This window comes from Leptodactylus fuscus, chromosome 11 (genome assembly GCF_031893055.1).
Source record: "Leptodactylus fuscus isolate aLepFus1 chromosome 11, aLepFus1.hap2, whole genome shotgun sequence".
In the NCBI taxonomy this organism is placed as follows: domain Eukaryota; kingdom Metazoa; phylum Chordata; class Amphibia; order Anura; family Leptodactylidae; genus Leptodactylus; species Leptodactylus fuscus.
The window spans coordinates 79,212,767-79,283,506 of record NC_134275.1 but is presented as its reverse complement, the minus strand read 5'-3'; the positions used below and the strand labels follow the sequence as shown (position 1 = coordinate 79,283,506).

General features: G+C 45.4%; 2 protein-coding genes across 2 annotated transcripts in view; both read right to left on the bottom strand.

The window, feature by feature from the left end:
* LOC142184733 (complement factor B-like) overlaps nucleotides 1–14,539 on the bottom strand; it is a 21,470-nt gene extending 6,931 nt beyond the window's left edge. Inside the window, exons 1-9 of the mRNA XM_075259788.1 lie at nucleotides 14,460–14,539; nucleotides 11,346–11,540; nucleotides 7,852–8,037; nucleotides 7,312–7,485; nucleotides 7,013–7,108; nucleotides 5,094–5,227; nucleotides 2,386–2,524; nucleotides 1,504–1,635; nucleotides 948–1,043 (exon numbers count right to left, since the gene is read on the bottom strand). Coding sequence (XP_075115889.1) covers nucleotides 948–1,043; nucleotides 1,504–1,635; nucleotides 2,386–2,524; nucleotides 5,094–5,227; nucleotides 7,013–7,108; nucleotides 7,312–7,485; nucleotides 7,852–8,037; nucleotides 11,346–11,540; nucleotides 14,460–14,493 — 1,186 coding nt within the window. The 5' untranslated portion in view covers nucleotides 14,494–14,539. The remainder of the gene's footprint in view (nucleotides 1–947; nucleotides 1,044–1,503; nucleotides 1,636–2,385; nucleotides 2,525–5,093; nucleotides 5,228–7,012; nucleotides 7,109–7,311; nucleotides 7,486–7,851; nucleotides 8,038–11,345; nucleotides 11,541–14,459) is intronic.
* A 24,211-nt stretch (nucleotides 14,540–38,750) lies between these two features.
* On the bottom strand, nucleotides 38,751–68,179 carry LOC142184736 (complement factor B-like). The gene is made up of 18 exons (XM_075259792.1): nucleotides 68,146–68,179; nucleotides 65,467–65,661; nucleotides 64,646–64,831; nucleotides 59,568–59,741; nucleotides 59,342–59,430; nucleotides 58,384–58,515; nucleotides 56,191–56,329; nucleotides 55,254–55,385; nucleotides 54,739–54,834; nucleotides 54,196–54,333; nucleotides 53,878–53,981; nucleotides 45,466–45,583; nucleotides 45,143–45,287; nucleotides 43,362–43,441; nucleotides 41,873–41,976; nucleotides 40,893–41,025; nucleotides 40,664–40,713; nucleotides 38,751–38,906 (listed from the first exon to the last, which is right to left on the bottom strand). Exons 1-18 carry the CDS (start codon nucleotides 68,177–68,179, stop codon nucleotides 38,751–38,753), a joined length of 2,205 nt encoding a protein of 734 aa, XP_075115893.1.
* Between the last annotated feature and the right edge of the window lie 2,561 nt (nucleotides 68,180–70,740).

Below are 70,740 nucleotides of genomic sequence, written 5' to 3'. Positions count from 1 at the left end.
ACCCCATAGTGGCCCCTGCACACAGTATTATGTCCCATAGTGGCCCCTGCACACAGTATCATACCCCATAGTGGCCCCTGCACACAGTATTATGTCCCATAGTGGCCCCTGCACACAGTATTATGCCCCATAGTGGCCCCTGTACACAGTATTATGCCCCATAGTGGCCCCTGCACACAGTATTATGTCCCATAGTGGCTCCTGCACACAGTATTATGTCCCATAGTGGCTCCTGCACACAGTATTATACCCCATAGTGGCCCCTGCACACAGTATCATACCCCATAGTGGCCCCTGCACACAATATTATGTCCCATAGTGGCCCCTGCACACAGTATTATGCCCCATAGTGGCCCCTGCACACAGTATTATGCCCCATAGTGGCCCCTGCACACAGTATTATGTCCCATAGTGGCTCCTGCACACAGTATTATGTCCCATAGTGGCTCCTGCACACAGTATTATACCCCATAGTGGCCCCTGCACACAGTATTATGTCCCATAGTGGCCCCTCCACACAGTATTATGTCCCATAGTGGCCCCTGCACACAGTATTATCCCCCATAGTGGCCCCTGCACACAGTATTATCCCCCATAGTGGCCCCTGTACACAGTATTATGCCCCATAGTGGCCCCTGTACACAGTATTATGCCCCATAGTGGCCCCTGCACACAGTATTATCCCCCATAGTGGCCCCTGTACACAGTATTATGCCCCATTGTGGACCACCCATGAACACTTATTTTATAATTATTATATTCTGCGGTCTTGTCATGATAGGACACCCAGGGTAAGATACAAACATAAAAAACAACGTTACTTACCTCTTTCATGAAAGGATGGTTGTCTGGAAAAATGTGGAGCCGGACCAATGCTTTATATTTACAATTCAGACAGCAGTTTATTGATACGAGGGACAAGCATATACCATATATACATTCCATACCTAGAAAATCTTCCCGATCTGTGTCCTTCCTGATGTTCAGAAATTCTCGGATCTTCTTCATCTCCACAGTTGGGTCTCCACCCATGTTATGTTTTCCTAAGGGGGTGACAAATAGTCAAATATAATGGCTATGAATGTGATAGAGGTGACATGAATGTGGCTCTGAGGGCGAGGATACAGCACTGACTGCAAATTTAAGGAGGACAAAGAGAACTTTGTTTTACTGGGTTTCCTTGGGTTCTCGAGGAGATGATTCTAAGGGCTCACCCTCCTTGTCCTCCTTGTTATTATTACATACACAGGACAGACCATCCATAAGATCTAATAGGTTACTTGCGGATAGACCCTAGGGGAAAGTGATTGCCCGATATCATCTACCAATGGCCTCTTCTTCTGCTGGACCCTTAGGTTCTATTATATCATCAGAGCCTTGGCCCGCCAGAATATCTTCTAGTACTCTGTTGGACCAGCGCTTGCGGAGAATTTGTGAAAGAAGATGGAGCCCTGGCGAAATTTTGAGGAGTAAACGGAGTAGCAGCTGTAGCCCGATACTTGCCATCTGTCATCAGCAGGATAACATTTCTCGTTTCCAAAAACTTTTGGGGATCCCTCTGATTTTGCAGAGACAACATTTCATAGACTTTAGTCAGAGCGCCCCGAGTATTCGTTCCTTGTTTATCTTCATGTTCTACAAGACAACAACAAAGACATTCAATTGGTCAAGAAAGCAAGAAGTAACAGAGATCCTCTTCAGGTCGTTCAAGGGATGGTTGCAAAGCTAAATGTTTCAGGGTTTCAGCAGTAGAAGGTTTGTCTAAAAGACCAGAGGTGGAATGACAGGGATTCTCCACTTTAGGGGTCATTCACATGGAGTTTTTTGGCGCTCATCTTGATGCTGAATTCACGTGGAAAAAAAAGCCTCCCATTAACTTCACTGGGTTCCTTTTTCCACTAGCCGGATTCTGACACGGATTCAGCGTCAATATCAGCGCCAAATAACTCCCTTACTCTACTTCTGAGACCTTGAGTGATCACAAGAATGTGGCTCCCAACTTCCCCATGTAAATGGAATGGTGGTGCATATACTTGGCATGACGTGGTATGGGTATTATGGGTATTACGCACTCCAATGCCCGTCACCAGCCCACTGGGCCTGCGCAGGTTATCCAGGCTACAAGAACCCCTGAGCTGAACTCTGCTGGCACTGTATAGAAGAGAGCTTGTACATCTTCAAGGACGTCATCCAGTCATCACCATCCAACACTGCTCTTACCTATGACTATGGTCAAACCTTTTCTCCTCTACTCGTACAGTTACAGGTCTTGGTATATAGAGATCAGTCTTATATCAGCACCTTGTAGATAGGCCGCCCCAACAATCTCAACAATCTCTAATACAACTAACAAAGTGAGTGGGAAAGTGACACGAGCGCCATTACGTGAATATTTAAATTCCTTTATCTTCTCGATGACCGCCTCAGCGTCCGTGCTGTCCTGATCCGAGAGCTGCACAATGGGTTTTGCAAATGAAGCATAGGAGATGACCCCATAGCGAGGGGTGAAGTCGAAGCTCGCCATCTGTAAAGACCATCATAAGCAGATCATATGTAAAGGAGAACAGTCATGTCACCCATAATGTCCCAGCACATTCAGTTTTCAAAAGCAACTTGGGATGACCGGATTTTTACAAGAACCATTTTCTAACAAGAACCCCCTCCCCCTATCGGGAAATGTAATGCAGCCTAAGGCTAAAGCCCCGTGTGGTGAAAAAAATGCTGCATTTTACCGTACCAGCAAAGTGAATGAGGTTCTGGCCGTACACGTTTTTGAAAAACACAGCATGTTAATTTTACCTTTCAGAAACATTTGCGTTTTCCCTATTGATTTCATAAGGGAAAAAATGACAGAGAAACCTGCAGCAAAAAAAAAAATGCAATAAAAATACTGTGCTTTTTTTCACATCGTTTTTTAAGGTGCATTCCGCAACATGGGGCCTCAGCCTAAAACACATTTTCTTGAGGTCACATCAACTCCAGTTAAAAGGACAATTGAGGTCCAACGCCAGGCAATCCGCCGTGTGAAGGTCTACCCAGGCACAGAGCCATGCGTACAGTGGGTATGGAACGTATTCAGACCCCTTTAAATTTTTCATTTTGTTTCGTTGCAGCCATTTGCTAAAACCAAAAAAGTTCAAGGGGGCCACATGGTGGCTCAGTGGTTAGCACTGCAGCCTTGCAGCGCTGGAGTCCTGGTGCTCAAATCCTGCCAAGGGCAAAAAAACCATCTGCAAGGAGTTTGTATGTTCTCCCCGTGTTTGCAAGGATTTCCATCCCATATTCCAAAAAAGACATACTGATAGGGAAAAATGTATATTGTGAGCTCTATGTGGGGCTCACAATCTACATAAAAAAAAAAAAAGTTCACTTTATTTCTCATTAATGTACACTCATCAGAAAAAACCTGAAATGTAGATGTTTTTGCAAATTTATTAAAAAGAAAAACTGAAATCTCCCCTGGCCATAAGTATTCAGCCCCTTTGCTCAGTATTGAGTATTTTGCCCCTTTTGTGCTCGTATAGTCAGGAGTCTTCTTGGGAATGATGCGCCAAGTTTTTCCCATCTGGATTTGGGGATCCTCGGCCGTTCTTCCTTGCAGATCCTCTCCAGTTCCGTCAGGTTGGATGGTGAACTTTGGTGGAGCCATTGTCAGGGCTCTCCAGAGATGCTCCATTGGGTTGAGGTCGGGGCTCTGGCTGGGCCAGTCAAGAATGGTCACAGAGATGTTCCTGTAGCCGCTCCTTTGTTATTTTAGCCGTGTGCTTAGGGTCATTGTCTTGTTGGAAGGTGAACCTTCGGCCCAGTCTGAGGTCCAGAGCGCTCTGAAGAGGTTTTCTTCCAGGATATCTCTGTACTTGGCCGCATTCATCTTTCCTCCAATTGCAGCCAGTCGTCCTGTCCCTGCCCCATAGCCTGATGCTGCCACCACCATGTTTCCATGATGGGATTGTATTGGGCAGGTGATGGGCAGGGCCTAGTTTACTCCACACAGACCGCTTAGAATCAACATCAAAAAGTTCAATCTTTGTCTCATCAGACCAGAGAATCTTATTTCTCATAGTCTGGGAGTCCTTCATGTGTTTTTTGGCTTTCCTATGTCTCACACTGAGGAGAGGCTTCCTTCGGGCCCCTCTGCCATAAAGCCCCGACTGGTGGAGGCCGCAGTGATCGGTGACTTTGTAGAACTTTCTCCCATCTCCCTTCTGCATCTCTAGAGCTCGGCCACACTGATCTTTGGGTTCTTCTTTACCTCTCTCACCAAGGCTCTTCTCCCACAATTGCTCAGTTTGGCCGGACGGCCAGGTCTAGGAAGAGTTCTGGTCATCTCAAACTTCTTCCATTGAAGGATTATGGAGGCCACTGTGCTCTTAGGAACCTTGAGTGCTGCAGAAATTCTTTTGTAACCTTGGCCAGATCTGGGCCTTGCCACAATCCTGTCTCTGAGCTCCTTGGGCAGTTCCTTTGACCTCCTGATTCTCATTTGCGCTGACTTGCACTGTGAGCTGTGAGGTCTTATATAGACGGGTCTGCGCCTTTCCTAATCAAGTTCAATCAGTTTAATTAATGACAGCTGGACTCCAATGAAGGAGAAGAACCATCTCAAGAAGGATCAGAAGGAGATGGACAGCATGTGAGTTACATAAGGCTTGGAATACTTATGACCATGTGAGATTTCAGTTTTTCCTTTTTAATAAATTTGCAAAAATATCTACATTTCAGGGTTGGAGCTGAGTGTACAATAATGAGATATACTGTAAAATGAACTTTTTTTTTTGCTTTTAGCAAACGGCTGCAGTGAAACAAAGAGTGAAAAATTTAAAGGGGTCCGAATACTTTCCGTATCCACTGTATTGTTGTGGTTGCAGCTCAACCTCATTCACTTAAATGGGACTGAATCTAGGGGCTTTACTCTCATTAAGAATTTGGCTCCATTCATTTCAATAGGACCGGCAGGTATATACTCAGTACATCGCTCGCCTATCCCCAGCACTCCTATTGAATTGAATGGAGTTGAGTGTTGTAACTTATTTGAGCCCAATCCCGGCGTACAGTAGCCTCAGCGGCCGTACCTCTGTATATGGTCCACATACCTTGTCGATGAACACTTCACAGGCTTCCTTAGCAATCTCAAAGTTTTCTTCCTTTACACTCTTAGAGGAATCGATGATAATGAAGATGTTCATAAAACCGTCTTTCTTCACTTTTATTTTACGCTCAGACTGTTCTATGGAGAAAAAGAGAGAATATTTAGATACATATCAGTATCTGTATAGCTGCCTTTAGGGGGCGCCATAGAACGTATGGAAATATCTCGATGTGTTTTTGTAATTGATATATGATATTTCGCTTTACGCCTTCTCACTCTGAACATCCTGGGGTCTCCTTCACTCTCTGAAAAAGTTGTTGGGTCTCAGCAGACATGGATATCTGCCATGGACTAAAGCCAACCTCCATAATGGGGGAGACATCTTCTGATAGGACATCCCTTTGGTATTGTGCAGGGTCCCAGTGGACACTGCAAAATCACGTATTTATCATTAGGGTTGAACAATCGGAATCGGAAAAGATTGGATTCAGATCGGCGATCCGATTCTGATCTTTTCAAGCGGGATCGAGGTCGGAGGTTATCTCAAGATCAGCTCAACCCTAAAAGTGACTTTTCCCATAGAGAGGCATTGACTAGGGATCTGAAAAGATCAGATTCAGATGGGCGATCGAGCAAATTTCACGATTGCGATCTGGATTGGGATTGGCTGGAAAATGATCGGAAATCCGATTTTAAAACCTATCCTGAAATCTCAAGATCGGCTCAGCCCTATTTATAATCCATATATGCTGCTCTTGTTCCACTGTGTATATAGCTCCATGTGTCTTTCCCCTTAAATGGGCTGATATACTGTATGTAGGGGAGCTGAGTTTTGGAAAATTCCATCCAGTAAGTTCTTGAGTTTGGGAGGAGACGGAAAGTCTTCACCCGGCTTCCAAGGTGGAAGGTTGCCAAGATTGGTGGAGCCAGAGTCAACTTAAGACTGTGCTGCAGCCCTAAGACAGGGAATATATGGCTGTCTAAGGAGAGCTAGAAAGTGTGGAACAAGGGTCGCAGAATATCGACCCTGCCGAGCCATAGGATGGACAGGGCACACTGGCTTATAGAGAGAGGAAAGAGACCAGCAGGGAAACCAGAAAGCTTGCCTCAGTGCTTATCTGTCCCTGTCACTCGAGCTCCTATGAATGTCCTAGTTACACCTAAAAACTGCAGAATAAAATACATATATAAGTGTAAATCCAGGATACAAAACAACGGTGCAAAAGTAGCAGCTATAAATGGCCAGGGATTAAAAAGCAAAGCAAAACTGGCTTCATTGCCCAAAGTCTTCCCTACATAATGTGCATTTTGGATTGAGTCAAACAACTTTACTACTTTACAACATTCTAAACATTTGGTACAAAAAACTTAAAGGGTTGGACAATTCCTTCAACTTAATGCAAATGTAAAAAATAAGCGCCTATCAATGAATTAGATATTAAAAGCAGCAAAAATAAGACGACACTAATAAAATAATAATAATTGCTTAAGAGCTTCTGCTTATTTAGGACCAAAACACCCTAGAGGCTAAAGGGTTAATATATCGCCCTTATTCTGTATTCCAGATATCGCTCCTATTCCTGTATTCTTTCGAGAAATCTCATCTGCTCTCCAATGTCCTTCTCCCCCCCCCCGAAGGGAATTTTCCCAATGTAAATATCAACACTCACTTCTTAGGAAACCTGGCGCTACAACAGAACTGGACCCTGGACCCCATCCTGTTTGTTCTGCTTATTTGACTCTGATATCGTATCCTGGTTGGATGTCATTCCATTGTGAAATATTTTGTTGTTTGCATTCTCTTATCCACCAGTACTATATGGCGGTATGACTCCCCGCCATAGGGCTGTAGTGTTGTGTCCATCCTCCCGCTATCACATAGGTATTCTCCATTGTAGGGATCATGTCATTGACTCTTCTTACCTTCTACTTTACCCTTGTCCGAAGATTCAACGGTTTCGGCCAGGGAGGAAGAGAAAATGCTCGACACTTCCTCTGGGGTATCATACGTATACGGGACTGGGGAAGAACAAGACACCTCAGTTACCTTAGACAACCATTTCTGGAATTAAAGGCATGTGCCACCGATGCCAGTGGATGTGCAGTAAAGCTGGCTACACTTGTATCTGAAATGCTCTATACATTGCACCAATCAGCCATTGCAAGTACACTGCGCATGCGCCAGATCTACAGACAACAGACATTAATCTGATGGATCTTACATCTGCAGGACGGTTCTGCTCCGGACCAATGCTTGGTCTCTAAACATGTTCTCTCCTTAGAGCCGAACATCCGCAGCCCAGACTGGCATTCATAGGTCACTTTGTTCTCAATCTTGTAGGAAATACCAACTTTTGTAGTTCCAATGGGAATTCCAGGGTTTGGACAGTCGCCCTCTGTGGGGGTTAATGTAAGAAAAGCAAAGGGGTTTATAAAGGAGACTGAAGATGGCCGTAAAGAAAAAACAATGGATAAAATATAATATTAGGGCACAGCATAACCACAATGGATCATATACGGAGTCCAAGAGTGTAGTCAACAAAGATTGGGGGGGGAGGGGCATAAATAGGAATTTAGTACACATTGCATTGTTGCCACGAATGACCTTACAAATGATAATATATGACGTTATCATTCCGTTTTATTATACGCTACATTCATTATATTATTATGTCATCTGATTATGATTATTACATGTGTTATGATCTCCTTCGCCTTTCCTATAGATAAGATATTTTATTATTTATTCCATTCTCTTTTACCTTTATCATCGCATTTCGTTTCTATTCCGCTCCATTTTCCATTTGCCTGACAAGTGCGGTTATGCGGTCCATACATGTGAAATCCTGAATAGCACTCGAATTCTAGGACGTCCCCCACAAAGTATCGATGTTGCCGAGGATAGTACTCTCCACCCTCAAACTGGACGGGTTTAGGGCACTGCACAACTGGAAGGGGAATAAGAAGACATAAGACATGAGAAGAATATGGTGAACACTTGTGGTGGGCACCGGTAATGGACCCAAGGGGCACAGCTAGGGGAGACCACCGAGGGATGAATCCAGGGTGCTAGTTGTCAAGGTGCTCCGATAAGCCCCTGTTATGTGCTTAGATTCGAAGTAAGGGCAGGAACCGAACGTTAGAACCAGGCGAATGAAACCCACCCACCACGTGACTGCACCCCCTATATCTATTCCTCTCAAGGGAATTGGGGTGGTTTTGTGATTAAAACTGCTCTCACACTGACCATGGCTGGCCACCGCTCTAATGGATGATGATTTGGGAGAGCAGTGGCCTGGTAACCAATGAGGACTTATTATCAGTCAAAGCGTCCATCCAAAGTGAGGGCAGTCATGTAGGCTCCAGGACCAGAGAAGAACTGGTAAGTATGGAGAATGGTACTTAACAGTGGACCCTATAGTGTGTGGGACCTGGCGACATTATACTGGATTTGGTGGGCCTATACTATGTGGGACCTGGGGACATTATACTGGATTTGGTGGGCCTATACTATGTGGGACCTGGGGACATTATACTGGATTTGGTGGGCCTATACTATGTGGGACCTGGGGACATTATACTGGATCTGGTGGGGCTATACTATGTGGGACCTGGGGACATTATACTGGATCTGGTGGGGCTATACTATGTAGGACCTGAGGACATTATACTGGATCTGGTGGGGCTATACTATGTGGGACCTGGGGACATTATACTGGATCTGGTGGGCCTATACTATGTGGGACCTGGGGACATTATACTGGATCTGGTGGGGCTATACTATGTAGGACCTGAGGACATTATACTGGATCTGGTGGGGCTATACTATGTGGGACCTGAGGACATTATACTGGATCTGGTGGGCCTATACTATGTGGGACCTGGGGACATTATACTGGATCTGGTGGGGCTATACTATGTGGGACCTGGGGACATTATACTGGATTTGGTGGGCCTATACTATGTGGGACCTGGGGACATTATACTGGATCTGGTGGGCCTATACTATGTGGGACCTGGGGACATTATACTGGATCTGGTGGGGGTTATACTATGTGGGACCTGGGGACATTATACTGGATCTGGTGGGGCTATACTATGTGGGACCTGGGGACATTATACTGGATCTGGTGGGGCTATACTATGTGGGACCTGGGGACATTATACTGGATCTGGTGGGGCTATACTATGTGGGACCTGGGGACATTATACTGGATCTGGTGGGCCTATACTATGTGGGACCTGGGGACATTATACTGGATCTGGTGGGGGTTATACTATGTGGGACCTGGGGACATTATACTGGATCTGGTGGGGCTATACTATGTGGGACCTGGGGACATTATACTGGATCTGGTGGGGGTTATACTATGTGGGACCTGAGGGGACTATGCTGTGTAGTAGGGGTGCGAAGAGCCCCATAGTATGATCTCTTTTGCAATATGTCCTCCATCCTCACAATACTGAATCTGCCCCCCTGGAACCCGCCTTGTAAAATCCTGTGTATGTCCCTGTTGCCCCTAATTATCTATATATATAAAACTCAAATCCTGTAGTATCTGCTCTATACATATCCACAGTTCTGCCCGATTTGGGTGAAATTTGTCACGCCCCCTCTCCACCCACAGGAGCAGAATACTGTGCACGTTACATCTCGCTAGTGTCCCCCCGTCATGAGATTGGGGCCCCCGAAGTTATTCCCTATACATATAATGGGGGAAATGAAAGTGAAAGGAAGGGCCGGAGCTGGAGAATTCAGCATAGGCCCGCATGACAGGGATTTTTCAAGTCATGCAGGTAGAGGTTTTACAACAGGGGTTAATATTTTGGCGGGAGTGGGTTTGTTTGGGGTTAGTGGCCGGTCAGGGGGTGGGTTTGTTTACTATAAGGGGGGCTATTTAGTGTTTGTCCCTTCCCAGCCCCTTGTTCACTCCTCACCTGGAACTTTCCCTCCCTCCCTCCCCTTTTTGGCGTTTTTCTTTCTTGTACCCTGGTGTCTTGGTTTGGTGTCTTGTTGTTTTTTCTTTCTTTTTCAGGTCAACCGTCATTTCTGTCACGACAGCCGGCGGTGGGAAGGTCAGGCAGGGCATGCTGTAATTCCGAGTTCCGGTGTAAAATATGGGGGACCCATGGTGAAGGGTACCTCTGCCATGTCTTTGTTTATCACGATAATAAAGTTATTAATGTTTAAGATGGAGTACAAGGCAGTACCAGGTTTTGTCCTATCCCGTGTCGGCGCGTTGCGGCTGGGAGATTGCGGACGGACTGCCCGTTTTACTATGCTGACCCTGCTCGACCTTCCTCTAATAAAGTGTTGTTGTTCATGATATGTGTAATTAATCAATAAATTGGCTGTTGTGGCCGCTTTATCCCATCGTACTTTGGTGTGTGCGTCCAGTTTGTTTTTCCGTTGGGTGGGATGTTTTGTTACATGTTAATTCAATTTCAGTAACTTAATGACATGGGAATATCCCGGTCAAGTGCTGAGGGCAAAACAACAGTTGTGACTGACAGGGACGGATTATAGCGACAGCGCCAAAGAGTCACTGCTAAAGGGGCCGCACCACACACACAAACACCATATACACATCACACAGACAGCACACATACACCAACCTAAAAGCACAACACCACACAAATGCCACAACACACCACACAAACACCAGAGCACTCTACACACACACAACACAAACACCACCCCATATATACCACACACACACGCACACATGCGCAAGGACCACACACGCACGCTAACACCCTCAGATGGATTCACCCTACGCACACAGACGAACAAAGCACATGCGCACTCACACACAACTACCACACGCATGGACACTTGCACTGCGCACGCACAAACATATGTATCACATGTGCACATACATGCATACATACAAACGGACCACACACATGCATGCACACGCATACATACATATGGATCGCATGCACACACACATACGCACTGACAAAACACTTCTGGTATCCTTAGTGGCTGCTTGCACACTACAGTATTATTCACGGGCCTGCGGGCCATGTATTCGGCGGTTCCATAGACTTCTTTGTGCACAAAGCTGTGAATTTTGCAGGCTCCATAGAAGTCTATGGAGCTGTAGAATCCATGGCCCGGAGATCCATGAAAAATACTGTAGTATTTATCTAGCATAATCAAAAATTTCACATATTTTTCACGAGCGAAGCCGCGGGTATTCTACTAGTTGCCTCTATATCTTGGCAGGGCTCAGTGGGTACAGTCACTTACCTCTACATTCGGCCTTCACTTTTTCATTTGTCCATTGCCCATTAGATTGGCACTCCCGTGAGTAGGCCGGGTGCGGGTACTTTCCTTGAGGACAGGTGTACTCCACCCTACTACCATCATCGGTTAGAAGAAATTCACCTCCGGCAATGGCCACTTTATCAGGGTCACATCCAGGGGCAGGAGCAGCAACACATACTACAACCAAAAATAGGCAGAGATCATTAATAGGGTTAATATGAGAAGAGATTCAGAATATTGAGGGCGGCCATTATTGGCCCATTTTGCAACACGTACACATGAGTTGACCATACGCATGATACATACATGAGAGTATGTTCTGAATGGAGAGAGGGGTAGAAGTCACATGTGTTCAGTTGTTCCAAAGATATAAGCCCTTTGTGTAGAAGCAAATGACGGTCTTCTAGCCAAGTGGGCAATAACACTGTGTTTTCTCTTTGGGCAGGGTCCTGTATGTTACTGCCCACTGGCAGACATGAATTTGGGCTTACCGTATATACTCCAGTACATACGCAATATCTTTGGAATGATTGGACAATTTGGATAAACAAAGCACCATATTGCTTAGGATTACAGCGCCGATGAAGATGATGCAGATCATTGGGGTCCTCAGACCTGGGGAGGGTCCTCTTTACGGGCTGTTTGACATAAATTTGGTGATCGGTTTCCACTAACCCATAATGGATTAATGAGTGCAGCTCTGAAGTATAAAGCAGGTTGTAGCTTTGGATTTGTACAAGATATGTAATGATCAGTAAAGATATTACACAGCAGAAATATCATCAGGGATCCTATTAATGTAGGTTGTCCGAAGAGGACAGAGGACAACCCAGTAACCCAACATATGCTAAAGACTGTCTACCAATAGGGGGAGCTCACTGCACAGGGACTGATACAGCGCCCACTGCATGCTATAATAAATCCATAGGTAGTGAGCACCCCTAGTGGCAGGAGAAAGAATTCCATCACTTAACCCCTTAATGACCAAGCCCTAAACAACCCTAATCATTTTTTATTTCTTTGGCTACCAAAATAATTATTGCGCTGTTTCTCTTGCGACAACGCAAATGCAGGGGTAAAGTTTTCCTGAGAGATTACACCAGAATACTATCATACAATGACAAATAATACTTTCATAAAATGCGGACGTAATACAGCCATTCATTGCCCAAATAATACAACCGCACAATGCCTAAAGAACGCCACCATAATAATACTACCACCGTATAATGTTTTAATATTCTACCATGTAGTGTTCAAATATCATCACCATATAGTGATTTAATACCATCATATGATGTCCAAATAATGTAACCATATAGTGTTCTAATAATACTAGCATATAGTTTCCAAATAATATCATAATATAGTGTTCTAATAATACTACTACCATACTGTGTCCAAATAATATCATCATGTAGTGTTCTAATAATACTACCTTACAGTGTCCATATAATACCAGCATATAGTGTTCTAATAATACTACTACCATACAGTGTCCAAATAATATCATCATATAGTGTTCTAATAATACTGCCATATAGTGTCCATATAATACCAGCATATAGTGTTCTAATAATACTACTACCATACAGTGTCCAAATAATATCATCATATAGTGTTGCAATAATACTACTACCTTACAGTGTCCAAATAATATCACCATATAGTGTTCTAATAATACTACTACCATACAGTGTCCAAATAACATCATCATATAGTGTTGCAATACTACTACCATACAGTGTCCAAATAATATCACCATATAGTGTTCTAATAATACTCCCATATAGTGTCCATATAATACCAGCATATAGTGTTCTAATAATACTACTACCATACAGTGTCCAAATAATATCATCATATAGTGTTGCAATAATACTACTACCTTACAGTGTCCAAATAATATCACCATATAGTGTTCTAATAATACTACTACCATACAGTGTCCAAATAACATCATCATATAGTGTTGCAATACTACTACCATACAGTGTCCAAATAATATCACCATATAGTGTTCTAATAATACTCCCATATAGTGTCCATATAATACCAGCATATAGTGTTCTAGTAATACTCCCATATAGTGTCCATATAATACCAGCATATAGTGTTTTAATAATAATACCATAAAAAGCTGACACTCAATTCCTAAATAACACCACCAGATATTGTCCAAATAATACTACCATATAGTGTTCTAATAATTATTACAGTATATTCAGAGTGTTATAACTATTGCTATAATAGTACCATCTAGAGCCCAAATAATACCAGCATACATGTGGACTAAATCTGTAGACAACAATAATCGCTCGCAGGCTGTAAGGGACGAATATTTGGAGCAGACATCAAAGACCCTGCAACATTTTAGCACAACATAAGCAACACAAATCACCTTTCTCTTTTTGAGGAGACAACTATGTGGCGCACGACGGGAATTTATGGCGCACAAAGTAATCTGCGGCATATTTGTTCATTTTTGTTTCATGATTGTGTCGTATACCAGACACTTTTAAACGTCGCCCATTCTGGTTTCGAGCCTGTTGTATTTTGCTGTTCTTTGCACACAAGGATCATAAATATTTCGTAAGTGGCGTGCACCAGAAATTTTGGTGCAAATGTAGACGGCCAAGTGTGGGAGTTCTATTGATAAATAAGCCCCAATGTGTCAATTCATTGCAGAAACCCTGTCGAAACGAGCAAAATGCAATGAAATCAATTCATGTACGACTGTCATTTTGGGTGCTGCGTTTTTTCTGCAGCAGTTTTTAGCGCCTGGGCTCAATATGAAAAATACATCAAATTACCCATCACCAGTTTTATATAATTTGTGAAGATTTACAAGGGTGCGCATCATTTCCTATACTTGGCATGGAGATCTGCAGGTGGAGGGTTCCTAGTTGTCCAGACATAACAGACACATGTAACAGGGTAACCCGAACTTCTGCAGTTGCAGAGATCTTCTCACATTGTAACCTGCCATGGAATTTGATCATGATCTGCTCTCGCTAGTTTGCATTTCTCGCTACAATAAAGCCGTCTCCATCTGTAAACGCCATGAATCCCCCTGGGATCTCTCCTGTTACTTACGTGCTATGTGGCTGAGCAGTATTACAGGTAACATCTTGCGCCCGCTCTGTCCCCTCTCCTCCCGGGATCTGAAGCTTGCAGAGGGATTTGCTGCTGTGTATATAGCCGGGGTGAAGGGCCAGTGAATTCCTGTAAATGATGGAATAAACAGTTGGGTTTCACAACAGGTATTGACAGAGAGGAGGAGCCGCCAGATGTTACCCAATTCACGACAATGAAAATGGGGAATTTCCTCCTAGTCATTGCAGAACGTGACAAGTCATTCAATGTGGAAGAAAAATGTATAATGGTAGCCAATCAACGAATAATTATTGCCAATATTTGTTTGAGTTGGTAGGAGACGCGTCCCGTATACAGGGAGAGGCCTGGAGATACAGGAACATCAGCCGTACACATACCTCCCAACTTTTGAAGAACCGAAAGAGGGACAAAATTTGCGCGCAGCGGCAAATTTATCCCCGCCCACTTTTGTGTTGACTCCGCCCACTCGTTAATTTTTCATGTGCCCGCACACAGTATAATCCTCCTACAGTCACCCGTAAATTATATGTCCCCCCCTCCATCTCTCCCCATTTTCATATACACCCTTCATCTACCCCCAGTTTCATGTCCCCCTTCCATCTCTGCCCCCAGATTCATGTCCCCTCCATCTCTGTCCCCAGATTCATGTCCTCTCCATCTCTGCCCCCAGATTCATGTTCCCACATCTCTGCCCCCAGATTCATGTCCTCTCCATCTCTGCCCCCAGATTCATGTCCCCTCCATCTCTGCCCCCAGATTCATGTCCCCTCCATCTCTGCCCCCAGATTAATGTCCCTCCATCTTTGCCCCCAGATTCATGTCCCCTCCATCTGTGCCACCAGATTCATGTCCCCTCCATCTCTACCCCCAGATTCATGTCCCCTCCATCTCTGCCCCCAGATTCATGTCCCCTCCATCTCTGCCCCCAGATTCATGTCCCCCATCTCTGCCCCCAGATTCATGTCCCCTCCATCTCTGCCCCCAGATTCATGTCCCCTCCATCTCTGCCCCAGATTCATGTCCCCTCCATCTCTGCCCACGGACTCATGTCCCCTCCATCTCTGCCCCCAGATTCATGTCCCCTCCATCTCTGCCCCCAGATTCATGTCCCCTCCATCTCTTCCCCAGATTCATGTCCCCTCCATCTTTGCCCCCAGATTCATGTCCCCTCCATCTCTGCCCCCAGATTCATGTCCCCTCCATCTTTGCCCCCAGATTCATGTCCCCTCCATCTCTGCCCCTGGACTCATGTCCCCTCCATCTTTGCCCCCAGATTCATGTCCCCCATCTCTGCCCCCAGACTCATGTCCCCTCCATCTCTGCCCCCAGATTCATGTCCCCCCATCTCTGCCCCCAGATTCATGTCCCCTCCATCTCTGCCCCAGATTCATGTCCCCTCCATCTCTGCCCCAGACTCATGTCCCCCCATCTCTGCCCCCAGATTCATGTCCCCTCCATCTCTGCCCCCAGATTAATGTCCCTCCATCTTTGCCCCCAGATTCATGTCCCCTCCATCTGTGCCACCAGATTCATGTCCCCTCCATCTCTGCCCCCAGATTCATGTCGCCTCCATCTCTGCCCCCAGATTCATGTCCCCTCCATCTCTGCCCCCAGATTCATGTCCCCCATCTCTGCCCCCAGATTCATGTCCCCTCCATCTCTGCCCCCAGATTCATGTCCCCTCCATCTCTGACCCAGATTCATGTCCCCTCCATCTCTGCCCCCGGACTCATGTCCCCTCCATCTCTGCCCCCAGATTCATGTCCCCTCCATCTCTTCCCCAGATTCATGTCCCCTCCATCTTTGCCCCCAGATTCATGTCCCCTCTATCTCTGCCCCCAGATTCATGTCCCCTCCATCTTTGCCCCCAGATTCATGTCCCCTCCATCTCTGCCCCAGATTCATGTCCCCCCTCCATCTCTGCCCCCAGATTAATGTCCCTCCATCTTTGCCCCCAGATTCATGTCCCCTCCATCTCTGCCCCCGGACTCATGTCCCCTCCATCTTTGCCCCCAGATTAATGTACCCTCCATCTCTGCCCCCAGACTCATGTCCCCTCCATCTCTGCCCCCAGATTCATGTCCCCTCCATCTCTGCCCCCAGATTCATGTCCCCCCCATCTCTGCCCCCAGATTCATGTCCCTCCATCTCTGCCCCCAGATTCATGTCCCCTCCATCTCTGCCCCAGATTCATGTCCCCCCTCCATCTCTGCCCCCAGATTAATGTCCCTCCATCTTTGCCCCCAGATTCATGTCCCTTCCATCTCTGCCCCCAGATTCATGTCCCCTCCATCTCTGCCCCCAGATTCATGTCCCCCCCATCTCTGCCCCCAGATTCATGTCCCCTCCATCTCTGCCCCAGATTCATGTCCCCCATCTCTGCCCCCAGATTCATGTCCCCTCCATCTCTGCCCCAGATTCATGTCCCCTCCATCTCTGCCCCCAGATTCATGTCCCCCCCATCTCTGCCCCCAGATTCATGTCCCCTCCATCTCTGCCCCCAGATTCATGTCCTCTCCATCTCTGCCCCCAGATTCATGTCCCCTCATCTCTGCCCCCAGATTCATGTCCCTCCATCTCTGCCCCCAGATTCATGTCCCCCATCTCTGCCCCCAGATTCATGTCCCCTCCATTTCTGCCCCAGATTCATGTCCCCTCCATCTCTGCCCCCAGATTCATGTCCTCTCCATCTCTGCCCCCAGATTCATGTCCCCTCATCTCTGCCCTCAGATTCATGTCCCTCCATCTCTGCCCCCAGATTAATGTCCCTCCATCTCTGCCCCCAGATTCATGTCCCCCCCATCTCTGCCCCCAGATTCATGTCCCCTCCATCTCTGCCCCAGATTCATGTCCCCCATCTCTGCCCCCAGATTCATGTCCCCTCCATCTCTGCCCCAGATTCATGTCCCCTCCATCTCTGCCCCAGATTCATGTCCCCTCCATCTCTGCCCCCGGACTCATGTCCCCTCCATCTCTGCCCCCAGATTCATGTCCCCTCCATCTCTTCCCCAGATTCATGTCCCCTCCATCTCTTCCCCAGATTCATGTCCCCTCCATCTTTGCCCCCAGATTCATGTCCCCTCTATCTCTGCCCCCAGATTCATGTCCCCTCCATCTTTGCCCCCAGATTCATGTCCCCTCCATCTCTGCCCCAGATTCATGTCCCCCCTCCATCTCTGCCCCAGATTCATGTTCCCCATCTCTGCCCCCAGATTCATGTCCCCTCCATCTCTGCCCCAGATTCATGTCCCCTCCATCTCTGCCCCCAGATTCATGTCCCCCCCATCTCTGCCCCCAGATTCATGTCCCCTCCATCTCTGCCCCCAGATTCATGTCCTCTCCATCTCTGCCCCCAGATTCATGTCCCCTCATCTCTGCCCCAGATTCATGTCCCTCCATCTCTGCCCCCAGATTCATGTCCCCCATCTCTGCCCCCAGATTCATGTCCCCTCCATCTCTGCCCCAGATTCATGTCCCCTCCATCTCTGCCCCCAGATTCATGTCCTCTCCATCTCTGCCCCCAGATTCATGTCCCCTCATCTCTGCCCCCAGATTCATGTCCCTCCATCTCTGCCCCCAGATTAATGTCCCTCCATCTCTGCCCCCAGATTCATGTCCCCCCCATCTCTGCCCCCAGATTCATGTCCCCTCCATCTCTGCCCCAGATTCATGTCCCCCATCTCTGCCCCCAGATTCATATCCCCTCCATCTCTGCCCCAGATTCATGTCCCCTCCATCTCTGCCCCAGATTCATGTCCCCTCCATCTCTGCCCCCGGACTCATGTCCCCTCCATCTCTGCCCCCAGATTCATGTCCCCTCCATCTCTTCCCCAGATTCATGTCCCCTCCATCTTTGCCCCCAGATTCATGTCCCCTCTATCTCTGCCCCCAGATTCATGTCCCCTCCATCTTTGCCCCCAGATTCATGTCCCCTCCATCTCTGCCCCAGATTCATGTCCCCCCTCCATCTCTGCCCCCAGATTAATGTCCCTCCATCTTTGCCCCCAGATTCATGTCCCCTCCATCTCTGCCCCAGATTCATGTCCCTCCATCTCTGCCCCCAGATTCATGTCCCCTCCACCTCTGCCCCAGATTCATGTCCCCTCCATCTCTGCCCCCAGATTCATGTCCCCTCCATCTCTGCCCGCAGACTCATGTCCCCCCATCTCTGCCCCCAGATTCATGTCCCTCCATCTCTGCCCCCAGACTCATGTCCCCCCCATCTCTGCCCCCAGATTCATGTCCCTCCATCTCTGCCCCAGATTCATGTCCCCCCCATCTCTGCCCCCAGATTCATGTCCCTCCATCTCTGCCCCCAGATTAATGTCCCCTCCATCTCTGCCCCCAGATTCATGTCCCCTCCATCTCTGCCCCCAGATTCATGTCCCCTCCATCTCTGCCCCCAGATTCATGTCCTCTCCATCTCTGCCCCCAGATTCATGTCCCCTCATCTCTGCCCCCAGATTCATGTCCCTCCATCTCTGCCCCCAGATTAATGTCCCTCCATCTCTGCCCCCAGATTCATGTCCCCCCCATCTCTGCCCCCAGATTCATGTCCCCTCCATCTCTGCCCCAGATTCATGTCCCCCATCTCTGCCCCCAGATTCATGTCCCCTCCATCTCTGCCCCAGATTCATGTCCCCTCCATCTCTGCCCCAGATTCATGTCCCCTCCATCTCTGCCCCCGGACTCATGTCCCCTCCATCTCTGCCTCCAGATTCATATCCCCTCCATCTCTTCCCCAGATTCATGTCACCTCCATCTTTGCCCCCAGATTCATGTCCCCTCTATCTCTGCCCCCAGATTCATGTCCCCTCCATCTTTGCCCCCAGATTCATGTCCCCTCCATCTCTGCCCCAGATTCATGTCCCCCCTCCATCTCTGCCCCCAGATTAATGTCCCTCCATCTTTGCCCCCAGATTCATGTCCCCTCCATCTCTGCCCCCAGATTCATGTCCCCTCCATCTCTGCCCCAGATTCATGTCCCTCCATCTCTGCCCCCAGATTCATGTCCCCTCCACCTCTGCCCCAGATTCATGTCCCCTCCATCTCTGCCCCCAGATTCATGTCCCCTCCATCTCTGCCCCCAGACTCATGTCCCCCCCATCTCTGCCCCCAGATTCATGTCCCTCCATCTCTGCCCCCAGACTCATGTCCCCCCCATCTCTGCCCCCAGATTCATGTCCCTCCATCTCTGCCCCAGATTCATGTCCTCTCCATCTCTGCCCCCAGATTCATGTCCCCACATCTCTGCCCCCAGATTCATGTCCCCTCCATCTCTGCCCCCAGACTCATGTCCCCCCCATCTCTGCCCCCAGATTCATGTCCCTCCATCTCTGCCCCCAGACTCATGTCCCCCCATCTCTGCCCCCAGATTCATGTCCCTCCATCTCTGCCCCCAGATTCATGTCCCCTCCATCTCTGCCCCCAGATTCATGTCCCCTCCATCTCTGCCCCCAGACTCATGTCCCCCCCATCTCTGCCCCCAGATTCATGTCCCTCCATCTCTGCCCCCAGATTCATGTCCCCTCCATCTCTGCCCCCAGATTCATGTCCCCTCCATCTCTGCCCCCAGACTCATGTCCCCCCATCTCTGCCCCCAGATTCATGTCCCTCCATCTCTGCCCCAGATTCATGTCCCCTCCATCTCTGCCCCCAGATTCATGTCCCCTCTATCTCTGCCCCAGATTCATGTCCCCCCTCCATCTCTGCCCCCAGACTCATGTCCCCCCATCTCTGCCCCCAGATTCATGTCCCTCCATCTCTGCCCCAGATTCATGTCCACTCCATCTCTGCCCCCAGATTCATGTCCCCTCCATCTCTGCCCCAGATTCATGTCCCCCCTCCATCTCTGCCCTCAGACTCATGTCCCCCCATCTCTGCCCCCAGATTCATGTCCCTCCATCTCTGCCCCAGATTCATGTCCACTCCATCTCTGCCCCCAGATTCATGTCCCCTCCATCTCTGCCCCAGATTCATGTCCCCCCTCCATCTCTGCCCCCAGACTCATGTCCCCCCATCTCTGCCCCCAGATTCATGTCCCTCCATCTCTGCCCCAGATTCATGTCCACTCCATCTCTGCCCCCAGATTCATGTCCCCTCCATCTCTGCCCCCAGATTCATGTCCCCTCCATCTCTGCCCCCAGATTCATGTCCCCTCCATCTCTGCCCCCAGATTCATGTCCTCTCCATCTCTCCCCCAGATTCATGTCCCCTCCATCTCTGCCCCAGATTCATGTCCCTCCATCTCTGCCCCCAGATTCATGTCCCCTCTATCTCTGCCCCCAGATTCATGTCCCTCCATCTCTGCCCCCAGATTCGTGTCCCCTCTATCTCTGCCCCCAGATTCGTGTCCCTCCATCTCTGCCTCCAGATTCATGTCCCTCCATCTCTGCCCCCAGATTCATGTCCTCTCCATCTCTCCCCCAGATTCATGTCCCCTCCATCTCTGCCCCCAGATTCATGTCCCCTCCATCTCTGCCCCAGATTCATGTCCCTCCATCTCTGCCCCCAGATTCATGTCCCCTCTATCTCTGCCCCCAGATTCATGTCCCTCCATCTCTGCCCCCAGATTCGTGTCCCCTCTATCTCTGCCCCCAGATTCGTGTCCCTCCATCTCTGCCTCCAGATTCATGTCCCTCCATCTCTGCCCCCAGATTCATGTCCTCTCCATCTCTCCCCCAGATTCATGTCCCCTCCATCTCTGCCCCCAGATTCATGTCCCCTCCATCTCTGCCCCCAGATTCATGTCCCCTCCATCTCTGCCCCCAGATTCATGTCCCCTCCATCTCTGCCCCCAGATTCATGTCCCCTCCATCTCTGCCCCAGATTCGTGTCCCTCCATCTCTGCCTCCAGATTCATGTCCCTCCATCTCTGCCCCCAGATTCATGTCCCCTCCATCTCTGCCCCCAGATTCATGTCCCTCCATCTCTGCCTCCAGATTCATGTCCCCTCCATCTCTGCCCCCAGATTCATGTCCCTCCATCTCTGCCCCCAGATTAATGTCCCCTGATGAATTGTCCTCTGGACGCAGATCTGAGTTGAAATCGGGACATACCTCCCCCCAACCGGGACGCGGGACATGTCACGCGGAAATCGGGACGGTTGGGAGGTATGCACAGCCCATAGCAACCAATCACACTCCATAGCAAGCAGAGGCATAGACTGAAGCTTACCATGTGCTATGTATAATATGAGGAGTCTTCTTCACAGGCCCGCTAGTGACTGCTACCTCTGCACCCCCTATAGTAACCAATCACAGCACGTGGCAACCAATGGCAGTAGTCTATAGCAACCAGAGCCCATAGCAACTAATCACCGCCCATATTAACCAATCGCAGCACAAGGAAACCAATGGCAGTAGTCCATAGCAACCAATCACAGCCCATAGTAACTAATCTCCACCCATAGCAACAAATCACAGTACACAGCAACCATTTACAGTAGCCCATAGTAACCAATCACAGCACAAGGGCAACCAATTACAGCAGCCCATAACAACCTATCAAAGCACAGCTTTCATTTTACAATATCTACATATCAAAGCAAGAAAAGGCTTGTTGCGTGTTGGATTATTCGGGGTTTGTTGTGTCCGTGCAGTGAAACTTTCAATATAAATTTAGTAAATTTGCTCAATATAGAAACTGCCTGTCGCACTGAATGACACAATCCAAAACCCCTGGGTGTTTATCTCATGGGAAATGTTGGGGCCGCCCAAAGAGACACCGAACGGCCAACCGTCAGGAATTCATCGGGAGAGTCGTGGAATCTGGGTCCTGTGCCGCTGTCCTGTTCGGTGGGAGGTTTCCCCGGCTTCAACTCATATGTGCTCGGAGGACGTAGATGAGTTGAATATAATGGTGAAGCAGAGAGATTTCGGCTCCCTGCTTTACCATTCTGTCCTGCCCCAGGAGCTGTAGACGCATTGTGATGATGTCACTTACATCGCACCTTCAGCTCCATGGCCGGAGACGCCTGACAGAACAGCAGAGGAGAGGGGGGTGTTATTGTTTTTGTGTTTGTTTAGTGGCAGGAGAGGGACATAATATTATGGGGGTAACTGCAGGGGGCTTTAAACTGTGGGGGTAGCTGGAAGGGGAAATTAAACTGTCGGGGCAGTTATACTGCGAGGGAAACTGGAGCGGACATTATAATGTGGGACATACCATGTTAGGGTGACATTATAATGTAGGACATAACATGTTAGGGTGACATTATAATGTGGGACATACCATGTTAGGGTGACGCTATAATGTGGGACATACCATGTTAGGGTGACATTATAATGTGGGACATACCATGTTAGGGTGACATTATAATGTAGGACATAACATGTTAGGGTGACATTATAATGTGGGACATACCATGTTACGGTGACATTATAATGTGGGACATACCATGTTAGGGTGACACTATAATGTGGGACATACCATGTTAGGGTGACATTATAATGTGGGACATACCATGTTAGGGTGACTTTAGGGGCTTTATACTCTGTGGGGGGACACAAAGAGAATTTAATGGAAATGGGCGGAGTTAAAGTAAAAGTGGGTGGAGCTTAGAGGGTGACTTAGACCTTATTCGCACCAAGGTCACATGGCCGTTTCTAGAACACAGATACATGTATTAAATGGTCTAAAAGCAACATTGTCTCAGTTGCCCATTGCAACCGCCCAGCAACTAAGACCGATTGGCTTTTACACTTTCACTAAATCTGCTCCAATGCGTAGCTGTACAAGAGGTGTGAACAAGGGGCAATATCAGCATTTACATGATGTTTTAGTGAATATGAATATAGAAAAATCATATAGCTCTGCCCTTCACCTCGCAAAACAAGACTATTTCACCGCCCTCATCTCTTCTCTCTCCAGCAACCCTAAAAAGCTTTTTGAAACCTTTCACTCCTTACTCACACCAAAGGTGCAGACGCCATTCACAGACCTTAGTGCCGATGACCTGGCCACGTATTTCCATGATAAATTGATCTGTCCCCTGCTGTCACTACTTACCTTACTAAAATATTTAACCTCTCTCTCTCTTCTGGAATCTTCCCATCCTCCTTCAAGCATGCTGTTATAACTCCACTATTGATAAAACCCTCCCTGGGCCCGTCCTGTGCTGCTAACTATCGACCCGTCTCTAACCTCCCCTTCATCTCTAAACTCTTGGAACGCCTGGTTTATTCTCGGTTAATCCGCTATCTCTCTGCTAACTCTCTGCTTGACCCCTTGCAATCTGGTTTCCGCGCTCTGCACTCTACTGAAACAGCTCTCACAAAAGTCTCCAATGATCTCCTAATGGCTAAATCCAATGGTGACTTCTCTCTTCTTATTCTTCTGGACCTCTCTGCAGCTTTTGACACTGTTGACCATCATCTTCTCCTCACTATGCTCCGCTCAGTCGGCCTCAATGACACTGCGCTCTCCTGGTTCTCCTCTTATGTCTCAGGCCGCACTTCCAGTGTATCATTTGCGGGCTCTGTTTCCTCCCCTCTTTCCCTTGCTGTTGGGGTTCCTCAGGGCTCGGTCCTAGGCCCCTCCTCTTTTCTCTCTACACAGCCCCCATTGGACAAACCATCGCTAGATTTGGCTTCAGGTACCATCTTTATGCTGATGACACCCAATTATACACATCTTCCCGTGACATCACCCCTGCACTCATACAGAACACCAGTGACTGTCTCTCTGCTGTCTCTAATATCATGTCCTCGCTCTATCTGAAACTAAATCTCTCTAAGACTGAACTACTACTGTTTCCACCATCTAACAGATCTGTCTCTGATATATCCATTGCAGTCTCAGGCCTTACTATAACTCCTAGGCAGCATGCCCGCTGCCTCGGGGTCATGTGTGACGCAGACCTTTCCTTCACCCCTCATATTGAATCACTCGCACGTTCATGTCACCTCCACCTCAAAAACATCTCCAGAATACGTCCTTTCCTTACCAGAGATACACTAAAGACACTTATTGTCTCTCTGATTCATTCTCGCCTTGACTACTGTAATTCCTTACTAATCGGTCTTCCCCTCACTAAACTCTCTCCTCTACAATCTATTCTGAATGCAGCGGCCAGGCTCATCTATCAGTCTAGACGCTACAGCGATGCCTCCGGTCTGTGCCAGTCGTTACATTGGCTGCCTATTCATTATAGAATAAAATATAAAGTTATTACTCTCATCCACAAGGCTCTCCATAATGCCGCACCTCCCTACATTTCCTCCCTCATCTCTGTCTACCGCCCAACCCGTGCTCTCCGCTCACTCAATGACCTAACACTTCCATCCTCTATTATCAGAACCTCCCACGCTCGTATACAAGACTTCTCCCGAGCTGCACCACTTCTCTGGAATGCTCTACCCCGGACAATCAGATTCACTCCCAATTTCTACAGCTTTAAGCGCAAACTAAAGACACATCTCTTCAGACAAGCCTATCACAATTCCTAATGTCAACTCTTCCGTACTACAATTCTGATGTCCTTTATTGCTAAAAGAATCCCTAAATTTTAACCCTCCTCTGTCCCCGATCCCACACTACCCCACTTGATAAGGTGCCTTTTCAGCCTAACTTATCTGTTCAAGCTCCATCCACATGTTAAAGGTCACCACTAGTGACTGCTCATTCAGTATTATTTGTGTAATGACAGTCACCTCTATTACAGAATTGTCTGACCTCTGTATAAGCAATACCACCCCTGCTACCTCTTGTGTCACCCCCTCTACCTCATAGATTGTAAGCTCTTGCGAGCAGGGCCCTCAGTCCCATTGTGTGAAATGAAGTTCTTTGTTATGTATCTGAACCCTACAAATTGTACAGCACTGCGAAATATGTTGGCGCTATATAAATAAAATGTATTATTATTATTATTATTATTAATATGCAAGAAAATTTATACCCAAGTACAAGGATCCTGTAATTTTCCTGTCGTTGAAGTCATTTGCTTTTTATCTTCTCCATCTGGTCCAGACCACCATGATGACTTCTCCAGATACATGACTATGCAAGACTTGCCTCATAGACATCTTTTGCTCCATCTTTTCCCCGCACATTCTCATCAGTTCCCCCTGATCAGGAGTCCCAGTTTTGGTGGGAAACAGACCACAAAAGGGGGTGCAGTCCATGCAAGCCCTGCCCCAAACTGAGCTGCAGTCCATGCAAGCCCTGCCCCAAACAGACCACAAAAGGGGGTGCAGTCCATGCAAGCCCTGCCCCAAACTGAGCAGTATTGGTTATTTCAGGGCATGACCTAGGTCACTAGCTTTCTGCTGCCCCCTATAATAATACTATATGCTGTTATCCCTGCAGGGCTCAGCGTCTGCAAATACTTTGCTGCAGTTAAAGGGATTTCAGGGATAATTGAATTACTAAGGCCACAGTCACATCTGCATTGGGCGACCATTTCTTTATTCCGTCCCCCATTCCCCTGGAATAATGCAGAGAGAAGAGTTCTGCAAACAGGATTTTTCTTTCCGCATTTTTCGGATGTTAACCCGCAGATCCTACTGTTGATATATCAGTGTCCTCTCATCTTTTTCTCCTTGCCGGCAGGTTTCCCTATAGGCTTAATGGAAGCACAAAGTCCGAGATTTGGACTACAACGCTTTGATATAGCGTGACCTGACCCTGTTGCTACCAGGGTGTCCCGGGGCAACTAAACAAACCAGGATCTGCTGGTCAGAAATAAGGTTGTGATTGTCTGTGTATTTTCGTGCAGGTATTTCCTGCTGGGCCTCGGGCCAGGGCTCGTATTAATTAATTCCATACCATGACCTCTGTAATGAGACTACAATGGGTTAATGAGGGTGAGGTTCGGAATAAATACCATCAGCTTTTTCGCCAGCTGCCGAAACTTCCCTCCCGATTCCTTTGCTTACAAGATATTTCTTTGCTAGTTTCCTCTAATGGACTTCCCTTTTGTGCAATTGCAGAAATCTCCCTATTTACGGAGATGGAAGTTACTTTAAGTGAGACCTCAGGGCACATATATATATATAATGCAGAGCTAGGAATTGTACAGTCTGATACAAGATGGCTATGGGACTCATATATGGAGGGTATTCATAATGGGTCAGTATGTCTTTGGAGTATGGGAAGAAATCCACGCAAACACGGGGAGAACATACAAACTCCTTGCAGATGTTGTTCCTGGCGGGATCCAAACCCAGGACTCCAGCGCTACAAGGCTTCGGTGCTAACCACTGAGCCTCCACGTTGCCCCGGGCTGCTTTATCTTATTGCAATTACACTCTCCTAGTGACTACCTGCAGTCACCATTTTGCAGCAAGCAAAAACGCCGCATTTCCGCAATGGGGGTCTTAGTCAGAAAAAGTTTGAGCGCTGCAGGATTGTAGAAGTTGCAGTCACAGCAAATCAGGTTCGCAATACGACTCCATTCATTTACATCGGTGAAGTAGTCGCAGGGCAACAGTGATCTTTAGATTGATGATGGGATTTGCAGCTAAAGTCGCTGTGTAGGTTAACCCAACGGCATTAAAATTGCACAAGAATTCTAATGTATCTCTATGATGTTGCATCGCAACACGCAATGTCCTGTGACAAATCATCCGCAGAAAATGCAAACCTAGGGGCAACACGGTGGCTCAGTTCTGGGTTCGAATCCCACCAGGAACAATATCTGCAAGGAGTTTTCATGTTCTTCCCGTGTTTGCGTGAATTTCCTCCCATTGTACAAAGACATACTGATACGAAAAATAATGGACAGTGTGATCCCTATATCATATATCCCTATATGGGGCTCACAATCCACATTTAAGTAAAAAGAAACAGCGAAAAACAGAAAAAGTTCTTAAAAACTTCAGAAAAGTTACATGTTATTCATATAGCAATAGAGGGATGTATCAGGATGATCTTTATGGGACGTAAATTTAAGTTAACAATAGATAAGATGAAATGTCAACAGCTACAAAGACGAGTGACCCTGGAGATCCGGATATCGAGGCTGTACAGTAAATATATGGGAGAATTTTACAGTTCGTCACACGATGACCAGGGGCGATGTTTGCCTGGAAAGTCTCAATGTTCCTGTCTGTACGTGGTTTTACTAGCCTCAAATAAACACTTTGCTCTTGTTAGATGAGACGTATGCTGGACTTTCTTCCTGGTATTTGTGCTCCCGATGCTGCAGACTAATGATGGCCAAACCTTGCAAGATTTGTTTTGCAAATATTTGCAAGGTTGGCCCGGAAAATGCATTTCAGGAGAACTTGCTTGATATGAACCAAAGTGCAGCTAAACATTAAAAGCAAAAAATCTTCCCAGGGCTCTGCTGCAACATCCCCTGGTATTCTGACCTTCTTCCCACTAACAATATAAGAAAACCTTTCATGGTCTCTGCTGTGGCATCTTCCAGCATTACCTTCTCCCTAAAGACATAGGAGACCTCAGATTTTTATGATTTGGACCTTAAAGAGACCCCAGAGTATAATAAGCAACGTTGATGGGTAGTGAACCCTCAAAATTCTGGGCAGAACATGAAAGTTTTGGAGAACTTGTAACAAACTGACTCGGGTTCTTCCATCTCTACTGCCAGAACTTTCTTGCACCCAGTGGATCCTGTTTGGTTATGCACATGTGCTGAGCTGGACAAGAGTGGAGATGTTCTATATTTTCTTGTCCACATTGTGTTAATCCAAAGAAACTAAGCTGAGATGACGTACAGCAGGTGCCCATGATTCACATCCAGGCTGAGACCCCACGTTGCAGTGTTTTGGTTGCAATTTTTTGAGCCAAAGCCAAGAATGTCTACAAAAGGAATGGGAAATATATAAGACGTTCTTCTACTTCTCTCTTCTGCTCAATCCACTCCTAGTCCTGACTCAAAACAATGCAACAAAAAAAGCTCAGTTTCTGCAACACCAATTATATGAATTAGTATATATTCTGGATTAACAACCAACCTCCACTGATCTACTCCAGGTGACCTGAGGTAGCATGTCTGTCTTATCACAATGGATTTATCAGCTCTCCTGTCTGAGGGCAGGTAAGGATAAAGGAGACGCTGACGTCAGGATATTGAATTTCCTATTTGTTTAGTATTTATTATAGGTAAGTCCTGTTAAAGGGATTCTCCAGAAATAGACGTCAAAAATAAAAGTAAAACAATGTCAGTGCACCTGCCCCGATGCTGAGGGATACCATGACAAGTTATCTTTAGTTTTTATATTTTTTAGCCTATTCCCAAGGAATTCCCTTTAACTGCTGACAGATCTCATATAGAAAGACTAGGAGTCCTGCTTATACTGCCCAGGACATATAGAAAGCCTACGAGTTCTGCTTATACTTCCCAGGACATATAGGAAGCCTACGAGTCCTGCTTATACTGTCCAGGACATATAGAAAGCCTACGAGTTCTGCTTATACTTCCCAGGACATATAGGAAGCCTACGAGTCCTGCTTATACTGTCCAGGACATATAGAAAGCCTACGAGTCCTGCTTATACTGCCCAGGACATATAGAAAGCCTACGAGTCCTGCTTATACTGTCCAGGACATATAGAAAGCCTACGAGTCCTGCTTAGACTGTCCAGGACATATAGAAAGCCTACGAGTCCTGCTTATACTGCCCAGGACATATAGGAAGCCTACGAGTCCTGCTTATACTGTCCAGGACATATAGGAAGCCTACGAGTCCTGCTTATACTGTCCAGGACATATAGAAAGCCTAGGAGTCCTGCTTATACTGTCCAGGACATATAGAAAGCCTACGAGTCCTGCTTATACTGCCCAGGACATATAGAAAGCCTACGAGTCCTGCTTAGACTGCCCAGGACATATAGAAAGCCTACGAGTCCTGCTTATACTGGCCAGGACATATAGAAAGCCTACGAGTCCTGCTTATACTGTCCAGGACATATAGAAAGCCTACGAGTCCTGCTTAGACTGCCCAGGACATATAGAAAGCCTACGAGTCCTGCTTATACTGCCCAGGACATATAGGAAGCCTACGAGTCCTGCTTATACTGGCCAGGACATATAGAAAGCCTACGAGTCCTGCTTATACTGTCCAGGACATATAGAAAGCCTAGGAGTCCTGATTATACTGTCCAGGACATATAGAAAGCCTACGAGTCCTGCTTATACTGCCCAGGACATATAGAAAGCCTACGAGTCCTGTTTACACCACTCAGTATATATATATAGTCTGTGAGTCCTGCCTACACCACCCAGCCACGCTCTCCAATCCAAGGGTACCCTAAATCATTCCATCTCCCAGGTTCTGTCAACCCAATGGCCCCCAATTTGCCATCCAAATCCTCCTTCACGGCGCGGGCCTTATCTTGTGCACCAATTAGGCAGTGTGATCTGCCTCCAAGGAGCCCTGTTACCCATCACCCATACTCCTCATATCCAGGGACACCCCAACAGCTGTCATCACAAAGACACGGGTCAGTGGGTGGGAAATTTTGCTAACCTAATTTCCCAGGGCTGTCACTTACACACTGAAGCTTTCTTTATACTGTGACCCCTGTTGCTAGTCCTACTGCTTCCCCCAAATCAAGCCACATGACACTACAGCTACGCCCCACTCAATTGCTCTCCATATATCCTTCAGTTCAGCCCCTCCCCCTCTATGCTATACTGCCCCCAGATAAAAGGGGTATTGTCAAATGTCCCTCTATAGCCCAGTCGTATTGTGTATATTTTTACTTGGAATTACACGCTTGCTCTGTCCACATTTGCGCCCTGTTATCTCGTTGGCCTTTGTTCTTTACCTACAAACCAGGAGGAGAATTTCCACAGAAATGTACTGTACGGATCACGTTGGTGAACCCGGGCTGAATGTCTAGTATTTCTATGATGTTTTTCTAATCTGTTTATATTTTCAGATTTTTTTATTTTATTTTATTTCCTATACATGATAATGGGGCGGCCATCTTGCCTGAGCTTCTCCTCTGCTTTGTTAACAGCATTCAGTAATCTGCTTTACAGCAGTCTTATTATCTATGGTGTTGTCAGGCAGCAACGAGACCGTCTCAGGTTCCTTATCTGTTAGGTCACATTCACCTGATCGATTTCCGTCCGTGAAACTTAGTCCGTGTGTTAGGAAATTGCTTTGATGACAATTCCCCAGTAGCTGCTGGAAACCCTGGAGAAAGAGGCACAAGAGACAGTGAGCCCTAAGCTGAAGCCCCGCACTGTCCCTTCCTATTGCCTGGTCCTATCCTAGGTAATAGGCAGCAACTTGGAGATGATCCCTTCCTATATATGTGACACACAAACGCAGACAAGACAAACAACAAAGGGAGATCAGCTAGCCAGGGGTCAGTAACAGTCGAGCAATGCAGTGCCAAATCGAAATCCAAAAGACTAGTCAATAGGGAAAGCCAGAGGTCAAGAATCAGAATACAAGTAATTAAACAGCAAGAGAAAAGCCAGCACACACAAGGCAATAGCAAGCACCAATGTGAATGTGAACCAAGACTAAATAGGGGAGGATGAACCCGCCCTTGACCAGACAGGAAGACAGGCGGCTGTCAATCACAGGGCAAGACCAAATTTAACTACTTCATGGACAGAGGCAGACAAGGGCAGAAGACGGGTGTGGTGCAAATTCAATTACAGAACTAGAGCCGTGTTCACACAGTGCAACCAAAAACTCTAAGCAAGGAACTAAACTGCACACGCCTCCTGCACCGCCGCATGCAAGCAGAGGGTGGCGCAGTGACCTGAACAGGCAGAGATGTTACACCGTGTGTTTCCTGGATTTACTGGGACTCCTATACATAATACTAGGAGTCCCTCTCCAGACACGATGTTCAGGCCGGTAAATCCGACAAACAAATAGACCAAGTGATACTCGGTCATGTGAAGTTGGCCTTACTGTTCTATATAGAGGTGACCTGACTAATAGACCTGACTATGGTGGTATACAGGGTAGGACTGAACCACCAAAGCACCATAGTATTCTCCTGGGGCTCAGGTTCTTACACAATAGATCCAAAAGGGTCCAGCAGAGGACCAGGAAAACTGCCAAAACTTCTGTGCTGCATTGGTGGAGTTCAAAAAGTTGAGAATAATTTTTTTTTTACATTGTTGCTGTTATTACTTTATTACAAACACTGGATAAGCCTTTTGTAGGGATTAAGCAAACTGTTCACAATGGGGGTTCAAACCTAAAAAAGTGATGCCCCCTTTTACAGTCCCCATTTATTCTGATGTTGCCAGGTCCCCATTTCCTGGTGTTTTAGCCAATCACTCTGATTCACCAGTGACTGGAACGAAGTAGCGGTCAGAGGAGACCTGGCAGTGTCAGAACTGGACTGGTGCAAGGAGCCAGGAGGATTTCACTTGTTATGTTAGAATTTCATTGTGAGCAGTTTTTAATATTTATTTAGCTGTAAAACTGCTTTAAAGGGAATTTCTCATCAGAAAATTAATATAGGGTTCCCCATAAATGACGGAATCACCCCATAATCATTGCCAACCCAAGAGTCTCCATAAACATTGCCAACCAGAGAGTCCCCATAAACAAAGCCAACCAGAGAGTCTCCATAAACATTGCCAACCAGAGAGTCCCCATAAACAAAGCCAACCAGAGTCCCCATAAACAAAGCCAACCAGAGAGTCCCCACAAACAATGCCAACCAGAGAGTCCCCATAAACATTACCAACCAGAGAGTCCTCATAAGCAAAACCAACCAGAGTGCCCATAAACAAAGCCAACCAGAGAGTCCCCACAAACAATGCCAACCAGAGAGTCCCCATAAACATTACCAACCAGAGAGTCCTCATAAGCAAAGCCAACCAGAGTCCCCATAAACATTGCCAACCAGAGAGTCCCCATAAACAATGCCAACCAGAGAGTCCCCATAAACAATACCAACCAGAGAGTCCCCACAAACATTACCAACCAGAGAGTCCTCATAAGCAAAGCCAACCAGAGTCCCCATTAACAATGCCAACCAGAGAGTCCCCACAAACAATGCCAACCAGAGAGTCCCCATAAACATTACCAACCAGAGAGTCCCCACAAACAATGCCAACCAGAGAGTCCCCATAAACATTGCCAACCAGAGAGTCCCCATAAACAATGCCAACCAGAGAGTCCCCATAAACAATACCAACCAGAGAGTCCCCATAAACATTGCCAACCAGAGAGTCCCCATAAACATTGCCAACCAGAGAGCCCCCATAAACAAAGGCAACCAGAGAGTCCCCATAAACAATGCCAACCAGAGAGTCCCCATAAACAAAGCCAACCAGAGAGTCCCCATAAACAATGCCAACCAGAGAGTCCCCATAAACAAAGCCAACCAGAGAGTCCCCATAAACAAAGCCAACCAGAGAGTGCCCATAAACAAAACCAACCAGAGAGTGCCCATAAACAAAGCCAACCAGAGAGCCCCCATAAACAAAGCCAACCAGAGAGTCCCCATAAACAATGCCAACCAGAGAGTCCCCATAAACAATGCCAACCAGAGAGTCCCCATAAACAATGCCAACCAGAGAATCCTCATAAACAATACCAACCAGAGAATCCTCATAAACAATACCAACCAGAGAGTCCCCATAAACAATGCCAACCAGAGAGTCCCCATAAACATTGCCAACCAGAGAGTCCCCATAAACATTGCCAACCAGAGAGTCCCCATAAACAAAGCCAACCAGAGAGTCCCCATAAACAATGCCAACCAGAGAGTTCCCACAAACAATGCCAACCAGAGAGTCCCCATAAACAATGCCAACCAGAGAGTCCCCACAAACAATGCCAACCAGAGAGTTCCCACAAACAATGCCAACCAGAGAGTCCCCATAAACAAAGCCAACCAGAGAGTCTCCATAACCAGTGTCATCCATAATTCCCACGTATACAGTGTCGCCCATTGCACCCAAGGTAAGTTGGAGTTTCCAGACATATAAATATCCACAATAATCCCACCAGTCCAGCATTTCTCAGATTCCAGGAGATCAGGGAGCCGAGATACGAGAGCACAGGCAGCGCCTCCTCCACTTATCTGGTATCCATCAGCCCTGACAACCATTAGGCAACGCGCCATACAGGTCAACAATTAATTTCCACCATCCAGTTGCATCAATGTCTAAGTATAGACGAGGATTCTTCTCATTGCACTGCTGTTCAGTTACTAGAGGGAAAAGTACATATCATGTGATGTTTGTCTGGAGGCCATTTTGTTGTGGATAATCTTCACTACATTGAAAATGATTGGCTTCTTAAAATATATTGTAAAACACTTGCGGTATTAAAGATACATTCAGTGGCCCAAAGTGGAGTGAGCTCCTGGACTCCTGGAATAGTGGGTAAACCCCCAACACTTGGTGTATGTAGGAACTCTGTCATTTAACACATGACATGAGCAGTTCATGTGCCATGAAACGGGTTGTGGACATCTCATTGGATTGTCCATGTCTTAGAAAGGGGTGACACACAAAAAGTAGCCTCATTTAGGGGTTTTTCTCTGCAGCAATATAGCACTGGCTGGTTATCAGGAGGGGTCACTACATGTATGAGAAGATAACCCGACCACAATAAGGACATCATGGCTGGTTATCAGGAGGACACTACATGTATGAGAAGATAACCCGACCACAATAAGGACATCATGGCTGGTTATCAGGAGGACACTACATGTATGAGAATATAACCTGACCACAATAAGGACATCATGGCTGGTTATCAGGAGGACACTACATTTATGAGAAGATAACCCGACCACAATAAGGACATCATGGCTGGTTATCAGGAGGACACTACATGTATGAGAAGATAACCTGACCACAATAAGGACATCATGGCTGGTTATCAGGAGGACACTACATTTATGAGAAGATAACCCGACCACAATAAGGACATCATGGCTGGTTATCAGGAGGACACTACATGTATGAGAAGATAACCCGACCACAATAAGGACATCATGGCTGGTTATCAGGAGGACACTACATGTATGAGAAGATAACCTGACCACAATAAGGACATCATGGCTGGTTATCAGGAGGACACTACATGTATGAGAAGATAACCCGACCACAATAAGGACATCATGGCTGGTTATCAGGAGGACACTACATGTATGAGAAGATAACCCGACCACAATAAGGACATCATGGCTGGTTATCAGGAGAGGACACTACATGTATGAGAAGATAACCTGACCACAATAAGGACATCATGGCTGGTTATCAGGAGGACACTACATGTATGAGAAGATAACCCGACCACAATAAGGACATCATGGCTGGTTATCAGGAGGACACTACATTTATGAGAAGATAACCCGACCACAATAAGGACATCATGGCTGGTTATCAGGAGAACACTACATTTATGAGAAGATAACCTGACCACAATAAGGACATCATGGTATCCACTGGCAACCAATCAAGACACCAGATTGTCATCTCTAATGATTAGTGAAAGTCTTTAAAACAGCAAAATTTGTAATTATTCATATTTGAAAATTTTTTAAATTTTTAACTAGCTACACATTTAAATACAGACCTGTTCATGGACAATCCCCTTTATAGATGGATTCTGGGTGCAAGTTCATGGATTCTTTGCACCAGCAAAACTTAATGTCCTAGACTTATTCCTTGATTCTAAGGTGGATGGACATCCAATTATTAAATGAACTCAAGAACTTATTTCCCATTCCTTGTCATCCTTGTCGCCCTCTCCATATTTTGTTGGTGTAGTTTCTCCAATTTCTCGAGTGTTTGTAAATGTTTGGTTTGATCTCCTGTACAGGCCAGACTTTGAGGATTCCTCCTTGCCGGATTATCATGCTTCCTACCCTAGTCTAGTTTATGGCTCCTGTGTTGTCTCATTCCGGACTGTTCTTGCTTCATTCAACACAATCCAATAATTTTTTCTTTTGTCTACTGGACTCTGAACCTGCTTCCTGACATTGAATTTCCAAATATCAGACGAGCAATTTGGACAAAATAATCTGCCCTTGATGTAAAATCTGCTTCAAAAATTTGGCTCCACCTACGAAGAATTCTGAACCTGCTTTGAGACCTTGATGATTCCACCTATCAGGGGAACCATTGTGGCTGCAGAGTTTATTACAGTAAGTGCTTTGTGATTTTTTAATGGGACCTGTTTTTCTGTTTGGGACCATTAAGTTACTGGGATACCATTAAGCAGCTTGGGTTTAGGTTTCCGAACCTCTAACAGACTGCCGTTTGCTGTTGGTAAATTGCCAGATGAAAAATTCCTGTATTTTTTATCCAGAGCCTTCAGATAAAAAATAATGGACACCCTACAGACCTGATTAAAGTCAATGGGCTCCATTGGGGTCCGTATGTGTTTGCTACTTTATTACCCTCCCTGCCTTTCCTTTCGCTGTGAGCACAACTATGGGAGCCGCCATGATGTGGCTCTACGGTCACATGACTAAGGGCCAGGAACAGTGTGAGGATTCACATAGACTACAGTACCTGTAGGAGGCGGCATTCCTTCTGTAACTGGTGCCATGCATGAGCCTCTGTTACAGGGGAAATCAGCAAAAAAATAAAATTAAATTAAAAAAAGTTAAAATTCCCCATAAAGGTTTTTTATGCTTCATTTCATCTATAAATTCCATCTTGAAGACAAGTCTCTCTAGCTCTTTCTTGAACGCAATGTTGTTGATATGCCCTTCATGTGTATTGTTACTGTTTGGGATCCAAACACCCTCTCACCACACAAGCCTGTGTGACTAGGGTTGAGCGATCGGGATCGGAAAGGTTGGATCCCGATCGGCGATTGAGCAAATTTCACGATCGGGATCGGCTGGAAAATGATCGAAAATCAGATTTTGAAATCTCAAGATCGGCTCAACCCCACTGTATGTATAATATACAATTAGGGTTGAGCGATCGGGAAGATCGGATCCCGATCAGCGATCGAGCAAATTTCATGATCGCGATTGGCTGGAAAATGATCGTAAATCGATTTTTAAATCGATACTGAAATCTCAAGATTGGCACAAACCTATGTGCGACCCTAAAGGGGGATTCTGCTTCCTCCCTCACTTATCACATTAGGCTATAAAGGTGTGAAGCAATCCCAATATCCACACACCAACACTAATGGCTGTCACTTACAGAAGACGAGACCCTGAAATGTACAAACACCCGCACAGAGACTAATACACTGGCATACAAATAGTCGCAAAGCTAAATGTGGGAATGTTTCAGGGCCAGGGATAATCTTATTCAATTGTAAGATTTAATATACAGAAGACATACAGGAAATATACAGGAGAGATGAAATACAAAAGGCTTAAATACAAGTAACAATGTACCAAACAAAATACAGTAGACCTCTTACAAGTAGCGGAAGAACTGGACAGATGGCAAGCATGATTGTCTCTCCAGGTATCTGACCAAGAGGATCCAGTCACCATCCCTTTTTAAAGGGTTCCTAACCCAGCCCCCTTCTCAGACCCTCCCACGTGTGACTGGGGCTGGCTAGTTACAGGCGCCACATCAAGGGCGATAGAACCTATTCTGATAATATTCCATACCACTGGGCGGGTATCTCATATAGTAATGATATGCCAGCAGGTGACACCAAGTCCAGGCATACCAAACATGATGATAGAATCACGATCCCTTCCACAGATACATCATTTGGTGAGGTTATTAGTATTAAAGGTCCAGATGCCTGACGCTACTGAGTAGTCGGGTATCCAAGTTTTGGTCCCTGAATGGTTATGAAACATGAGTTATGACCCACTTGCCTCTGAAGTCATATTTTTCCTTTGTTCAATGTCGATTTCTCAGGTACCAGGCTCAGAGAATTAGGTGTTGCAGTAGGACATTTATTGTATCAGAGTAGATAATTCTATATTTCTGTGTAAAATTTAGCCCTGGAGGTGGTTCATATTATTATCATCATTTTATAAAAGCTCACATATACTCTATATAGTCATGGCTGTGTTTTCACTCCTTAAAAAATTAAGTTTTTCGTTTAGAAAATTCTTGCAATTACACATAAAAAAATTAAAATAAGGCAAATTCGACAACTTCACACAAAACTCCAAAAATGGGCTGGACAGAATTGTTGGCATCTTTTCAAAATTGTGGTTAAATAATTTTGTTTTAAGTATGTGATGCGTGTTCAAACTCTATGACCTATGGCAAGTAACAGGTGTGGGCAATATAAAAATGGGAGAACAGAAAGTGGAGAAAAGGATTGTCTGAGGACACAATGAGTCCGGGTCTAAATCCCATTGAACAAATATGGAGAGATCTTAAAATTGCTGTTGGGGGAAGAGAAGGCGCCTCCAAATATGAGAAACCTGGAGCCGTCTGCAAAAGAACCTGGGTCCACAATTCCACTTCAGAGGTTTAAAGGGATCCTATCACTCAGACATGATTTTTTCTAAGTACAATCCCGGTTCTTGTCAGTATGCTAATGAGCTCTCTCACAGCATTGGGGGCGGGCCCCAGTGCTCAGACAGCTTTGGGAGCGTCCCCAATGCTGCGAGGGAGCTCTCTCCAGCGCCACCTCCTCTTCTTCAGCAGCATGGCGGTGGGTTGTAACTTCTGAGGATTCGGGCCTTGGGCGGAGCAGCCTGCGCATGCCCACAGGCCACGAGAAAATAGCCGCTTGCACAGTATTGGAAGTGGCCATTTTCTCGTGGCCTGTGGGCATGCGCAGACTGCTCCGCCCAAGGACCGAGGCCTCAGGAGTTACAACCCACCGCCGAAGAATAGGAGGAAGATGAGGCTGCTGAAGAAGAGGAGGCGGTGCTGGAGAGAGCTCCCAAAGCTGTCTGAGCGCTTGGGGCCTGCCCCCAATGCTGCAGGAAAGCATACCGACAAGAACTGGGATTGTAGGCGAACGGCGGCTCGGGGGAAGATGAGGAAAGATAGGAGACGAATAGCCTTTCTTAAGGCTATTCCAACATGGTACTTAGAAAAAATCATGTCTGAGTGATAGGATCCCTTTAAGAAGCTTGACAATGGTAAGCGATTGATTTCAGTTATTTTTTTCCAAAGGGTGTGCAACCAAATATTAAATTGCCAGTGATTTTGTCTGTCCCATTGTTGGAGCGTTTTTGGAGCTTTACGTGAAATTATATCATTTTCAGCTTCTTTCCTGTTTTTTCGTGTTCTCTCAATGCACACAAAGGAAATAAAGATGTGTAGAAGAAAACACGTGGAATTGCAATAATTTTCTGGGAAAAATTCCATGGGCACCAACACTTATGGCCACGAATATATACATAGCGTGTACAACTATCGCTTGGGCCACTGAATGGACCACAATCATATTTTGCAGTGTCTTTGGAAGCTTCAGCTCAGGAATTCTAACTCTTCCAGCTTATTCTTTAGCCAATCCGACGCACGGAACACATCAGCATGGAAATCCCGAGATAGCGGCGGCACGGGATCGGGTCTTCTTCTGGGTCCATTACAGCTGACGATTGTCCCCCAGCTGATAACGCCGACCTAGACAGTAAAGGAGAAGAGGCGTCAGGAAAAACTAAAACGCCAAAACCGTACAAAGTATAAAGAGTGAGTAATATACACACGTGGACAAAATTGTTGGTCCCCTCGATTAATGAAAGAAAAACCCCACAATGGTCACAGAAATAACCGGAATCTGATAAAAGTGATAAGGAATAAAAATTCTATGAAAATGAAGAAATGAAAGTCAGATTTTGCTTTTCCTTCAACAGAATTTTTATAAAACTCCTGAAACCGGCCTGGACAGAAATGACGGTTCCCGTGACTTAATATTTTGTTGCACCTTTTGAGGCAGTCGCTGCGATCAGACAATTCCTGTAACTGTCTATGAGACTTCTGCCCCTCTTAGCAGGGATTTTGGCCTCTTCATGAGCAAACTGCCCCAGTTGTCTCGGGTGTGAAGGGGCCTTATCCAGACGCCATGTTTCAGCTCCTTCCAATACGATTTAGGTGCGGGCTCACAGGCAGCCACTTCAGAATAGTCCAATGTTCTCCTCTTAGCCATTATTGGGTGTTTTCAGCTGTGTTTTGGGTCATTATCCTGTTACAAGACCACCCAGGACCTGTGACTGAGACCAAGCTTTCTGACACTGGGCAGCACGTTTCTCTCTCGAATCCCTTGATAGTCTTGAGATTTCATTGTACCCTGCACAGATTCAAGACACCCTGTGCCAGATGCAGCAAAGCAGCCCCAGAACATAACAGAGCTCCTCCATGTGTCACAGTAGGGACATAACAGAGCCTCCTCTATGTGTCACAGTAGGGACATAACAGAGCTCCTCCATGTGTCACAGTAGGGACATAACAGAGCTCCTCCATGTGTCACAGTAGGGACATAACAGAGCTCCTCCATGTGTCACAGTAGGGACATAACAGAGCTCCTCCATGTGTCACAGTAGGGACATAACAGAGCTCCTCCATGTGTCACAGTAGGGACAGGGTTCTTTTCAAGATATAGAATATAGAGCTGATGTGCCTTGCCAAAAAGTTAGATTTTTGTCTCCTCTGTCCATAGGACATTCTCCCAGAAGCTTTGTGGCTTCTCAACATGTAGTTTGGCAAGTTCCAGTTATTTCTGTGACCATTGTGGGCTTTTCTTTCATTAAACGAGAGCGACCGACAATTTTGTCCACATGTGTAAAACTCAATATAAGACCACTCAATAAACATTAAGGCCGGTCTGTTATATTAGAAGAGAACAGTATTATAGAAAGCACATGGTAGGCCGAAAGCCCGGGTCCAGATTTTGCATTGTCACACCAACAGCCATCACGTGATCTGACTTTCAGAAACCTCCCGGAACACAACCACAATGGCCGACATCAACCACAGTGACGGTGCATATGGCAACGCAACCTCTGTAACAATGGCTAGAGCAAGTCAAGCCATGTCACACTATGCTGCAGCTTGGCTTGAAGGCCTCAGTGTGAACAGCAATAAAATACCTTATGGATTGCCCCTCCTGCCTATCTACGCAAATATTTGTGTGGACCAAAGGGAGAACAGCCAGCAATTTAAGGTGTGTATTCGCACCACCTTACACTTAGATGTAAGTGAACCAGTTTGCCATGAGCAGGGATCGTTACAAAGGTTTCCCACCACTACTTACTCTACTGACATCAGGCCAGAGGGTCAACAAGAACTAGGGGGCTAAATTTGCCGAAACTTTGAATCACCATCATAAAAAGAATTCCAGCTCAAGAACCTGAGGACCTGAGGCGAGAGACTACATGACTTACCTGGAAGTAACGCTGTTTGTACTGCACAATAAGAGGACCTCCGGAGTCACCTGGAGTAGGGAAGAGCAGAGAGTCAGATGTGCTTTGGTCATATTAGGTCCCAGCCCAGTAATGGCCCAAGATTTCCCAGTTCACAATCACAATCCAGAAGTCATTGAATTTGGCTGGAGGCAGAAAATCCAATTCTATCTCCTCCCCACCCTTGGACCCATGAACATGAATGACTTACCTTTGCAGGTTTGTGGATCCACCTCAGGTTCTATCCCACCGGTACATAAGAAGCTGTCGGTGATGAGATCTTTGATGTCTGGAATATCCTTGTATTTTTCTATCTTTTTGGTATCCGATAGACAGGCGAGTCTCTGTGGGGGAGAAGGGCAGTTGTTATTGCAATAAGGTAACCCTTCTAAGATTAGAATCCTTTTTTCAGGCCTACCATGTTGGAATAGCCTTAAGAAAGGCTATTCTTTCACTACCTTTAGATGTCTTCTCCACGCCACCATTCCGGTAATATTCACGGCTTTCACCATTTGCAAATGAGTCTCCAGACAGCACTGGGAGCATCCCCTGTACCGCCTGCAGGCTCTCCAGCAAGGCCCTACATCTTCTTCTCATGACTGCCTCTTCTAAGTGTCTTCAACCGAAAGCACCGACTGCACATGTGCGGCGGCCATTTTCCTGTGGCCTCTAATGTGCAGTCTGGGGCTGCTGGGACTGTAATCTCCGTCACCGCCCACAGCCCTGTACAAATGAATGGAGCACCGGTGGAGAGGGAAGAAGCTTCGGTAATGGCACAACCCCTTTAAAATCGATTGTAATTTTTAGGGCCAAAGGTCTGATCTGATTGTTTTTGTAATATATTTTTTAATAATCTATTCTCTGCCGAAGCATAGATGTACAGACACCCTGTCACCAGATCTGAAGAGCCCAGTGACCTCTATCTTCTGATCGGTGCCGTCACCCGGAGCATTCTGCTGTTTTGTTTATGTTTAACCAAATCTGTTCGGTCATTCCTAAGATATAAGCCCTTCATTATATAATGATACACAATGTTTCTGCCTATTTAGCTGCTAGGCCACTCTCACGTGACTGCATCACGACCTTGTTATAGCGTCCAAGACAAATTCCCGCTTCAATATGAACATTATGTCATTATGTCCATGTACAGTCTGCCGGATACACAATGTCATTATTCCTCATTGTCCGCACCTTATTCCCGCGCTTTATGAGCACATTCTTCCCTTCATATTGCCTCTCCTTTTCCTCTGCAACAAACATGGCCCTGACCAGTTCGGAGGAGAGCAGCGTCTTCTCTGCAACATAGAAAATGTTATGGGGTTAAGAACTTTTACATTTTTCATGTTTCAATTTTCTACATTTCTATTCTATTCAGTGTCATCTGAACTGGTGACCTTGTGACCTGTCTCCAACAACCCACCACTAAACACTGATATATATACCTCCCTATATACTTCTGGGGTGTCCTAAGGGTCAGTGCACACAGAGGTTTTTGGCGCCTCATAATCAGCCTCCAAAAAAACCTCCCAACAAAGAAAGTGTATTCCACTGTCACACAAGAGAAACGTAACCTTCTCATCTCAAATGGAGCAACTGGTCTGAATATAGTCAAGGACAGATTCTGGGGGGAGGTGGTACTACGAAAGGGGAGAAAATTGCTGAGGGGGCCCAAGGTGGACCTTTGCACCAGGGCCCTTATGCTTCTCGGTGTAACTCACAGGCGCAACTACAAAACGCCAATAGGGAATTGTGCAGCTTTCTAAATATACTAGAACAATAGTCGGGAAAATAACCAGCACCAATTTAAGTGACATGAGCGTATAACACATCATACTACATAGTGCATAGCAATATATCATACAACATAGTGTGTCACAACACATCATACAACATAGTGCATCGCAACACATCATACAACATACTGCATCACAACACATCCTACAACATAGTGCATCACAATACATCATACAACATACTGCATCACAACACATCATACAACATAGTGCATCACAATATATCATACAACATAGTGCATCGCATCACATCATACAACATACTGCATTGCAACACATTATACAACATACTGCATCACAACACATCCTACAACATAGTGCATCACAATACATCATACAACATAGTGCATTGCAACACATCATACTGCATCACAATATATCATACAACATACTGCATCACAACACATCCTACAACATAGTGCATCACAATATATCATACAACATAGTGCATCGCATCACATCATACAACATACTGCATTGCAACACATTATACAACATACTGCATCACAACACATCCTACAACATAGTGCATCACAATACATCATACAACATAGTGCATTGCAACACATCATACTGCATCACAATATATCATACAACATACTGCATCACAACACATCCTACAACATAGTGCATCACAATATATCATACAACATAGTGCATCGCATCACATCATACAACATACTGCATCACAACACATCCTACAACATACTGCATCACAACACATCATACAGCATACTGCATCACAATACATGATACAATTTGACAAATAAACTATACTATGCCAAATAATGTTGCACTGAATCTATTAACACTGCGCATCATCACAGGCAAAGTCAGGGCAGGGATCTGACCCTTCCCATGAGCCCTGCACCACCGTACACACTCACCATGGTCGCTGCATGTCACCGCTATCCCTCGTTGCTTTAAAGCCCAGGACGCCCCCGTCGTACATGGAAGGCAGATGGGTCTGCAGGAACAACAAGACGTCTTATCTTCGTATCCAAATCATTACATTCAGTTTTGTTCTGTCTAAATAAACTCTAGCAAGACAAATTAAATTTTCACTGCACCGACCCAACAACCCAATACTGGGAATTATAATCCCCCCACGGAGGCCGGAGGTGAGGTCAGGGTACAGTCCGACAACAGCTCAGCAGGTGAATTGGGTCATAGTGGCGATAAACATTAAAGGTAGTGGAATTACTGGGTGGGGGTCTCAGCTCACAAGTCACATATCCTAAATATATTATCAATTTGATGGGATTTCCTTCTGGTGCAGGTGTTTCTACCCAAACCTACCAAAGTCTGGAGTCCTAGAGAAGGTCAGACCATGAATGAGGACCTTTCACCTCCTCCACAAGCTCCGAGTCTTTCCACCCTCCAAGGCTCTGCTCCATTGTCTCCAGTGCACTTGGAATCTTTTCTCCAGCCCCCACCATTCCTGAGCAATCATTCCTATTAGTTTCAGCATGCAATATGCTAATCAGGTTCACCGCCCACCTGACACTACAGAACCTGGCACTCACCTGGACACTGATGACTGATACGATTATTCCGTATTTTTCCTGTATCTACTCTATGAGTCCTCCTGATATAATCCATATTTTATATTTGGGTAGAAGTTACGAAGAACATTATTTTCCTACACCTGTAAACCTGGCGATGTGCTGGAACCGGTATTGGAACGAACGGTCCGCTCATCCTCATACGGTAGCGATTCTGCTGCTGTTTATTACCTGCTGGGTCAGTCCATGTAATACCGCCATCAGGTACGTCGTGTCTTATCTACTTCTATTTCGCAATAGAGACACCTGGCTTTCTGGTAGCTTATTGACACTGTTTATCCGCAGATTACTAATCTATAGCCGTATAACTACAGTAAGTGAATAAGCAGGACTGAGATATGGACGTCTATCCTAAGAGAATGGAAATAATATCATGGCAACGTCGGCCATTAATCATCTTCTATGTTTCTTCGATGTATCTATGGCTTTGCAATACACAGATGTGGCGTTCGGCCAAGTTTCGAGTCTTTGTCAAAGAGAGCTATGGCTTTCTGGCAGCTTACTGACACTTTTTATCTGCAGTTTTCTGGCCCTATATAACTAAAGCTTTGTAGCACAGAGATATGGCTTTCTGGCAGCTTATTGACATTGTTTATCTGCAGTTTTCTGGAACAGTGTAACAATATCTTTGTCATAGAGAGATATACTGTTGCTTTGTGGCAGCTTATTGATGCTGTTTCTTTCTATCTGCAGTTTCCTTGTATAACTGTAACATTGTAATAGTTTACTGTCTTGTATAGGTGTTCATGAAGGATATACACATCCACATATACAAATCCACCTAGGACATACATTTCTTTGTTTGACCAGGTTAACATATATATATATTCGTTTGTCTGTGCAAGATTTTCCACCATTCCTAATATATGCCTCAAATTCAGCTGCTAGTCATTTAAATGTATGTTTGCATTATATAATACGGCAATTCTGATTGGAAGCAAGGTCACAGAGGCACCATTCCCATTTCATAAAACTTTATCAACCCTGTTATAATATATGACATAAACAGCTCAGTTATAATACAGCTAATCCTGGCACCCTGTGATTTGGTCATGTCTATATTTAGGTTCAAAATTGCAAAAAGTAATCTTATCTTATCTTACCTGACTTTTCTGGAAAACTCAATCTTATTTTGCAATTCAATTAGAGCGAAGTCATAATCAAACGATTTATCCACCATCTTGTCCCGTTTGCCGAGTGGGTCGTACTTCTCATGTCGGTGGAGGTCCTTCACTTTCAATGCCCTGTCTACAATAGAGATACACAAACACAATAAGACAAAACATAGGTAGTTCTGTGAACTTCACTGGTGTAAGATTGTCTCCAAGATACTCCAAGATACTTGTATCCCGCCTAGACAACATGTCGGACCCAGCTGTAGTTGGACAAGAGCTGGACCTTCAATGAATCTGATGGGAGTACTTACCTGCAACTCTGACAGTGATAGAATGGAGTTGGTCATCTAGATGGAAGCAGTGAGCGGCAGTCAGGATAAAAGTTTTGCTCACAATCGACCCTTTACAGGATTCTTCAGAACCCGGGCGCTTTAATAAAAATAAAATGAAAAAAGTCTTATGAAATAAGTTCTTAGCCGCCCAATTAAAACAACTTTCTTACGCATAAAGGAAGAGTAAATGATGTGGCCAGAGAGTCCTGGCCATAAAGGGAATGTGTCACCATTTTTTTTTTATATAAATTTTTGAAGATATTTTATTTATTATTTATTTATTATGCTCACTTATATAGCGCCATCATATTGGTGTGGTTGGGGGGGTTTATATTCTTTATTCACTTTATCTGTAATCATAAGGGACATGCATCAATATGGAGAGTAGGACCTCCCTTCTTCTTGCTATCTGAGGTGCACTACAATAAGTGTCCTTACATACTATCTAGTAGTTATACATTAGCATCAAGTTCTCAGTCATTCCTAACATCAGTGACTGTATCAACATATACTGAACAATACAATATGAGAATATAACAACAACATGGCTGCAGCAATTAATCACTGTACCTGTAATCATAAGGGACATGCATCAATATGGAGAGCAGGACCTCCCTTCTTCTTGCTATCTGAGGTGCACTACAATAAGTGTCCCACCAGAAACACACCTCTGAGATACATGGTCCCACTCTAGTGTCAGATTACAGGACCTGTAAACTGCTAGTCTGACACTAGGTAATATCCAAATTTTTGTGTGGTGGATCTTTCTGTATATATCTCACATTCTTCCCCACTAAATTAATGTCGTCCTCGACATTCCGCATTTCCGCAATTATGTGGATTGTCTTAAGGTACTTTAGTAATTGAGAACAATCAATTGGTGGTGATATCTCCAATAGAGGTCAATGCCTCATTGTGACATATGTTCCTATAAAATGTCACAAGTTACTTCTAGGTCCGTTGCTAGCTAAGAGACCTAGAAGAGCCAATGTTAGCACTGGTTCTAAGTAGTATTGGACCACCATGCATAACAATGCTACTACAATATCTGAACCTCATTTTATGAGGTGGAGATTGGTCAGGTCTAATTTTTGCATTAAATACGACCACATGACCATGTAACCTCACAGTTTCTATCGCTAAACAACTAGAAACATTTCCAAATAAACAAACTAATTGTAAACGTAACAGTGCAATTGCTTTGAAGGTAAATAGTCTTTATATCTGCTCACAGTTCTCCAGAAAATATGCTGGTGGTAGGTACCATTCAGGTTGTTTCTCTTGGCCAATGGTTTTCACTACCTGTTTAGCATGAAAACTTCTTGGTACCCTACTTGGTTCTCCCATGGTATCATAAGTAAGTGTAACCGGCCTTCGCCTTTCTCTCGCAACAGAAGATCTTTTCAAAGTCTGTTGTCCTGAAGTTTCTGTTTCTTCATCTGTTTCTGGGTCTGTTGATTCAGATTTCTCCATCCATACTTCTTCCTCTGGAGTTGTTGCAGATTCCTCTGATGACTTTTCTGACTCTGACAGTAGACCTTCAGGTGATGCCAAGATCTCTGATGAATTTTGTGGTTCAAATTCTGCTGCGTCAGGATTAAGTTTACTGCCTTGTGCTGTATAGTTATCTGTTGTAGGTGAACTTAATGAACACATTTCATCTTCTTCATCAACACTATCAGTTTCATATCCTACATGTGATGTTGGTTTTGGTCGCTTTGCTTTGGAGGATCTCTCTTGGCCTAACAATTCAGCAGTCTGCTGTACATCTGGAAGATAGTCACAAGATAATAACAGATTACGGTGCAAAATCCTTGATCTGTTGCCACCTGACTCTGGTTTTACCTCATACACTGGACTGTTTTCGTGTTTTCTTCTCACGACAACATAAATCTTATCTTCCCAATAGGAGCGAAGTTTTCCTGGTCCTCCTTTCTCATGTAAGTTCTTCACTAGAACTCGACTTCCTGGAGTAAGTTCAGCACCATGACTTTTTTGATCATAGTATTCCTTGCTTTTACATGCTGACTTCTTTGCTGTTTCTGAAGCTATTTTATAAGCTTCTGCCATTCTCTTTTTCCAGACTGTAACATAATCCGCGTAAGTTTTGTATTTCTCTGATACTGGAGTGTCAAACATTATGTCAATTGGAAGTCTTGGTGATCGACCATACAATAGGTAGAAAGGTGAATACCCTGTTGCTTCACTTCTAGTACAATTGTAAGCGTGGACAACTTTTGACAAAGAATTCTTCCAGTCTTGCTTTTCTTCCTCTGTAAGAGTTCTCAACATTGACAACAACGTACGATTAAAACGTTCAACCTGTCCATTACCCTCTGGGTGATATGGAGTTGTATGAGAATTCTGAATTCTGCAGTATTTCCCAAGTCTTGCAAATAACTGATTTTCAAATTCTCTTCCCAGATCATGGTGTAATTTTGTTGGAAAGCCAAACTTTAGAGCAAAATCATTAAATATCTTGTCTGCTGCAGTCTTACCAGACTTGTTTGTGGTAGCATATGCCTGTGCAAACCTTGTAAAATGATCCATTACAACAAGGATGTACTCATATCCTCCTTTGCATTTTTCCAGATGCAGAAAATCAATCGATACCATTTCAAAAGGATAGGTGGAGACAATGTTGTTCAATGGTGCTCTGGTTGGTTTATTGGGACGTTTGTCTTTTAGACACTTGCATTCTCTGGTGACATAATGCTCAATATCCTTCTGCATGTATGGCCAGAAAAAGCGTTCTCTAACAAGATTGACAGTTCTTTCTACTCCTAAGTGTCCCATTTGCTCATGGAGTTCTTTGAATACTGTCCTATGGTAGACTTTTGGCAGGACTAATTGTAAGTTATGGCTAGTCTTCCTATAAAGAATACCATCTGAATTGAGGTATAACTTAGACCATTCTCTGAATAAGGCAGTTACAGCTGGTGGTTCTGTTTGTCTCTCCTTCTTAGCCGGAAATCTATTTTGATGTTTGTAGTGTAGCAGTCTCCCAATGATCTTGTCTTCTTCTTGTGCTTTTCTGATAGTTTCTTTTGGGAGCTGGTTAATGCTTGCTCTGAGGCTTCGTTCAGCTTCTCCAGCCGCACTTTCTACAGTTACAGGGCACCACCATGGCATATGTTCCTCCTCTTGTATCTGAACTGCTTGGACAGTGCTACCAATAGCTTCCATGCTGATTTCTTGGGAACATTCCTTCATATACTGGTCAGGATCTAGTGGCATTCTTGACAATCCATCAGCGTCTGCATTTGCTTTCCCTGGGCGGTATTTAATGCTAAAATTGAAGTCTGCAAGTTCTGACACCCATCTATGGCCAGTTGCATTTAATTTCGCTGTAGTGAGAACATAGGTAAGTGGATTGTTGTCTGTATATACAACAAATGATGGACTATAGTACAAGTAGTCTCTAAAACGGTCACATATTGCCCATTTCATTGCCAAAAACTCAAGTTTCCCCGAGTGCAAATGGTAGTTTTTCTCTGCTGCAGTAAGAGTTCTTGAGCCATAACCAATAACTCTCAACTTGCCATTTTGCCTTTGATATAGGACAGCACCAAGTCCTTCCTGAGACGCATCACAGTGCAGTATGAATGGGATGTTGAAGTCTGGATATCCCATCACTGGTGGCTTAACTAACAAATCAATCAGTCTCTCCAGGATTTCTTGATGATGGGCAGTCCAATTGATGGGCTGATGTGCAGGAAGTTGACTTTTTCCCTTCTGTTTGGATCTATCTCTCTTTGCTTTCTTTTGTGTGGGTGATGGTGAACAAGGCCCTACCGACAGTAGATCATACAGTGGAGCGGCAATCCGGGAGAAATTTTGAATATATGTCCGGTAGTAAGACAGAAAACCTAGTATTTTTCTAAGCTCTCCCACTGTAGATGGAGGTTTGTTTTTCAAAGCCATTACTGGAGCAATTTCTGCTGGATCCATAGTATAGCCATCAGCAGAGACACTCTTACCTAGGAACCGGACTTGTCTTTTGAACAGCTCACATTTCTTCGGTGTTAGCTTGATTCCATGCTGTTGGTAGCGCTGAAGCACAGTCCGTACATGTTCCACATGTTCAGTGAAAGACTTACTGTGAACCAGGTTGTCATCAAGATATGGTTGACAGATACTGTCTCTCAGTCCTTCCAAGCATTCTTCCATGCTTCTCTGAAATTCCGCTGGAGCTGAGCTGAGCCCAAAAGGAATACGGATCCATTCATATAATCCCCAAGGTGTTATAAAGGCTGTCAAAGGCCTACTGGATTCTTCCATAAATCCTTGGTGATAGGCTTTCCCTTGATCAAGCACAGAAAACCATGAACTTCCTGACAAACTATTCAGCATATCTTGGATTCTCGGTATAGGATGACGGTCAGGAACTGACTTCTGGTTTAGTTCTCTATAATCACAGCAGAGTCTCAGGCTACCATCTCGTTTTCTTACACATACTATAGGAGAAGAGTAGGATGATTTTGACTTTCTAATCCATCCTCTATTTATCAGGTCTTGTAGGTACTCCTTCACTTCGTTATGAAGCGGTTTTGGCACCGAAGTATATGTCTTTTTAACGGGGGTGGTGTCTTTTAGATTAATCTTTAATTGGAGTGATGGAATACATCCAACATCAGACTCATCTCTGGAGAAGGCATGACATTCTTCTCTTAACATCTGCCTTACTATGCACTGTTCGTCTGCATCAAGATGATCCGTAGGAACCGGAGGATCCCATTCCTCTTTAACTGAAGACACTTCACCCTCTGCTTTGTCAACATTTTCCACTGTTTGTATGTTTGCAGTCAGAGAAGAAACTTGAACAGGTTTTATGCAAGCTGGGTATACCGCTTTGACTGTTTCCAAGTGACCCAACACGGTTTTTGGATCCAGTACAATATCATGTTTAGTGGGGTTCATTACTGGAATGGTTACCCGAGCATAGTTGTCATAAGGTACAATCACAACTGTCTCATCTGTATATATTCCCTCTGGTAACTGTGCAGTGTTACTTGGCACAAAGAGCTTTTCCTGGTTCTTCTTATGAGGTCCCACATGGACACCACACTTGACACCCATTATAGTACCTGCAGGAATAATGGTACGACGTACTCCAGTTCTTACCTCCTTCACAAATGTTTCTGCTTGGCTCACTTGGACGGCTTTTACCACCATCTCTGCTCTTCTTGTCGGCAGTGAAAATGATGCAGCCAGTGTACTCACCAAAGATGATGAAGGGATTTTTCTCAGGATGACTTCCTCAATCACATTATATCCAATGATTGGCTCTTCAGCTACATTATTGTCACTGGATACTAGAAAAGGCACCAGAAGTTCTATGTTGTCATTACCAGAGGACAGCTGGAAGGTTACTTCTATCCAACCAATGAAAGGAATTTCGGTCTTGTTTACCGCTCTCCCGCATAATGGTTCAGAGCCTAGTAATTCTTCCACTGCCCTTACTTCTGTTTGAGGAAGGTACTGCTGCCGCCAACTTTCATTGATGATACTTGCTTGAGCTCCAGTGTCCCATAATGCCTGAAGAGGAACCCCATTTAGTTTACATAGGACCATACACCTTTTTCCTATTAAATTGATGAGTTTTCTTTGGCCTCTCGACACACTTTCACTCATCTGTAAGTTAGTTGTCGTGCACTTCCTAGAGGTGACTTGCTGTATACTGTTCTGTTGAAGCTCCAGTTGTTGGATACGATCACATACATTTTGGAAATAAGTATGTAGCAGATTTTCTTTGGCTTCCATACCTGAAGATGGTACTTTCTTTGGTTGGGACTGGGGCTTGGCACAGGTTACTGATTGTCCCTCATCAGCAACCTCCTGTCTTTTAACTGTGCAGATCTGGGTGCACAACATCCCCTAGCATAATGTCCTTCTTTGCCACATTTGTAGCAGTGGCGACATGTATGACCTGGATTTGATGTCTTGCAGGTCTCACAAATTGGATTCTGCTTATTTCTGGAAGTTACTTGGGATGAAACCAATCTTGGTTCTTGAGAAGTCTTAAGTAACTTTTTCAATTCTGACATCTCATTCCTCAGTTCTTTCACAGCCTCCTCCCAGTTTGTCACTTCTGTATCTCCTGAAGGTGGAACTTTCTTTGATTTTAGCGTAGGTGGGGCGGTTTGAGTTGTAGATGACTCTACTTTTGTAAGTAATCCTTGTTGTGTGGTACCAGCCTGCATTTCGCCAAGTTTGCTGATTTTGCTGGAAGAGTACTTCTTTAATTTCTGTTCCCTCTTTTGTTCCCAACTGGCAGCTTCATTCATTTTCTTTATTAATACGTCATCAGTGACAGTGGGATCATCCAAATAAGGTTTCAATTGGAATTTAATGTGTTCACTGAGCAGTCCTGTTCCTACTGATCTCAGGAATTTCCTTTGAATCAAATCCGTTTCAAATTTTTCCTCTGCTCCCACTTCTCTAGAGGCAAAGAGAAGTCTGTCCTTTAGTTCTATAGCCCTGAAGAGGAAATTTTGAGGAGATTCTTTGCTGTCTTGCGAGATATTTACCAGCCGGTGGTATAAGTCCGAGTTGCTCTCCTCCTTGTAGTATCCTTTTAGGATAGTCTTCAGCTGTGGCAGTGTTAGATCACTTTTCATCTCTAACATATTTCTTATACTCAGGCCAGGGCTTATTGCTTTAACTACTGCCTCAATCACTTCTAATTCACTGTAGCCCTTTTGCAGTCCCATGTCTATCTGGTGCATGAGATTTGTGTAAGACAGTTTGTCTTTTTGACCTCTTTCACCAATTTGACCACTAATTTTAAAGTCTTTCCGTATTGTCATTTCTGGCCACATGTTCTGTGGAGAAGTCCTGCAGTAAGTCTCTCTCTCTGACACCTCTTGCTTTGCTTGACTTGATGTCTCAGAAACAAGGGCTTTTTCTAACAGTTTGCTAGATTCCTGGAATGCTTTCTGCAAAGCAAGGTACTGTGCCTTTAAATCTTCCAATTGAGTCTGGGTCTTAGTCTCTTTTGCCTGTGCCCCGACCTCTGCCTCTGAATGCAGATCTGTAATGAACTGTTTGCACTTTTGGAGGAACAGACAGGTAACATCTTCATCCTCTGTTTCTCCCACTTCATCAAGCAGTTTATTGATAGCATTCAGCAGGTGCCTGCGGGTTCTGGCTTTGGAGATTTGCTCCCCTGGCACTTTAAGATATTTGCTAACAGCACCCAGTTCATCAAATGTTAGATGCAGCAAGGACTCACTAATGTAATTAATACAGCTCTCCACATCCATTGTCAGTCTGCTGGGCAGGATCTCACTGAGGGGACACTCACAGGATATCACTGAGATGGCTGCACTTTACAATTGGTTCTTTTCTATCTCTTATTGAGTGAATTCTGCTCTGTATCTTCTATGAATTGTCACTCAATCCCATCCTCGTCGCCATTTTTGTTGCACACCTAATGAACTAACACTGGTGTGGTTGGGGGGGTTTATATTCTTTATTCACTTTATCTGTAATCATAAGGGACATGCATCAATATGGAGAGTAGGACCTCCCTTCTTCTTGCTATCTGAGGTGCACTACAATAAGTGTCCTTACATACTATCTAGTAGTTATACATTAGCATCAAGTTCTCAGTCATTCCTAACATCAGTGACTGTATCAACATATACTGAACAATACAATATGAGAATATAACAACAACATGGCTGCAGCAATTAATCACTGTACCTGTAATCATAAGGGACATGCATCAATATGGAGAGCAGGACCTCCCTTCTTCTTGCTATCTGAGGTGCACTACAATAAGTGTCCCACCAGAAACACACCTCTGAGATACATGGTCCCACTCTAGTGTCAGATTACAGGACCTGTAAACTGCTAGTCTGACACTAGGTAATATCCAAATTTTTGTGTGGTGGATCTTTCTGTATATATCTCACACTTTACAGATATTGACAGTCACTGGGCTCACAATCTACATTCCCTATCAGTATGTCTTTAGAGCAGGGATAGGGAACCTTTGGCTCTCCAGCTGCTGTGAAACTACAACTCCCAGCATGCTCCATTCACTTCCATGGGAGTTCCAACAACAGCAGAGCAAGTATGCATGCTGGGAGTTGTAGTTTTGCAACAGCTGGAGAGCCGTACGTTCCCTACCCCTGCTTTAGAGTATGGGAGGAACCCGGAGTACCCGGAGGAAACCCACGCAAACTCAGGGAGAACATACAAACTCCTTGCAGATGTTGCCCTTGACAGGATTTGAACCCAGGACTCCAGCGCTGCATATTTTTAATAATTTTACTCGTCACTGTTGTTATTTATGGCCATGACTATGCTGTGAAGTAAAAAAGTGATAAACCTCACAAAATGGTACAGTTACAATCCATCAAGAGCTCGGCGGTGGCCACTTACAGTGACGGTAATTTTAGCAATCCAGGGATACATTTCTTCCACTCCGTCTTCATCTTTAGATGGTTCTCTGGCGAGTCCGCACATCTGAAGAACTTCTACCTCGTCTAAAAGTAAGGAGTAAAAAGAAGCAAACTTGATATACTGCAGAACCCATGTATATAGGGCCACGGTATGATTGGTGGAGGTCCCAGGGTAAACAATTTGGTGGTGCCGCCAGCCCACCTATCCCTAGCTGTGGCTGGGTCTTCCTTCAGCTCCACAGTAGCAGTCACAATGACATCATCACCAATATGGAGGGGAAGGTGGAAATTGTCTTACCCAACATTTCATCAAAGGCCTCCTTCATGTGATCTACAGATTCCATCTTGAAGACATGCTTCTCTTTATCTTTCTTGGAGGCAAGATCATTGATTTCACTCTCACTTATATCATTTCCCAGGCCAAAGACATAGGTGTCTGTATAGAAGAGAAATATATGAAACGGGTGAGACTTTACTGTATACCCTCTCCCTACTGGGATTGTTGTGGTAGGAGAAGGACTGTCGTGTTCCTGCCAATGATTTCATGGCAATGGTGGCAGCACTCAAGATCATTGTGATAGGAAAGTTTCGTCTTTGTGGACATATCCGTCACACATCATTATGGGAATAGACTGGATGGACTTTCCTTGGAGGCTGAAGAGAAATCTTCTACTAAATTGTAAAAAAATAACCAAAAAATGACAGTGAAATACTATAACAGCCTGTGACAAATTCCATGAATGGTTGGTTGTCATCTGGAAATGTTTGGCGTTGGACCAATGCTTTATGATAATGCATTATACATCAGTCTATTGATACGAGACACACGTATATACCATACCCAGAAAACCTTCCCGATTTGTGTCCTTCCTGATGTTCAGAATTTCTCGGATCCTCTTCATCTCCACAGTTGGGTCTCCACCCATGTTATGTTTTCCTAAGTGGGTGAAAGACAGTTGTTCTGAGAAAGACATGACGGCAATGACTGCAAATTGTTGGAGTAGTGTTGGAATCTGATCCTTGGGGTCTAGGAGGAGATGATTCTAAGGGCTCATTCTCCATCTCATGTCCATCTTCGTATTATTCGATACACCTACCTGTAACATTGAATAAATGACTTCTGCATAGACCATAGTGGCAAGTGATTGCCTCCAATGGCACCTACCATTGGGCTCATCTTCATGGACCCTTAGGTCTATTATATCATCAGCGCCTTGGCCCACCAGAGTATCTGGCTGGTCCTCACTGAGGAGGAAGATGGAGCCCTGACCGTGAGTTAAAGAGCAAAAAGAAACAGCAAGGCTGGTCGAAGAAAGAAGCACTGGGTAAAATATTGGGTCATCTGATGATACTTGCCATCGGTCATCAGCAGGATAACATTTAACGTTTTCAAGAACTTTTCGGGATCTCTCTGATGTTGCAGAGACAACATTTCATGGACTGCAATCAGAGCGCCCCGAGTATTCGTTCCCTGTTTATCTTCATGTTCTACAAAATAACAAAATACCAATGCAAATGGTCAAGAAAACAAGAAGCAATGGAGAACGTCTTCAGGTCTCTCTATAATAAGATGGTCTCAAAGCTAAATGTTTCAGGGTTTCAGCAGTGGAAGGGTTGTCTAAAGGTCCCATGTTCTCTGCCATGTCGATGGTTACTTGGCATGGTGTAGTCATGTAGAAGGGCACGGTGTTTATGAGGACTATGAGGACTGATTTCCCAGATCTGGAACCAGATGGTGAACAACTAAATAACAGCCGACTTGTCTAGTGAATAACTTATGGTTCCAGTGTAGTTAGCCTCATAGGAAGGGGAAGTTTCTTATGGATGGCTGTGTAGTGGGGTGCGCATCTATGGCCAGCATGTAGCGTGTGTCGTGTTGTTCCTGAGATGTCAGTGTGACTGAGTTACTTAGTTGGTCCTATATGAGCCATGTCAGGACACCTTGGACAGCCAGTGGTAGAGCAGTCTCCTGGGGCTCTGAGAGTAAGGATGGAGTTGGACATGTGGCTATACATTTTGGACATGAGGCCCCCAATATATATTGAGCGTGTAAATATGTTCTCCCTTATGCCTGGAGAGAAGAAGGGTGAAAGTTCATTGGACTGATAATATGAAGATATGTGTAGCTGCTGCTTACTGCTATAGTCTACTTGTATATAGTTTACCTACGGCGGATGTTCACGAGCAACATAGTCTAGAAAGCCTACAGAGAACAAGCGGTGGAGGAGAGGGGGTCTCCCTTCCCACAGGCAGACCACTAATATGCCAACTAAAGTGACACGAGCTACATTACCTGAATATTGAAAGGCATCTATCTTCTCAATCACCGCCTCAGCGTTCACACAGTCTTCATCGGAGAGCAGCATAATGGGTTTTGCAAATGAAGCATAGGAGATGACCCCATAGCAAGGGGTGAAATCGAAGCTCGCCATCTATAAAGACCATCATAAGCAGATCATATAAAACAAATTTATAGGAGAACAGTCATGTCACCCATAATGTCTGATCAGATTACAGCTGTCATTTATCAAAAGCAATTGGGCATAACCTGATGGGCGCCATTCAATTAAATGGGATTGAAAGACAAATTAGTGCACTGCGAATATGAATATAGTGTTGGACAGTTTAGGAACCCCCGAAAGATCCCTTTACAGCAATCAAGCCAAGAACATTTTGTATCCTCTATCTTATGCCTGATTGGGGGGGTTGGACCTCTCAGACCTCCACCGCTGACACTGGGGGGTGTTTTACTTCCATTGGATATCCCACTCCATTCATTTCAATGGCACCAGCAGAAGCAGTCAAAGTACACCAGACAGCTCTCTCGGGCACTCCCATTAGAATTAAAGGAGTGGGGCGCGTCTGCATCCCCGGCTAGTAATGTTGTCCAGCCCATTTTTGGAGATTTGAGTGAAATTATATTATTTATGGCTTTTTTCTCAATTTTTTTTTGTGTTGTTCCAATACACACAAAGGAAATAAACTATATAACAAATTGCAATGTCTAAAACCAATGGATGAATTTAAAGTCAGTTTATAAGCTTTCGATTCCACAACTGGAGAAGCTGCAGAACTTTTGTCAGGGACTGTATGTTTTTGATTTTTTTTGGATGTTGTGTCCTTGTCCTGTATAATATATTATTTTTGCAGTATATGGTAGTGGCAGCACTATATAACACTGTTATTCTGGATGCCATAGTACATTCTGGATTCTGGATTCCATGGTACATTCTGGATTCCATGGTACATTCTGGATGCCATGGTACATCCTGGATTCTGGATTCCATGGTACATTCTGGATTCCATGGTACATTCTGGATGCCATGGTACATTCTGGATTCTGGATTCCATGGTACATTCTGGATTCCATGGTACATTCTGGATGCAATGGTACATCCTGGATTCTGGATTCCATGGTACATTCTGGATTCTGGATTCCATGGTACATTCTGGATGCCATGGTACATTCTGGATGCAATGGTACATCCTGGATTTCTGGATTCCATGGTACATTCTGGATTCTGGATTCCATGGCACATTCTGGATTCTGGATGCCATGTTACATTCTGGATTCTGGATTCCATGGTACAATCTGGATGCCATGGTACATTCTAGATTCTGGATTCCATGGTACATCTGGATTCCATGGTACATTCTGGATTCCATGGTACATTCTGGATTCCATGGTACATCTGGATTCTGGATTCCATTGTAAATTCTGGATTCCATGGTACATTCTGGATGCCATGGTACATCCTGGATTTCTGGATGCCATGTTACATTCTGGATTCCATGGTACATTCTGGATCCTGGATTCCATGGTACAATCTGGATGCCATGGTACATCCTGGATTCTGGATGCCATGTTACATTCTGGATTCCACGGTACATTCTGGATTCCATGGTACATCTGGATTCCATGGTACATTCTGGATTCCATGGTACATTCTGGATTCCATGGTACATCTGGATTCTGGATTCCATTGTAAATTCTGGATTCCATGGTACATTCTGGATGCCATGGTACATCCTGGATTTCTGGATGCCATGTTACATTCTGGATTCCACGGTACATTCTGGATTCTGGATTCCATGGTACATTCTGGATTCCATGGTACATCCTGGATTCTGGATTCCATGGTACATTCTGGATTCCATGGTACATCTGGATTTTGGATTCCATGGTACATTCTGGATGCCATGGTACATTCTGGATTCTGGATTCCATGGTACATTCTGGATTCCATGGTATATTCTGGATTCTGGATTCCATGGTACATTCTGGATTCCATGGTATATTCTGGATTCTGGATTCCATGGTACATTCTGGATTCTGGATGCCATGGTACAATCTGTACCTTCACAGAATAGGAGATAATGGAAGGAGCCCAACAGAAGGTGCTGAACAGGGTCCCATCTGAATATAAGACTATCCCTGTGTACAGTAGCCTAAGAAGCCATACGTTTCTGTATATGTTCCTCTTACCTTTTCTATGAACACTATACTGGATTCTTTAGCCGTCTTAAAGTTTTTTTCGCCTACGCTCTTCGAGGTATCGATGATGATGAAGATGTTCATAGTGCCATTTGTCAACCCTCTTATTCTACGGCCAATTGTCTCTGAAAAGAAAAAGAAAGAGAACTTACGAATCTCTCAATATCTGTATAGTTGTCCTAGGGGGCGCTATAACACGCGTGCAATACAAATACCCAGATACTGGAGCATTTTTGTAAAATGTTTCCAACAGAAAAATGATATTATATAATAATTCACACTTGTCTCTTTGCCCTGATCATTGTGGGGTCTTCCTAACTCGCTGAAAGAGTTGTTAGGTCTTAGCAGACGCAGATAATCTCTGCCATTGACTGAAGACAACCTCGGTAATGGGGGGCACCATATATAGGGTTGCGACATTGACGTTACGACACAGACATGTGATGACCAGTGTTTGGCTGCGGTGATTCTATATCTGCAACAAAATGTCATTGCTGGAGGCCAAAAAGAATACACTGTATCGAGACGTTCCAAAAACGGGGGCAAAAATACATAAGTGTCTTGTTGTTGTGCCCCCTGGACAACCACCCCGGGGGGCTCCTCCTGTACTTCTCGGGAAATCTCATCTACTCTCTAACACGCTAATTTACCGGGAGGGAATTTTCCCAATGTAAACATCAACACTCTCTTCTTAGGGAACCTGGCGCTACAACAGAAGTGAACCCTGGCCCCGATCCCGTTTGTTCTGCTCATTTCACTTCAATATCTCATCCTGGTTCAATGTCATTTCATTGTGAAATATTTCGTTGTTTGCATTCTCTTATCCACCAGTACTATATGGCAGTATGACTCTCCGCCATAGGGCTGTAGTGATGTGTCCATCCTCCCGCTATCACATTGGTATTCTCCATTGTAGGGTTCATGTCATTGTTCTCTTACCGTCAGGTACTCTATCCGGGTCAGCCGATTCAACTGTTTCAGACAGGGAGGATAAGAAAATCTCTGACACCTCCGGTGGGGTATCATACGTATACCAGACTGGGGAAGAACAAGACACCTCAGTTATCTTAGACAATCACTTAGGGGTTTATGAGATTAGTGGATTGGTTTTGCTTCCCCCCCCCCAGTCAGCATGGCAGTGTGTTACATAAAGGCTTTGATCTGATGGATCTTACATCTGCAGGACGGTTCTGTTCCGGACCAACGCTTGCTCTCCAAACATTGTCTTTCCTTAGAGCCGAACATCCGCAGCCCGTTCTGGCATTCATAGGTCACTTTGCTCTCAGTCTTGTAGGAAGAACCTACTTTGGTAGCTCCAATGGGAATTCCAGGGTTTGGACAGTTGCCCTCTGTGGGGGTTAATGTATGAAAAGCAAAGGGGTTAATAAAGGAGAGTGAAGATGGCCGTAAAAAGAGAAACAATTGAGCCTTACAGCTCAGCATCATCAATGTGTGGTGAGATAAGTCCCTGCTGACTGTACACTTCTATAGTCTTCTACTGTCCGGTGACCAGTAATGATGCTGAGCTTTAAGGCCACCCAGTGATGACACTCAGCTCTAAGGCCACCCAGTGATGACGCTGAGCTTTAAGGCCACCCAGTGATGACGCTGAGCTCTAAGGCCACCCAGTGATGACACTGAGTTCTAAGGCCACCCAGTGATGATGATGAGCTCTAAGGTCACCCAGTGATGACGCTGAGCTCTAAGGCCACCCAGTGATGATGCTGAGCTCTAAGGCCACCCAGTGATGACACTCAGCTCTAAGGCCACCCAGTGATGACGCTGAGCTTTAAGGCCACCCAGTGATGAAGCTGAGCTCTAAGGCCACCCAGTGATGACACTGAGTTCTAAGGCCACCCAGTGATGACGCTGAGCTTTAAGGCCACCCAGTGATGAAGCTGAGCTCTAAGGCCACCCAGTGATGACACTGAGTTCTAAGGCCACCCAGTGATGACGCTGAGCTCTAAGGCCACCCAGTGATGACGCTGAGCTTTAAGGCCACCCAGTGATGACGCTGAGCTCTAAGGCCACCCAGTGATGACACTGAGTTCTAAGGCCACCCAGTGATGATGATGAGCTCTAAGGTCACCCAGTGATGACGCTGAGCTCTAAGGCCACCCAGTGATGATGCTGAGCTCTAAGGCCACCCAGTGATGATGATGAGCTCTAGGGCCACCCAGTGATGATACTGAGCTCTAAGGCCACCCAGTGATGATGCTGAGCTTTAAGGCCACCCAGTGATGACAATGAGCTCTAAGGCCCATCCCTACGATATTGGTGCTGAAACGAATGGCACTGATATCTCTGCAACTGACGCAGATACTGACAAAGCTTTTCAGCACTATATAATACTGCCAGTGTTAGATGACATGAAATGTCCTCTTTAAAGGATTGGTCTGAATCTGCATTTATTTAGACAATTTAGGGTCTTCTCAGAACCTGATGTCACCTCTCCAAATGGGCTATCCACATAATAGAGTCCCTACACTTTCAGATTCTGTTTTATGATTTAGTTTACCAGTGCCTGGGGTGCCAGACAGCGCTGGAGTCTGAGGGGGAGCATTTACTGGACATCAGGTACTGGATTCATAGATCTTGCCTCTTTATCCATTCAGGAGGCTACTGAAAAGAGGGATGATCTCTGAGACTCCTGGAAGAGTGGGCAAATCTGCCAGTCTCTCCGTCATTTAAGATTTGACATGGGCACTTTATGTGCCAGTGTTAGGATTGTGCAGTAACTGCGGCCATGATATGGGCGCCGCTGCCTGTTACTCTGCACAGTCCAGGGTTGCAGGGGTTAATCTGCCTTGCAGCAGCCGGGCGTGGTCGACTGGTTGATTGACATGTGTGTTGACCTATGGACGCTCGGGTTGGGCAGCTGGGCTATTTGCTGGTGACCGCCCCTTGACTATATAAGGGGGCTGGTCTGGACGCCCGGCGCTCTATGATCTCATTCCAAACCTGAAATGGTGCGTGTGCGTTCCAGCCTGTAAACTACAGTTGCCCTAGTTAGCAAATGACCCCTGAGATAGCAATTCCACAGTTAGTCAGGCAGCATGCTGCCTTGTATGTGTGGTACAACTCTGTAGGAGCAGCTAGCAGTAATTCCCAGACAGGGCGAGTGGGCTTGGCAGTAGTTGCCTGGGTGGTTGGGTGGAACTACCACACACAGGGTTTACTTGGTCTCTGGCTAGTCCTGGAGTTCAGTCTAGCCAGTTTGTTTATTTGTGCGGCTGCTCTGACTGCACAGGCCTCTGTGAATGTTAACAGAGCGCACCTGGTCCTTTATGTTAGCTGGCAGTGACAGGAACTGTTAGCCTGTGTTCACACCAGGTTGGTTAGTAGTCAGTGGCCCAGAGGGCTCCGTAGGGTTTGTTTTATTTTTTTAATAAACCCTGCTGACCATAACAGTATCATAGAGCCAGAGCCCCGCTGCAATAATGACTTCGTCTTCGCAATTGGTGAGTCTTGTCAATAGTCTGAATACACGCCTGGGCGCGGTGGAGCAACACTTGCAGCAATCTCCACCTGCTGCCCCAATTTTTTTGACCTGTCTCAAGGTTTAGTTCAGGCTATGGCTCAGTTGGTTGGTAGTCTGCCGACCCCTGCAGCGTCACTGTGTCCACTCCTGCCTCCGGAGCGGTATGCGGGTGAGCTGCAGGGATGTCGGGGATTCATACACCAGTGTAAAACATACATTGAAGCTTGTCCCAGTCTCTTCCCAGATGAGAAATCTAAAGTGGCCTTTGTGGTTTCCTTGCTCACTGGGAGAGCGTTGGCCTGGGTCACCCCATTAAAAGAACGGGACGCAGCGGACTTGGCTACACTAGCCGCGCTGTGTGAAGCACTACGCCTGGTGTTTCATGGCCCAGTGCCCCAGTCCACCTTTGCTTCGCAGCTCTTACGTTTAAAGCAAGGCCAGAGCTCGGTAGTGGACTTTGCTATTGAGTTTCGTACCTTGGCATCTGAGCTGGATTGGCCAGACAAGGTACTGGTGGCAATTTTTTGGGAAGGTTTGTCCTCAAATATTAAGGACGAACTAGCAGGCCGTAAGCCTTCTACCTCCCTCTCTGCCCTAATAAATTCAGCTACTCGTGTGGATACACAGTTGTCTGATAGGAGAGTGGAGCGGGGGCTCGAGCATAACCTCATGTCTCTGAGGGGGGTCATAAAATCTACCTCTGCCTCGCCTGTTGTGGAGTCCACTGAACCTATGGACACCTCCCGTGCTTCCACTCCTGGTGGCAGCAGGAGTAGGAAAATCAGGAGGGTAATTTGTTACCGTTGCAACAGGCCAGGGCATATTGCCCCTCAATGCTCGACCCCACTGGAAAAGAAGGCTAGCCAAGTGTCCATCGGGGGTGGGTTACTTGGTACACAAAAGTCCCATAATCATGTCCGTTTTCCAGTAGCCTTTAAACTGGGTAACGGTTGGGTTAATACTAGAGCAATGATAGACTCTGGGGCCATGGGGAATTTCATGTCAGCCAAATTCGCCCAGCAGAATGGTGTGCCCATGAGAGCTCTTAAGACCCCCATTAACATTACGGTGGTAGATGGGTCTCAAATTCGGCTGCAGATTCGATTTGAGACGCCACCGTTGCTTCTGCGGTGTAGAACACTGCATACAGAGGAGCTCTCTTTCCAAATTTTGGAGGGCTTATCTGACGCAGTAATGCTAGGCCTCCCATGGTTACGCCGGCACTCACCAGTCATAGACTGGAGGCAAGGGGAGATTAATAAGTGGAGTCCTGAGTGCAAGGGCAGGTGTATGGAGGCTATACCATCAGCTGTCCCTCCATTGAGGCCTTCAAAACAGGAGGGCTTACTCCCTCAGCCTGCAGAGATCTTTGCTATAAATATTACTAAGACTCTGCCAGTACCTAGGTCTCAAAATTACTCCACTGACCCATTGCCAAGGGCAACGCCACTTCCACGCAGAAACAGGAGGCATAAATCTGCAAAAAAGTCTTTTGGTCCCCTGCTATCAGGTGCCAGGGAGGGTTTTTGCCCGCAAGGGAAAGCTAGGGAAAAACCTAACACTAAGCTGAATGTTGGTGCAGTTTCTGGGCAGAATAAAGGGACTAGACTTATACACTCCCCTGACTTGCCAAGTCCTGTACTAAATGGCAAAGTCCCACGGCCTGTTTATTTTGCTATGAGTCAGGACAAGGCCAGGAGCAGAGCAACAGCTGACATCAGACATAGGTCAGGGACGGAGTTGTCCCCAAGGGATCGTGTCTGGCTCACTCCTCGCCATTTTCATCTCCGACCCGGAGACGCATGGCGTCGTTGCGCTGTGGAGGGGGGGGGGGGGGGGTAGTGTTAGGATTGTGCAGTAACTGCGGCCATGATATGGGCGCCGCTGCCTGTTACTCTGCACAGTCCAGGGTTGCAGGGGTTAATCTGCCTTGCAGCAGCCGGGCGTGGTCGACTGGTTGATTGACATGTGTGTCGACCTATGGATGCTCGGGTTGGGCAGCTGGGCTATTTGCTGGTGACCGCCCCTTGCCTATATAAGGGGGCTGGTCTGGACGCCCGGTGCTCTATGATCTCATTCCAAACCTGAAATGATGTGTGTGTGTATGTATGGGTTCCAGCTTGTAAACTAGAATTGCCCTAGTTAGCAAATGACCCCTGAGATAGCAATTCCACAGTTAGTCAGGCAGCATGCTGCCTTGTATGTGTGGTACAACTCTGTAGGGGCAGCTAGCAATACTTCCCAGACAGGGCGAGTGGGCTTGGCAGTAGTTGCCTGGGTGGTTGGGTGGAACTACCTCACACAGGGTTTACTTGGTCTCTGGCTAGTCCTGGAGTTCAGTCTAGCCAGTTTGTTTATTTGTGCGGCTGCTCTGACTGCACAGGCCTCTGTGAATGTTAACAGAGCGCACCTGGTCCTTTATGTTAGCTGGCAGTGACAGGAACTGTTAGCCTGTGTTCACACCAGGTTGGTTAGTAGTCAGTGGCCCAGAGGGCTCCGTAGGGTTTGTTTTGTTTTATTTTTTTAATAAACTCTGCTGACCATAACAGCCAGTCACATTCCAAGAATGGTATATTATAGTCAGCACATGTGCGTGTCCAAATTACAAAAAGGGTAGTGACATGCACCAGCGGGGAGTGTAATACCATAAAACTGGAGCAGGGACACATCAATTGTGTATGGACTTGTTCGCACACACCGTTATCCGGCGTAGCAGAACTCAAATGTTACCAAGTTTGAGCACATATTTTACATTTTATTATATATTTTTACCTTTATCATCACATTTCGTTTCTACTCCGCTCCATTTTCCATTTGCCTGACAGGTGCGGTTTCTCGGTCCATACATTTCATATCCTCCCCAGCAATCGAAGTGCAGAACGTCCCCCACAAAATATTTTTGTTTCGGGGGGTAGTATTCTCCACCTTCAAACTGGACTGGTCTGGGGCACTGCACAACTGGAGGTGGGATGGGAAGAAATAAGATATGAGAATAATATGGTGAGTATGGATATCGGTACTAGTGGTGGACATTAAGCTCCTCTTTCTGATACTATTATATTCTGACTTCTGACCTCTGCTACCCCTTTGACTATTCTCTCGGATTTCAATAGGGTACTGCGTTGCTCCACTGTTACCAACCCTTTGGCTCGCTGACGCTGCTTATCTGTTGTTTGTCTTGTTGTGTGTACAGTTATTCAGAGAAGAAATCGGCGCCCAGTTGCTCCTGTCATTAGGACAATTGTGGCAAGTAGGTAGGGGCAGGGACTGGGTCTATACTGTGTGAAAACTGGGTAGCACTATATTGTATTGGACACAGAGGTACTATACTATGTGTGGCCTGTTCAGCCACTTGGGGGTACTATATTGTGTGGGAACTTGGGACACTATGCTGTGTGGGCTCTGCTGGACTATACTTTTTGGAAACTGGGTAGCAGTTTACTGTGTGAGATCTGGAGGGTAGTATATTGTGTGGGACCTAGGGGCACTATACACTTTGGGATGTAGGGATCCCCAGTACTCCCTCCTTTGTAATATCCTGTGTATGCCCCTGATTATTGCCTTCGCAGTGATCAGTAGGTGCCGTCACTTACCTCTGCATTCGGCCTTCTGTTCATTTGTCCATTGACCACTAGATTGGCACTCTCGTGAGTAGGCCGGGTGCGGGTACATTCTTTCAGGACAGGTGTACTCTACCCTACTGCCAATATTTGCCCCATTGGTCACACGATATTCACCACCGGCAATAGCGATTTTATCAGGGTCACATCCCGGGGCAGCCACGGACACTAATATGAGAAAAAAAATCATAATATTGTGGGGCGGCCATTTTTTGCCAAATGGAAACCGGAGCGTAGGTGTGAACCTATTGTCATGGTTTGTTATTTGTAGGAATGAAGAATAAGATTTGACTATGTGTGTAGTCATGTGTGTGAATGGCCTGACAAACGTATGATGGGTCCTGGTTTGTTCGTCCTGTTTGTCTATGTCTGTATTGCTACATTTTCATTGATGAACAGCTGGAAGACAAGTGACAAAAAAAAGCCAATGCTTGCCCATGGGGTGCGGACCAGAGAGCAGGGAGGAGAGCGGTGGACATGTCAAGGAGGCGGACGTTACACAAGAACGGATTTCCAAAAGAAGGATTTCCATTGAATTCTCTGATGGGGGAATATATTTGTTTTAATCCATGCAAGGCGTGCTTGACATCCCGCATATACTCAGGCAGTGGATAGGGGTATACAGTGAGGAAGTATATACTATATATATATTTACCAACATGGGGTATTTGTGTTATTGGATACATGACAATATACATTCTCATTCCATTTGTACATTAGGTAAGGCTGGATTCATACCAACGTTCAAACTCTGTTCAGGGTTTCCGTCCCAGAATTTTTCTCGTGACCCCATTATAGTCTATAGAGTCTGCAGGTTTGTACGGGGAACCGCTTTTTAAGTGGATTAGCTTTCTATTTTTTGTGTTGCTTGTATCACCTCTCATAAAAATGTTAACAAAACACAATGAAAGCAAAAGACGTTACCCAAAATGGTATAACTAAAAATAACACCTGGTCACACAAAAAAAGAGACCTTATGTGTCCCTGTACATGGAAATACTAAAAAGTTATTGGTGACTATGGCAACTCCAAGTAAACTTTTTTTTCTTTTTACAAAGTTTTGGATTTTTTTTAAGGCCTTAGAAAATGAAATTGTATAACTTTGGTATCCCTGTGAGCATACCGACCCATAGAATAAAGTTGACATGACTTCATTTTGCACAGTGAACTCCATAAAAACGAAGCCCATAAGAAAGTTGAACAAATGCAGTTTTTCTTCAATTGCACCTAGAGATGAGCGAACAGTCAAATATTCGATATTCGTTTCGAATAGCCCCTCAATATTCGACTAGTCGAACGAATATCGAACCCCATTATAGTCTATGGGAGAAAATGCTTCATTTAAGGGGATCCCACCATTCGACTCAGGAGGGTCGCCAAGTCCACTATGACACCCCAGGAAATGATGACAACACCCTGGAATACAACTGGGACAGCAGGGGAAGCATGTCTGGGGGCATCTAACAAGCCCAAGTCCCTGTATTACGCCACTAATAATGCAAGAGCTGACTTTTTCCCATAGGAATGTATTGACCAGCGTTGATTGGCTGAATGCCATACAGTGTATAGCATTCAGCCAATCAACGCTGGTTCTGCCAGAGGAGGCGGAGTCTAAGATTGGTCCACAGCAGTCTCCATTGTGGTCCGATCTCAGATGTAGCAGAGTTCAGCGCACAGCTCTACTACATCTCAGGTATAGCAGAGTTAAGCGCACAGCAGGAGCTGACTTTTTCTCATAGAAATGCATTGACCAGCGTTGATTTACCGAATGCCATACAGTGTACAGCATTCGACCAATCAACGCTGGTTCTGCTGGAGGAGGCGGAGTCTAAGATTGGTCCACAGCAGTTTCCATTGTGGTCCGATCTCAGGTGTAGCAGAGTTCAGCACACAGTGGGAGCTGACTTTTTCTCATATAAATGCTTTGACCAGCGTTGATTTACCGAATGCCATACAGTGTACAGCATTCGACCAATCACCGCTGGTTCTGCCGGGAGAGGCGGAGTCTGAGATCGGTCCACAGCAGTCTCCATTGTGGTCAGATGTAGCAGAGTTGAGCGCACAGCTCTTCTACATCTCAGGTCTTATGCTCTGTTCATAGTTGCGAAAAAACGAAAACCCAATCTGCTTATAAGGCGGTTACCCGTGGAATCCCGAATGGATACCAAGTGCAGGTGTGAATCCAGACTTAATAGATCTGCCCCAGTGTTTTCACGGACAGTAAAAAACCCTTTTAGTTTCCCCAATTTGGTTACGTCTAATGTCAGATTATCAAATATTCTGGATTATCAGGTGGTTATTGATAACTATAGAAAACTCTCTTGGATCAGTGGCTGCTTTATAACGAAAGATCAAAACAAAGTGTCAGTAAAAATTTGGAGTTTTGGTGGATGATTAGAGGCCAAAAGAAGGAAATATGGCTATACATGTAACAGGGATCCGCAGGTGAAGTATTCTCTTTTTTTGTGGGATAAACTGCATTTGGAAATGTCCAACTAAACAGCAACAGATTCCATCAGCCATAACATATATGGTGACCTGGCATATAATACGATCAAGATCTGCTCTCGCTATGTTGCATTTCCTGCTACAATAAAGCCCACTCCATCTGTAGATACCAATAATCCCCCTGGGATCTCTCCTGTTACTTACATGCTATGTGGCTCAGTAGTATTACAGGTAACATCTTGTGCCCGCTCTGTCCCGTCGTCCTCTTGCACCCTTCTCCTCCCGGGATCTGAGCCGTGCACAGGGCTTTGCTACTGTCTATATAGGTAGGGATCAGGGCCAAGTAAATTCCTGTAAGTGATTAAATAAACAGTTGGGTTTCACAATAGGTATTAACAGAAAGGATTGGCCGAGGGATATTACCCAATTCACTGGATAAATAAAAATGGGGAAATTCTTCCTTGTTTCAGAACATAATATTTCATTCACTGGTCCAAGGGGCAGATGGGCGCCAAATGTACAATGCTAACAAATCAATATATTATTTAGAAAATGTCCCAACATTTTGAGTTGTGGGAGGATTGCCCCATATACTCTGGTCGTAATCCATTTCTAGGGGACATTCACTGGAACGGCCTTTACATGCACCTGATCAGTGTCAGACTGAGGTTCCTTGGGGCCACAAGATAAAATAATTCTGGGGGCCCACCCTCCAACAACCCCGAGGAAATAGACTATGTAGTAGCCTGCAAATATAAGTGTCCTCTGTTGGACCATTAGAGCCCAGGGATGTATGGAGGTGAATGAAGGGGAACCCAGTAAATCAACCTAGCTCTGCAGAAAGACAGGCTTGTGAATCTCTGCCTCCACTTAATATGAATGGTTTTTTTTTTTTCAATATGCAAATTAGAACATTGGAGCAACAGAGGCAATTCCTCCAAATAATTAAGTGGCAACAGCCACTTTCCTTCACGAATCTCATTAGCATATTGACAAACAGAGAAAACACCTAACCTATCTATCTGTGCTGGGATGATATGCTGGTTGTGGTGACAGTAACCTATCTGTCTGCAGGGCTGGGGTGATATGCTGGGTCTAGTGACAGTAACCTATCTATCTGCAGGGCTGGGGTGATATGCTGGTTCTGGTGACAGTAACCTATCTGCAGGACTAGGGTGATATGCTGGTTCTGGTGACACTAACCTATCTATCTGCAGGGCTGGGGTGATATGCTGAGTCTGGTGACACTAACCTATCTATCTGCAGGACTGGGGTGATATGCTGGTTCTGGTGACAGTAACCTATCTATCTGCAGGGCTGGGGTGATATGCTGGTTCTAGTGACAGTAACCTTTCTATCTGCACGACTGGGGGGATATGCTGGTTCTGGTGACAGTAACCTATCTATCTGCAGGACTGGGGTGATATACTGGTTCTGGTGACACTAACCTATCTATCTGCAGTCCAAAAAACCCAATAGTAATCCAGCAACCAGTTTAGCATTAGATTAAAACTTTTTTCCACATATCTATCTGCAGGGCTGGGGTGATGTGCTGGTTCTGTTGACAGTAACCTATCTATCTGCAGGGCTGGGGTGATGTGCTGGTTCTGGTGACAGTAACCTATCTATCTGCAGGGCTGGGGTGATATGCCAGCAGGTTTCCATCTCCTGCCCTGTTTTGTGCAGGAAACGGAAACCTGCAGAACGGAGTCCCGGGTGCAGATGTAAACGAGCCCTTATTGTACCCACTAAGTCATAAAACTCACTTCACTTTTCGGGGTCCTCTGCCCCTTTATCAAGTGTGGAGATGTTGGTTTTGTCTTCAGCTAAGTGGAGTCTCCTCTTCTTGGACCTGCCACACAATTTCATGAGTCATGAAGATTCGGGGTCTTCTTGGATTTGCAGAAATTCAAACAACACATAAACAAGATATCATGGAGTCCAGAGTTCCAGCAATTTGAGTCCCTTCCATTTCATGAGTCCTGTCCCCGCATCTCCTATATCAGTCAGACTTTGAGGATTCCCCCTTGCAGATTATCACGCTTCTTAGCCTAGTTTATGGTTCCTGTGCGGTCTCATTTTGTAAAACCTTACCCCCTTACCTCCTTACCTGAGCCCAGACTGTGATTTGACTTTTCTTGCTCCCATAATCACAATCCAATGATATTTACTCTTGTCTGTGGACTTTGAACCTGCATCCAGACCATGACTTCTCCAAATATAAGGTGAGCAATCTGGACAAAAAAAAATTCTGGCCCCAATGTGGAGTCTGCTGTGACATCTTTAAGGAAAGACTTTTCTAAACTTCATGAGTTTGCTGTCACCTATTAGACTCTCTGAACCTTCTCCCCCACTTTGATGATTCCACATTTCAGGGGAACAAACGTGTCTGCAGATTTTGCAGAAAGTGTGTCTGCAGAAAGTGCTTTGCAATTTCCAAAGATGAAGTCTGACCCCTGAGATTTGCACGACCTTCTATTGTCTTTTGACCTGTAGGTGTAAGCCTTTGAGGTTGCCAGTGAGGCAATGTTGCAGGGTGTACAGATTACACCCCAAATCCCCTTTGATCTTCTGATTTCCTTTGATGGCTGGCTCTGCATTGTGAATTTATTGCCCCTGCTATCTGGTGCACTGGAGTGAGATTTATCCTACACAGTCCTCCTTCAGAAAGGAGAAAACCCCTTAATAGCAGCATATAGTCAAGGAGGGATTCTGTGGAGAGGCTATGGGTGCAAGATTACTATATGGGGGGGCAACAACAGACGTTGCGAATGATGGAAATCAAGTGTGCATGGACAT

What these genes read in the sequence shown, in the direction of transcription:
- LOC142184736 (XM_075259792.1), bottom strand. Translation starts at nt 68,179, where the DNA reads ATGTTACCTGTAATACTACTGAGCCACATAGCAT. An exon ending in AAATCGGGAAGGTTTTCTGG is followed by an intron (nt 54,334 to 54,738) that starts GTATGGTATATA and finishes TCTTCTATACAG; the next exon opens with ACACCTATGTCTTTGGCCTG. An exon ending in GAGTTTTCCAGAAAAGTCAG is followed by an intron (nt 43,442 to 45,142) that starts GTAAGATAAGAT and finishes TTGTTCCTGCAG; the next exon opens with ACCCATCTGCCTTCCATGTA.